Here is a 72,089-nt window from a genome sequence, read left to right as displayed (position 1 = left end):
TTAACCCAAGCAAAAATTTAATTAATGTTGTTGATTATACAAGTATACAATCTTCATCTTGTACACCCCAATTGCTTTGTTATTTGATCATCTCTTAAAATTGTCATTCTGTAAATTTGGTTAACTTAAATATTAAATCAACAATTAATCTTTTGTATAATGCACCTTAGCCTAAACTAATCATATATTTGCAAGCATCAATAGCAATAGTGAATAGCAATGTAACATTTATTCAAGTTATAATAAGAGCATAGGACACAGTCCCACAAACTCTCTATCTCTCTATATATATACATAACCCCTCAAACAACAACAAAAACATAAATGTATCTGTGGTATACAGTACTGAAATTGAATTAAACCAATTAATCAAATACAAACTCATGTATATATAAATATATATATACGTAGATGATAAGTAGTTAGTATCAATCAGATCAGATCAGTTCGTTTAACGGTGGCATCTCATTGAGCAACCTTTCAAACTCCTTAAACGACACATCTCTCATCAAAAAAGAGCTTCTTCGAAGATCACTTACCGCATCTGGAACCTCAACCCCATGTCGTTTATGTCTCTCCCTCTGAGCTTTTCCCTCTGCTTCTGATGCTAAAGGATCAGAATCTTTACCAGTTAACTTCTGCACCACAGACTTAAAGCTTGTAGCATCAGTTTCCACATACTGAGTATTGATTATCACAATCTTCACAGGACCCCTATTGCATCCAACACTTGACATTGGAAAAAAAAAAAAAAAAAAAAAACTCCCCAGAAAAAAGTAGAAGATTTTGGTGGAAAAGGGTTTAATTTGGTGAATAGCAGAAGCTGTTGCTATTTGGGTCTATGGAGGTTCTTGTGGATTTGTTTATGTATATATATTATGTTAGTTACTGTGGTTGGTCCTTTATATATACTATATTATATATATTAATATTATATATAATAATATATTTATATATAATATGGGTGGGGTTGGGTTTGACGAGTGAGAAAGGCGAAGATATATAGATGACATAAGTTGACCGTTGTTATTTTATGCGAAATGAGGGGGAAGGTGTCCAAATTGAAAAGGGATATATGGTCAAGCTACGCAATTTGGTAAGGAAGCTAACTGTTCATAGTGGTGACCTGAATTATATATATTGATTTGTTTCTCTGGGTTATTTATTTGAACGGTGATTGATGGTACTCCTTGGTTGACAAAATGGGAGGTGATGTTGTAAAATAAACTTTAACTCTCAAGTAAATATGAATATGGGTGATAATTTTTAACATGACACGAAAAATTTGTGTTCGGATTAACTCATTTTAAATTATATTTATGTTGTATAAATTTGACATAAGAAAATTTGTTTTGTGTTATATGTCAAGTTGCAAACACAACATTATCTGTGTCAAATTTGTGCAAAGAAGTGGTCGATCTGTTTTTAAATTTGTATTGGTGAAATCTAACATAAAAAAATTTATTCCATATTGTATGTTAAATCACAAACACGACTGATTCGTCTTAATCTCTTATTTATGTCATGTTATGTTATGACATTGGTAAAAGCAATGGGTTATTTTTGTTGGTTTAAATTATTGCGGCCGAACGGCAGCACATGGCCTAATTTGTATAAACGCTTCATAGTAAACGTACATGTCAATAATGGGTGGTGGAAAAGTATATAGAACTAAATTATTTGATTAAGCTTTCAAAGTAAAAGGGCATGTCAATAATGGGTGGTAATGGCTTGTAAAAACGGTACCGTACACTTTGAGGTTCATGCATGAAGAAAATGAATCCATAACTACGGCATGAATTTATCAAGATCTAAAGTCAAATTCTGAGTGTCAACCGCAACGAATTTATTATTATTATTATTATTATTATTATTATTATTCTTATTCAGTTTCATAGGTTTATCTTTGATGAAATTATGAATGAAATGAAATAAAGTTGTGGGACTGTTCAATAAGTTGGATGGAAGTAAGTTTCGTTCCATCAATCGTTTCTGTGAAACCTTAAATAATCACTTTTCTCTCTTAGAAGTTAGAACAAAAGGAAGAAAGAGTTTTTTTTTTGAATTATTTAAAACGATTTTGTCAAAGCAGATGAAAGAATCGAGTCTAAATCTCTATTGCACTCCATTATCTTATTTTATAAACAATAAATTGAACTATTTAATTTGAAGGTTGATGAATAAGTTAAACAATCAAATAGTCATTGTTGTTAATTCATATGACCACTTTTGTTAATTCTTTCTAATAGCTATAAATTAAGGTTATCTATCAAAATTTTCTTCTAGATCCGACAGGGTTGGGTAAGCACTTGCATAAACATGAGTCACATAACACATCACCGAAATTATGTGTCAAACTTTAACTCTCATCTACGAACAGAGAAATAAAAATAAAAAAACTAAAACTAAAACTGTAGTTGAAGAGAGAAACAGTCTCATCATATATATTGATCGATTCAAATAAAAAATAAATAAATAAAGACTTATTCATCCATCTACTTTTGTTCCAAGCAAAAAAAAATCTAAAAATCTAAGCTTCATTTATTTCATGTGGGTTCCGGCCTTGACTTAATTAGCTACCATTTTTTAAGTTTGTATATTTTTGGAACGTATCGTTTTCTTTAATAATTGGCTCCAGTACACAACCTTGACTTTAAAGTTTGATTATTTGTGGTGTAGTGAACTGCAACGTTGGACCTGGAACATTACGTGGTTCTCAATCTATAATTTTTTTTTTTGTAAGCAATCTATAATTTTTTTTATTTAAGATTAGAAGAATAAGAAAAGTTATATTTATAAATTTTTTTGTTTATAAACTATATTATGTCATAGGAATAATACATTACAGCACATAGTATACTATTCACAATATACAGTGTAGTTTATAAGAACTTGTAAAAAAAAAATTTGTAAATATAATCCTCCCCTAACAAGAATACTAATAATAAAGAGTCAAATATAACAAGTTTTACTAAACAAAAACAGAGTAATTAAGGAGTCGGTGATTGATTAAAAACAGTTACGATTGTAAAGTAAAGAGTATCTAAAAATAATATTGTGGGAAAATATAAAATATGATATTTTGGAAAAACGAAATTGTGAACAAATAAAAAAAAATCCTCTACAATAGTATAGATAATGACCGTCAGGAGAAAGATCCTAAAAAACAAAATCCTGTTGACTTGATCTTTTTTGGGGTTTTTCCCTCTAGATTACCCAAAAAAAAATCCTCTACAATAGTATAGATAATGACCGTCAGGAGAAAGATCCTAAATTAAAATATTTATTTTTTTAAAAAAATCTATTATTTGGTCATAATGACGAGAAAAGAGAGGAAACAACAAACTTATATTATTTGGGTCGGTATACTGTCTATTAATTAACCGTCCTAGTTGTTGTCATTTTTCCTACCGTTGAATTGGATTTAAATTGATGGTTCCAAACATTATATATAGAATTAAATAAAAATAAACAGTTACAGTGGCTGCTTCTATATCTTATATACTATCTTCCAAACACAAAAATATTTTAAAAAAATACTTAAATTTGTCACTCTCTTTTTTCTTTCCTCTCTTTTCTATGAATTATCGGAGTTATATGCATATTTATACTAAAAAAGATCACTTTTTTCTCTATGCTTCACATGACCGTACAAAATTCTCTAATCATCGGTATATCATAATATTACAAGCATCTAAATTGCATGCTACCAACACATTTGATTTTTTTTCCCTTGTCAATTACTCTTCAGTACAAGTACTTTTTTTAGGACGAATGGACATAACTCAAATAATTCATAACGTAGAGAGGGGAGAGAAAAAAGAAAGAAAAAGGAAGAACAACAAAGACAGAGAACATTGGAGTATTTCAAAAAAAAAAAAAACAGAGAACATTGGTGGGGTTAAAAGTATAACAATTTTATAATTTTGTTTTGTTTAAAAGAGAGAGAATAAAAATGACATGGATAACCTAAGAGATATTGAGTTATGGGATCGCTATTATAACTGTTTATTTTTTTTAAAAAAAAATTATATAGTTTAGAATCTTTGATTTGAATCTAATCTTTTTTTTTTTTGGATAAAATCTAATCTAATCTAACATTGAAAAAAAGACAGATAGAAAGATCAACGTGATAGGGATCATAACCGGCCCGGATAAATAATTTGATTATTTTTAAACCAATTCCAGGTTCAAATATCAAAATTCAATTAGAGTAATGTAACTAATTAACACAAAAATTTCATGCCGGAACACCACCGAAAAGCAAGTTAGATTCATACGATTAGACTTGGAAGCACTTCAGGATTTTATGAGCTGGTAGGTGTTTTTTTTTTTTTTTTTGATAACAGCTGGTAGGTGTTTACGTGCAAGGATATATGAACTTTTGAGCTCCACGAGTCCACGTCATTTCGGTGATACTTTCAGCGTAAGAGCTTAGGGCAAAAAAAATTAAAATAATATTTTTTAATTAAATAATTACGATTTTATTACGGTTTCGGAAAAAATTACGGATCTATTACACACTGTGATGTCTCTTTTGGACGTCACATGTGACGCGCCATTGAGACGTCTCAACCTAAGGGGAAGACGCCCAAATGGGACGTCTCTCATGAGGTGTTGACGCGTGTCACTTTTTTTTTCAAAAAAAAAATAATTTAATCATAAAACTTCTAAAGGCCATAACTTTTGACTCGAGTATCCAAATCAGGTAATTCTTTTTTTGATTCCACATAACTTTTCGAGATCTACACATTTTTTTGTTTTAATATTATCTATATTCTTCATTCATTATTCGATCGTTTCCACTTGAACTGGGTAGGGTTATATGTACCGCAAAACTCTCCATACTAACTTTTAACCAACCCCTTATTAGTTAATCCACTTGCTACAATTTGTCCTAATCCAAATATATTGGAACAAAAGGAATATTCATTGTTAACCTTTCTGTTCATTTGTTAAATGAATTAACTGAGCAATTTGATATGTACTTAATCAGCTGGAGTCGAAACTCTTTTGTTTATATATAAAAAGAAAAAGTATTTATACAACATTAACTACAACTTATTTTGAGTTCCTGTTCCTAACATTAAAATTGATGACATGACCAATTGTCGAAGGCCAAGATTACTGAGAATTGTATGCTTTAAATTTTGTACCTTTAAAATAAGAATATTCAATCTTTAAAATGCTTTTGAAAATAGACAAACTCATAAAAAGAAATGCAATGCAAGAGTCAGAAAGATTAAGACATATATTAATTAATTACTACATGAAGAAATTTACCAATTGTTGGGTGATATCTCATTTGCCAAATGCTTTTGTACAGTATCCAATCATTTCAACCCAAAAATTTAAATTGTTGGGTGATATCACATTAATAATTTTATATTTTTTTAACATACCCCGTCGCACCAAAGCCTCTTGGATCTTAAGGGTGAATGATGTATCATGCCCAACTTACCTTTACTAAGAAACTCTATAATATTCACACAAAAATATTAATAAAATGGAGGTAATAAGAATCAAAATCATGACCACTTAGTCACGTTGACTTTAATATCATATAAATAACTATTTTAACTCAAAAGCTTATATCATATAAGCAAGGAAGTAACCAGAAAATTTTGTAAGTAATATAATTATAAATGTATTTCTTTTAAATTACAATAATTTATATGATAAAAAGAATAAAAATAATATTCACAATTAAAAAGTTTCATGAGGTTTGAAAGTTATCATTATCTGTTTTATTAAAAAATAATGGTATGCTTGTATGAGTTTGAGGGGTAACAATTGCCCACCTAATATACATGAGAGAAAGAAGGAATCACAACAAAAGTTACATGTTTAATTATGACATTACTGATTCTGGGATCTGTCTTTTCATTCTTCAAGGGGTCAGTCAATTATTAATCTAGAACACACTAAACATGCTGTTGCTGACATTAATTTGAGTAATTTGTTTTGTCTAACTTCACAATAATTAATACATGAGTCAAGGAGCAGAGAAAATATTAATTATAAGTTTCCATTTTTCATACAAAGCAGTAGTTGAATGTATGCGTTTTTCATAAAGAATGAAGACTATTTTGCATATATGTACTACAACGGCTGAAAGAAAAGCAACCAGAAGTGAAGAAAGAATCGAAGCTCTCTTGTTTTTTTTTTCTTAACCACCATAAAATCAAAATCAACCGTTGCATTTGGTAAAAGTTTCCAGAAGATGAATTCTAGAATACTTTTTATAAAATAATGATATGGTGATCGAACATAAAAAATTGCACGGTCGTACGACAATTTGGATATGTCAGAAATTCGAAGATAGGTTCTGGTTCTTTGTTTTCGTAGTAACCAACGGAAAAGCATGCTTAGACGGGTACACGTGGTTGACAATTTTTATTTAAAATATAATAATTGTTTAATAAAGAAATTGACTGTGTACTATCAAGGAGCCGTGCTTGGAACCAAAATGGCTTACGTGACATGAAATATTAATACTGCTTATACACATAATATTTTATATTTATATTATTTTATTTTATTACAGTTGATTTTATTATTATTTTTGCATAACCCCATTATGATTTTTTATTTTTATTTTTGGTAAGAACCCCATTATGATTTTATCACTTCATATTGATGTGCAATTAGTAATTTAGTATTATAGGTTTCAAATGCTGTGTTAGTTGATTGATTTCTACCTTTAAAATTTGAAACTTGCTATGCCCTTTGTTTTTGTTTTTGTGTGTGTTAGACAATGAAATTAGACTATGTCAACAATGCAAAGTTCATACTATTTATAATTACAAATTAGACTATGCCCTTTGTAAGTGTAATATTTTTATAAATTATAATTATTGAGGAATGTTATACTTACAGCCTATTTTTGTTTACAACCATATATTAAACGTTGATTTATGTCAATTTAACAGTTATAATTTATTGGGTCACATTTATTAATTAATTATTAATTTCCAATAAATTATAACTGTCAAATTGGCGGAAATCAACGGTTAAAATGTGGTTGTAAAAGTTTATACACGAAAATAGGTTGTAAATATATTCTTTCTCATAATTATTTATATGACCAAAAAATCAAAGATGTTATTCACAATTAAAAATTTGTATGAACTTGAAGGAGGTAATTACTCACAAAAAATTAAAATATTACAATTTAAATAAATAATTATAATATATTGTTGTTTCCATACTATTTAAGGATATATTGTAAGATTTCATGTCCAGATTGAGTGTGACCACTAGGGGTGTAAATGGGCTGGGCTGAGCTGGGCTTTGGCCATCCTGGCCCAAGCCTACGTCAAAAAAAATTCAGCTTATCTGGCCTACTGGCCTATTAAAGGCTTTATTTGTAGGCCAAGCCCGGACCATTTTAAAAAATAAGAAAGCCTGACATGGTCTACAGGCCTTGTAGGCCTCCAACTATATATACTAAGAAAAAAAATAATTGTATAGAGCAAAGAAAGTTTCATTCATGCATGCACTAGTACTTCTCATAAGAAAAAAATGACAAACAAGAAAGAGTCAACATAATACCTCAGCTCTAGAATGTATATCATAGAGGAATAGAGTCAAAGAAATGAGAAAAATAAGAAAAATACAATTAACGGATGCTGAAATAAAGTCTACAAGAGAATGTCATTCATCTAAAAATCTTTAAACCACCATCAAGACAAGGGAAAGAAGAGTATTATTGAAAGATCTTCATCAGTAACATCATACTCCAGCAAGGTACCCATTGCTCCATGGTATTAAGCTGTAACAACATGTAAAATTTGGAGACATCAGACAAGTTTTCCTTTCATAAAATAAAATAGCACAAAAAGTAAGAGATATTGGTATTTGGTACTTTGTGTCTTTGCCACATAAAATAAATATTATTTTATTATTTTATTTTAATAAATTAAATAGGCCAGCCTACAAGGCTGTAGGCCGGGCTTGACAAAATTGGCCTATGGGCTATTTATTAAAAAAGCTTTTTTATAAGCCTAAGCCTACTCTACTTTTCTGAGAGGTCGGGCCTGGGCTGGGCTGGGCTCAATGTAGGCCGGGCCAGGCCAGCCTGGCCCATTTACACCCCTGGTGACCACTCACACCCCAATCAGCCCTGAGTGCCACGTTGATCATGGTTTAATTAGACGTAACCCCTCACGTTTAATTTAAGCATATTCTCTCTCCTAATCACGCACAAAACGCGCGCGACCATGTGCCTTTCTATTGGGGTTTTTTAATTTACTTCATAACCTGCATCAATGAAAGACTTGCCCAAAAGCTCTAAGCATTGATATTTTGTTTTCCTTTTTCTTCCCTTCCTGTGGCGGCAGTTATGAAAGTCAACTCCACTTCAATTGAATAGAATCTCGTAGTCTCTGACATGAAAATTCTTCAAAAAACCAAATCAAATCCATACACATAACAAAAGACTCATCAAAGAAAATTTGAGGACAAAGGTTTTTTAAAAAAAAAAAGAGGATTCATTTCAATTGGGAACGAGATGACAACTGGGAACCCAGAACTAAAGCTTTTGTGGAAATAGCCTTTGTGGAAATAACCAACCGAATTGGTTTAGAGAGAGAAAGCTGGAATGAGATGACAACTGGGAACAGGGGCGGACCTATTTGGTCACCCGTGACATGAATTTTTGACTTTTTTTTTAATTATTACAATGCAGAAAGATTCATCAAGTATCTTGAATGTTCTTGTTCTTCATTTTTGGTAGGAGCTGATGTTAATCTGATAAACAATCGGGTCGCACTTCTTTACACTATGCTGCCAGCAAAGGTTGGTTGAAGATGGTTGAAATACTGATCTCTCGTGATGCCAAGATTAACGTAAAGGACAAGGTTGTAGCATGGACACATTTGATACATATGTCGGAAGATATATATTTTTTTGAATATTTTACAATGTTATACAACAAATCAGTTTGATTAAAAAAAAATGTTAAGAATAATTTTTTTATGTTAAGTTGAAGTTTTGTTTTTTTTTTTTTTTTTTAATACATTTAAAATTTTCTTTAAAAATATTTTCGGAGGCACTGCCCCGAACCCATCTCACTAAATTTGTATTCTGGGAACCCAGAACTAAAGCTGAAAAATCACCAAGAAATAATATTTAAAGGAAATTAAAAAAAAAGTTTAACAAAAGCATACTCTGTTTAATTCCCTAGAAAAAATAGCAGTATGAAAATAATGGTTTCATAGGCTCCACATATTATAAATTTATGTGGTGTGGTGTGGTGCCGCAAACCTATAATCGGAGCAATCAGAGGATTCGCCGTCATTGCTGGGTTCGAGTTTGCCCTCGCTTGTGACATCTTGATTGCTGCAAAAAAGAATCTAAGTTCATAGACACTCATGCTAGGTTTGTTCCCTATTTTAAAAATAAATAAATCAATAATAATAATTTATAATTTTATTTAGGATTTATTGTGTTATTATGGTTTATTACAATAATTCAGTATCATTTACTTCAGATGAGCAAATAAAAGTTATATCTCTAAAACAAAAAGGGGCCATTTTTGTTTACTGTATTTTAATCTTTGGCTCTATTGATTGTAGGTTTGGGATATTTCCTTCGTGGGGTTTGTCTCATAAGCTTTCGCGCATTATAGAGGCAAATAAAGCATGCGATGTATCTCTCACGGCCATGCCATTGACGGCAGAGGTAGCTGAAAGGTTGGGTTTTGTGAACCATGTTGTTGAAGAGGATTCTATTCTGTTGTATAGGCCAACCAACTTGCGCTTGTTCTCTTGGAATTCTGTAAAAATTCATTATGCTAATCTGCATCTTACAAGGAAGGCTTTCACCTTATATACAGTAGGTGATAAGCATAAACTGAAGCGTAAAAAATGTAACAGAAACTACCACTAACTATAATTAGCTAACAAACTAACCGAAGCTATAATTAGCTTAACAGAAAACTAACAGAAAGATAACTAATGCCAACTCATCTCAAACACAAATTAGTTGGATCTATTTTCTTCATGTATCTGTACTGTATCCACGTGTGCTTCATGTGAAGTGGAGTTACTTGAAATAGAGGATGGTAACACCCCCCGCAAGTGGGACGATGGATATCCAGAAGGCTCAACTTGGAAAGAGCTTGCTGGAAAGCAGTAACATACAGAGGCTTGGTAAAAAGATCAGCAAGCTGATTAGCGGAGGAGACAGGCAACAAGTGAATCAGACCATGAAGCACCTTTTCCCGAATCACATGACAATCGATTTCCACATGCTTGGTCCGCTCATGAAATGTTGGATTATGGGCCAAGTATATAGCAGAAGCATTGTCACAGTAGACCGTTGTAGCTTGGGACAAAGGAAAGTGCAAGTCACGAAGGAGATATGATAGCCATTGAATCTCACAGGAGAGATTGGCTAGAGCACGATACTCTGCTTCACATGAAGATCGAGAGACCGTAGTTTGCTTCTTGGATTTCCAAGAGATAAGTGTTGAACCGAGAAAAACACAGTTGCCAGTGATGGAGCACTCTTTATATAGCGAAGAACACGAAGTGCAACAGCTTGATGCATATCAGTGGGAGCTGAAATGAACTGGCTCAATTGTTGCACAGGGAAAGCAATGTCTGGTCGTGTGGTTGTGAGATAGAGCAATCGACCAACAAGACGACAAAATGAAGAAGGGTCAGGTAACACAACCCCCATTGCACGTTTAAGCTTGAGAGAAGCATCCATAGGCGTGGAAGCAGACTTTGCTGCAAGTAAACCCGAGTCAGAGAGAAGCTCTAAAGCATATTTGCGTTGATTAACAGTGATGCCTTTAGAGGAACGAGAAATCTCAAGGCCAAGGAAGAACCTTAAAGCACCAAGGTCCTTTATACGAAACTGGTTATCAAGGCACTGCTTAACACGTTGAATCTCAAGCAAGTTGTTCCCAGCCAGAACCAAATCATCCACATAAACGAGGATAGCAGTGAAATGAGAACCATGCTTTAAAGTAAAAAGAGAATGATCAGCCTGTGACTGAGTGTATCCCAAGGAAAACAAGGCAGAGGTAAGCTTAGAATGCCACTGCCTACTAGCCTGCTTAAGGCCATATAGGGATTTGAGAAGCTTGCAAACATGGTTCGGGTTGGAACTAGCCAAACCAGGAGGTAAGATCATGTAGACATCCTCATCTAAGTCACCATGTAAAAATGCGTTATTAACATCTAATTACTCGAGGTACCAGTTGTTGGCAGCTGCAAGAGCAAGTAGAGTCCGCACGGTGGTAAGTTTGGCAACGGGAGAGAATGTGTCAAAATAGTCTATGCCTTCGACTTGTGTGTACCCCTTTGCCACTAATCTGGCCTTGTGTCTCTCTATGGAACCATCAGCATTGTATTTAGTTTTGTACACCCATTTGCAACCGATGGAAGTCTTGCCTTTGGGTAAATCAACAAGTTTCCAAGTTTCATTAAGGGATAAAGCTTGTAATTCTGTGTTCATGGCTTGTTTCCAGCAATCATGCTTGATGGCCTCTTTGTAAGTATGGGGATCAACCTGTAGTGAAACATTAAAACAGAACCGGTGAAATTTAGGTGAGCAACGATCATAAGAGAGGACTTCATGTAAAGGGTACTTGACAGTAGGAGATGTATGGAGGGAATTGCAGTGAAAGTCTCGAAGGTATGAAGGAGGATTTCTAATTCTTGAAGGGCGACAGATTGGTATGGATATTGTGTTGGGAGAAGGAATGATATTTGGATTTGGAGAAGGATCTGTAGTTGGGTTTGAAGGAGAATTATCAGTAATTGGTGGTAAAGGAGTATCATATTCAAGTGGTGAAGGAATGGGAAATATGGAGAAATTGTTGGGTTCAGTGGTAGAAACAGGTGGTTTAGCAATTAAGGGAAAGACAGTCTCATATAAAACTGAATTTCGGGAAATAAAAATCTGATGGGTTTGGAGATCATAAAGAACACAGCCTTTGGTATGAGCAGGGTGGCCTAAATAAACACATTTTCTGACTCGAGGTGATAGTTTGTGTCTTTGGGAGGATAAAGTGGAGGCATAGGCTAAGCAACCAAAGACTCTAAGGTTGTGAAGTATGGGAGGAGTGGAATATAGGATTTCATATGGTGATTTCTGTTGAAGTAAAGGAGTTGGAAGGTTGTTAATAATGAGGATGGAATGGTTCACTGCAAAACTCCAAAGAGATTGTGGTAAAGAGGCTTGGAAAGCCAATGCTCGTGTAACATTAATGATGTGTTGGTGTTTACGTTCCACCAAACCATTCTGTTGTGGAGTCTCCACACAACTAGTCTCATGGATGATCCCTTTTTGTGAGTAAAATGTTGGTATCATGAATTCCTTGCCATTATCAGTTCGGATGCATTTTAGTGACACATTAAACTGATTTTCTATGAGGGTAATAAAGTTCTGCAATAGAGTTCTAGCTTCACTCTTGTGTACCATGAACCGAACCCATGTAAATATGGAAAATTCATCAACTAATGTCAAAAAGTATCTATACCCTTGGACTGTAGGAACAGAGAAGGGACCCCAAATATCAGCATGTAGCCTTTCAAATATCTTATTCACAACTGAACTGCTATTTGGAAATGGGAGTTTCTTTTGTCTAGACAAATGGCATATATCACAAGGTTTTGTAGCTACATTTGGTATGAAAGGGAATTTGGAAGCAACATGCTTCAATACACTATCTGATACATGGCCTAAACGAAGATGCCATATGGATGGATCATCTTTATTACAATTAACAAAATTGCTGGAAAGTTGAAACCTTGGCTTCAATGAAAGTAAATCAGTGGTCATTACAAACAGTCCTCCATGTCTCTCAGCTGTACCAATCGTCTTCAAAGTGTTGTTCTGCTTGATGACACATGTCGAACCATGAAAGGTAAGGAAACAAGCAACATTATCAAGTAATCTTGAAACAGAGATGAGGTTAACCTTGAAATCTGGAACATACAGTACATTCTTTAAAGTAAGAGATGAAGAAATGTTGACATTTCCAGAATATGAAGCAGAAACAGAATCACCATTTGGCAGTTTTATGGATAGAGGTGATATCTTGTGAAGAGACGAAAATATGCATCGAATATTAGTAATATGATCTGTAGCTCCGGTATCTAAAATCCATATAATTGAATTCATACCTGTGTTATCATTCATAGCAGTGTGTGCCATGTTTGTGGCATGTTCAGGTTCTGACTTTTGCATGAAATTGCAAAATTCTTCATATTTGTTTCTTGGAACTAAAATTTGCTGAGTCATATCATCATTATACTGTGCACCATTGTTATCAGTTTCTTCAGAAATCACAGCATTACTTGCATTCTGATAATTCCTTGAACGATAGCCTTGAGGGAATCCATGTTTGAAGTAACATGTATCAACCGTGTGATTGGTCTTTTTGCAATGAGTACAAAATTTGTTCCCTATGGCTTGTCCACGTCCAGTGTTAGATCTTCCTCTTCCTCTATTGTATGAATAACCACGGCCATGATAGCTATCAGAGGAATTCGCAAAAAGATTTTTAGCTCCCTTGCACCTCCACCATGTGTATCTGATTGGAGTTGTCTTTCTTGTTGTAAAACCAGAGAAAAGGCTCTGTTGATGTTAGGGAGAGGGGACATCAGCATTATCTGTGATCGAACATGAGCAAATTGCTCATTGAGACCTCTCAAGAACTTGATTACTTGATCTGTGTCTCTATACTCACGCATGCGAGCTAGATTTCCACAGATACAAGGAGGAAGTGGCCTTATATTATTCAGCTAATCAGAAACCGATCTATCACCTTGGTTAATCTGATGAAAGTCTTCTTGCAGATCTGATATTCTGAACATATCAGATTGGGAGAAAACGGTCTTGCAAATCACTCCACACTTCATATGCTTTATCGATCCAAAGAATCGATTGAACAATGGAATCATCAAGGGAACGGTGGAGCCAGGAAAGTACCATTGTGTTGCATCTCTCCCAGGCTGCAAACAACGGATCATCTTCCTCAGGAGCTGTGATGTTGCCATTAACAAAGGCTAGTTTGTTTTTCGATGTTAGAGCCACCTTCATGGCTCGTGACCATGAATTGTAGTTCTTTCCATTCATCAATGGAGAAACAAGAATTAAGGAAGGTGACTCATTTGGATGAAGGTAATAAGGATCTGCGCAATGGTTTTGATCTGCCATGATTCTGCAGATTATCAAATTTGATCAGAGAAGAATGCTTGCGGAAGTGATGAATGGTCATGCCTTAAAAGGGCATGAATGACGTGGCACTTACGCCTACATGGGATGTGAACGGTCACGTTTATACGGGCATAACATCTTGCAATAGATTTATAATTAGTATGAAAATAACTATATATTCATATTTTTTATTTAAATTGCAATATTTTAATTTTTTTTGTCAGTAATTACTACTTACATGATAAAAAAATCTCATAATTAAAGGCTTGTATTAATTTAAAGGGGGCGGTCGCTCACCCTAGACTCAACTAATAAAAGAAGAAATATGATGTTCACAACTGAAGACTTATATGAACTCAAAGGGATAAGATCATTATTTACATGTCAAAAAAAAACCTCACAACTAATTATTTATGTAAACTTAAAGAAGGTGATTGCCCTCCCTAGCACCTTTCTCATTCCACCACTATTGCCCACATTATGGATGGGTGAGCCCACCAGGTTCTTCCAATCAATTTGTTCTGTTTGATCTTATTTGGATATCAAACTAAAAAATATTGGATAGTTACAACACTTTTTAAACTTGTTTAAATACATAGCAATCATATTTTAGACTTTAATTTATGCACTAGTTAATTTATTCATACCCTCAACTTTATTTAATATTAAACAATATTAGGGAGGGTTATATAAATAATTTTTTTTTTTTACAAACTATATTATGTACTATGAGTAGTACACTGTGTTCTGGAATGTACTACCCCTAGTACTTAATGTAGTTTGTAAACAAAAAATTTGTAAATATAACTTTCCCCAACAATATTAGCCAAATCTGTGGTTTGTTTCATTTAAACGTCATCGACTCAACTATCCTAAAGTTATATAACAAAGTCTTTATAATACAAATATTATTTTTACTGAGTGATGTCACTCGCCAACAAAGCTCTTTCCACATTTCTACAATCATATCTCCAAAGTACTCAAATATTTTGATGACATATTTTGGATTTTGATGTTTCATCCCTAGAAGAAAAATTTCTCATCACTCCTTTTAACACGAGATATGATATAATGTCTATCTTTTTTATGTCTACTTTATATGTTCTTTTTTAATACTATTAGATCAAAATCTCGACTAATTTTCACTCTTTTTCTTTTCGATACTTTATCTACTCATCACTCTTTCATGTCTAACGTTGTTGGAGATAAGTAGGTAGAGTAGGCATGAAAAAAAGTAGACACAATATCCTATTCCTTTTTACACGAATGAATATTATTAATTTTATGACTTTATATTGTTATATTAATTGTTTTTAAATGTTTGTTTCTTCTTTGTTATAGGTTTCATCATCAGCAATGCATCAATGCCCTTCTCTATTATAAAGTGGAGGGCATTAACTTGATGTATTAAAGCCTAGAAACTCTGGTGTTGTGTGTTCTTAAGAGCTTATAAAGGCCTCCGTCTTGGATGTTGTGACCTCTGAGCAGTATTTTAAACTCGATCCGGTTATCAACTCGGTCAAGGCACTGGGTTATTCGGTTTAATTAAATTTATATTAAATTATATAATAAATATATTATAAGATGCATCTTGACCAACAATTAAGGGTAGCCTAGTAGAAAGTGGTAACACTACTCACTCCCATGAGCTAATGCTGTTGTGACACTAGAGGAGTGTGGTCCTAAAATACCCTTTTTGTTTAGACCTTGAAAATTAGGTATAGGAGTCTTGCACGCTAGATTGAATTGTCACACAAGTTTAACGCTAAAATATTAATAAAAATTTAGATACTTAACCTTGTACCCTGCTTATGATAAGGTATATTTGAAGTAGAAGCTTTTTATTTTATTTTTTTGAAGATAAGGGAAATTAAAAGCTCGATACAAAATCTAGGCTTATTATCACCCATTTCATCTCCACGAAGGAGAGAGCTACAGTCCATAAGAGGGGTATCCAAAACATATAAATTCCAATCATCTTGGTCTCGATTAAAAGCAGCAAGCCAATCAGCCACCATATTTCCTTCTCTGAAGGTGTGGGATAACTTCGTCATCCAAGAACCATCCAGGTAACTCCTGATCTTCCTCACCAACGGCACTAGCGGAAGACAATCACTATAACCCAATTGAATAAGTTGTATCGCAGTCAAGGAGACCCCTTCGAACCAAACTTGTTTAAACCTAGCATTCCAAGCCAACTCAATACCATGTAGGAAACCCCATAATTCAGATATGAGGACTAACCCACTACCCAAGATTTATGTGAAAGTCACTGATCCACTTCCCTGCATCAATACAAAGCACCCGCCACAACTAGAGCTCATTCCTCCATGTACACAAGAACCATCCACATTGACTTTAGTCCAACCATGCATAGGAAAGGTCTAGTGAACAAGATATTTGTCTCTAGTGTAACATCCCGAGCGCTGACGAGGGCGGTGAGTGATCGCCGGTGCGAAAAGGCATGGACAAGGAGCGGCTCCTGACAGGCTTCCAGCAGGGGGATTACATGCATGAATGAATCGAATCGACACCCAAAAGAGAGGGATTCCAGAGACTGTGCAGGTATGAGACTGCACAGTTTGGGATAGCTTATAAGAATTAATAGGTACTACCTATACTAACAAGATGCATCTGCTTTTCGGTAGCCCGAAACAGAAGAACTCCACAGTTAAGCGTGCTTGACTTGGAGCAATTCTGGCATGGGTGACCTCCTGGGAAGTTTTCCCGGGAAGTGTGCGAGTGAGGAAAAAGCACACTGAAAAGTCTCGTGTTAGTATGTGGGGATAGTCATTGATTCTTGAAGCGGCCGGGCGTTACAAGTGGTATCTGAGCAGGGCCTCTCTCCCAGTACGGTGTGGTTCGAGGACGAACCAGGCGGAAGCTGATTGTGACACCCCGTGTATACTCGGCTTGTTATCATGTCATCGGGCAAAAAAATTAATTTATTGCTGTTTTAATAAAAAATTACGAATAAGTAGTCGTTTTGAAATTAATTACGAAAATATAGCAGTCAAACACGCCCCATAGGGGCGTGACCGGTTGGAGAGAGACACGCCCAATGTTGGGCGTGACCGAGGAGAGAGACACGCCCACATGGGGCGTGACCAAGTTGGAGAGAGACACGCCCAATGTTGGGCGTGACCGAGGAGAGAGACACGCCCAATGTTGGGCGTGACCGAGGAGAGAGACACGCCCAATGTTAGACGTGTTTCACCAGGTGATGCCACGTATCACAAAAGTCAATAATTTGACCGTAAAACTTTGGAAGTCCATAACTTTTGACTCGGGTATCCGAATTAGGTAAAAAAAATTTAATTCAACATAACTTTTCGAGATCTACGTAATGACACCTAATTTGACCTATTTTGTCTCTCACAAAAAATTTGAATTTACAACAATGATACCATAATTATTAAAAATGACATGACTTTGTTACCTTATATTACTAAAAATAATCTAACATTTTTATAATCATGAACAAAAACTTAAAAATTAAAATAAAATGAAAAGCACTCAGTTAAATTTTTAATATAAATTATTCGATATTCTGTCACCGACAGATGTTAACTTTTATTAATTATAAATTTCATAAAATTCTTCATTCAAAATTTTAATATATATCTCAATAACATACGTAATTAACCTTATCATAACTTACCATAATCATAAGGATCTTTATTATGAATGTTTCTAATCATAACAGTTGTTTTCTGTCCATTAATTTTTGTTTAAACGTTCTTATGGTATTATTATTGTAAATTCAATTTTTTTTGTGAGAGACAAAATATGCCAAATAAGGTGTCATTACGTAGATCTCAAAAAGTTATGTGGATTAAAAAAAAAATTATCTAATTCGGATACCCGAGTCAAAAGTTATGGACTTCCAAAGTTTTACGGTCAAACTGTTGGCTTTTGTGCCACGTGGCAGCACCTGGTGAAACACGTCCAACATTGGGCGTGTCTCTCTCCTCGGTCACGCCCAACATTGGGCGTGTCTCTCTCCAACCGGTCACGCCCCTATGGGGCTTGTTTAACTGCTATATTTTCGTAATTGATTTCAAAACGACTACTTATTCGTAATTTTTTATTAAAAAAGCAATAAATTAATTTTTTGCCCATGTCATCGTATTAAATTGCGCTTAATTAAAATGCAAAATTAACTTTTCTTTTCAATTATGACGTCATTATTATTAACCAAGTTGCTTACTTAGTTCTTTTTCAAAATAATGCATGTATGTAAATTGCAATAAAGCTAAATACACTGAATAACCTCATGACATAAAAAGTGAGTATCTAAGTCACGGAACTACAACACATAGTCCGGACCATAATCCTGATACAATTATACAATTCGATACTAAAATAAAACATAGTTAATCAATGTGACATGGACAACCACCATGCTCACCAAATAAGGCAACAAACCCAACAGAGTCTCAAATCAAACAACATGATAATAAATAAGAATAGGTCAGCATCCAAGCATATCATCAATAACAGTATACATCTCAACTCAGATCCGGCCTCCTCCCGCCTGAGGTCTCAACCCCCCGAGTTACCTGAACCTGAAAATGTGCTCCAAATGTGGGGTGAGATCTCTAAACAGAAATCTCAGTAAGACAAGGGGTCCTCAAGGATCTCTCCACCCCAAGCTCACTTACATGTGCAATATAAGTTCAAAAGCAGTAAAACAGTATAAGTTCCAAAATCAGTGCAATGCAGCAGAATAATCATGTCATGTGTGTCAACTATTCTACTGGCCAGAGAAATGCAGAATTTACATACGTCTATTACCTACAATCAGTGCAAGTCACTACTTACACCCACCCACAGAATCACCCTATGGTATGTCTCCTACATACACAGGCTTACCGTCTAGGTGGAACAACACATGCATATCATAAGGAACTTGCATATAACAGCTCAACAACATTTCAAATATCAATACATGAAAACACATCATGCATATAAACCATTCCCCCATTGGGTACGGTGGAACCAACAATGGCTAAACCGAGGACACGAAAGCTTATCTCTTAAGCAATCAATCTAAGCCAAGCCCACACAAGATCAATGTCACCAAACAGCACAATCACAGTGTGTTTATATAATAAATAATCATAAATATTCATTGCCCAAGGTTCCATTAAGTGATTAAGGCTTTCCAACTTGTTTTAGGTGATTTCTTGCATTTTCTGCATGAGATATTCGAATACTCCTCGATGAGTATTCGAATAATCCATGTCTCCAGAAAGTATCCGAATACTTTCACTTAAGTATTCGAATACCACCAGGTATCCGAATACTTTTCATCCAGTATCCGAATACCACAAGGTATCCGAATACATTTCCTACAGTATTCGAATACTACTCAGTATCTGAATACTTCTTCACAGGTATCCGAATACTTTTCTTCCCAGAAAAGTATCCCAATACTCCTTCAAGGAGTATTCGACTACCCCTTGATAAGTATTCGAATACTACACGAAAAGTATTCGAATACTGTAAGAACTCGCACCGTTAATTAAGGAAATTAATTAATTAAATATGTGAAATTAGAAAATAATTCCATAATTGACCCTAATAATTATTATAAGGCTTAAATAATTATAGAAAGTGGTTAATAATGCTAAAAGTCACTTTTCTGACGAAAAGTGCAGATACCGGTTCTGCTAGTCGGTATAAATGCGTATCGAAAAAGTATCCCAGAAAATTATAATAAGTGCATGATAATTCCTAGAATAATATATAGGAATTGTAAAACGAGTTTCAAGTTAATATAATGAGAACTGGTGCCAGAAACTGATACTGCCTATGAAAAGTGCGTACCGGAAAGATGCTTCGAAAAATATAAGAAAAATATGTTAATTCTTGTAAAATTGAGTAGGTTAAGAATCCTAAGTTTGGGATTAAAATGCTAAGCGGTAGCTATTTTTGCTAATACAGTGTGGTTTGAGTTATTGTGCATATATATATGCATCTTGCACCAAACCCTAGGCCATGTGTGATGTGCCTACGTGAGTTTTCTGATTTCTCTCCAGCCTTGTGCCTCCCATTGCCACCTTCACCTCCCTTCCTTCTTGTGAGCCAAAGGTGTCACCTTTCTCCTTGTTCTTGCCACTTAAACACTTGAGTGTGTGTAGGGTAACCTTGGTGGTGAGTTGTGAAGCATTTTTGAGGTTATGCTTGCTGTTGGTTGGGAGTGTTAGGGGCTGTTTAGGCTGAGTTTGTGTGAGTGGGGCTTGTTCTTGGCTTCTTGAGCTTCAAGAAGCCACCTTTTGGCATAAAGGGTCAAGCTTGAAGTGTATTTTCGTAGCCTTGTGAAGTCAGAACTTGGGTGCTGTGTTGGAGGCTTCCCTTATGTTTCATTTTCGAAGTTTTGGTGCCTTGGAGGTATTCATGATCATCCTTTGTGTATTTTGAGGTCTAAAGTTTGTTTAATCCATTAAAAAGATGAACTTTAACCATTTGAGTAAAGGAATGTGTTTTTGGGTTCATAACATGTTGGTGGTTATCTGTTTAGGGAGTCATTGGACTCTCAATCGCTTTTGGATCCTTAAATTTGGCATTATGCAGAAGTTGGCTCGAATTTCTGCATTCTGTTGGAGAAGTATTCGAATACTTTCCATGTAGTATTCGAATACTTCTCCTTGGTAATCGAATACGCCTTGCAGGAGTATTGGAATACTTTTCTGGGAAGAAAAGTATTCAGATACCTTTGAAGAAGTATTCGAATACTGGAAGGTATTCGAATACAGTGAGGTTTGGTATTCGGATACTAAGGTATTCGGATACTGGGGGGAAAAGTATTCGGATACTTGTGAGTATTCGAATACTTTAGTGAAAGTAATCGAATACTTTCTGGAGATCTGGAGTATTCGAATACTACTCGTGGAGTATTCGAATACTTCCTGCAGAAACAACATATAATGAGTTAAAATGAGTAAGAAATTACTTGGGTAATCTGAGCTATGATTATTGATGATTAATTATGGTATGGGCAGATTGTGATCTGCTGTGTTTGGACATTGAGCTTGTGTGAACTTGACTTGGATTGATTGCTTAAGAGGTAAGCTTTCGTGTCCTCGATTTAGCCATGTTGTGGTTCCACCATGTCCCATGGGGGTATGGTTATATGCATACTGTGTTACATGCTTTGGATATTTGAAATGCTGTTGAGCTTTATGTGTAATGGCTTTTAATATGCATGTGTTGTTCCATTTTGACGGTAAGTCCGAGTATGTGGCGTCATACAAGACGGTGATCCGGGGTGGATGCAAGTGGCGTCTTGCACTATGTATGGGTATTTGGCGTATATAAATTCTGCATTTCTCTGGCCAGTAGAATAGAATTGACACACATGACATGATTATCTGCTGCATTGCACTATTTTAGAACTGATGATGATAAACTGCTTTTGAACTTATATTGCATATATAAGTGAGCTTGGAGTGGAAGATCCTTGAGGACCCCTTGTCTTACTGAGATTTCTTGTTAAGAAATCTCACCCCACGTTTGGGGAATGCTTATTTCAGGTTCAGGTAGTATGGGGACTGATGCCTCTGGCGGCAGGAGGCCAGAGCTTAGTTGATGATATTTCTGTTAGTTATGCTGACCTGTATGAATGCTGGATTTGGATGCTGTTTATTTTTTCTGCACTTATATGCTTATGTTGCTGTTGTAGAGACTGATTTGGGCTTTGTTGCCTTTTTTGGGTGAGCATGGGGTTTGTCCATGCCACTTTGTGGTTAGTACCTTTAGTTGGAGTTGTATAAACTGTTAGATGGTCCGGTCTACGTTTTGTAGTTCCGTGACTAGAGACTCATACTTATGTTATTTAATTAATGAGGTAGTTCAGTTAGTTGTCTTTTGCAATTTACATACATGTATGATTTTATTTAATTGGTAATGATAATGACGTCATAATTGAAAAGAAAAAGATATTCCGCAATTTTAATTAAGCGCAGCTTATTGCGATAGTATGATAACATTACTGGATATATACAGGGTGTTACATTTATGGTATCAGAGCGATGGTTCGAGGAAAAAGCATGTATGTATTGCAATGATTTAGATGTTTGGTTGTGTCTGTCTTATGTGTTTGCTCTGTTGGGCTTTATTATGATGATGGGTATGTGATCACACTGCGTGGGCCTGATCAACTCATAATGTGTGTAACTTGTGCAAGAGTCACGGTAATACCCAGGAGAACACGATAGACTGTTGAGGGTCAATCCGACCCAATCCTGACTGCATTGGTTGAGATGCAGGAGGCCACTAGATTGGCCAACATGGCAATGATGGACGCTGCTAGAGAAGCGAACCAGAAGGCCACAAAGGATTCTCTTGAGGCAAATTGGCTGGCGAACATGACCATGATGCGGGTTATGTTGGAGGAGATGAGGGTTGGTCCTGCTGTTGGCTAGTATCCTCCGCCACACCTCCACTGCCACCGCCGCAACCGCCTCCACCTAGTGTTCAGGATGAGACCCTGAGTCACATTGGCAGTGCTACTCATGTAGCTGAGACGATGGAGACCTTGGTAGGGCATGCTGAGGATCGTGACTTGATTGATCGCCGGCTGAATGCTTTCAGGAAGCATAAACCACCTGAGTTTGATGGGTCTTTGGATCCTATTGCTGCAGCGAGATGGCTACAGGCGCTGGACAATATATTTCGGGTCATGTGTAAGAACCTGCACCGTTAATTAAGGAAATTAATTAATTATATATGAGAATTAGGAAATAATTCCATAAATGACCCTAATAATTATTATGAGGCTTAATTAAGTATGATAAGAGATTAAGAATGCTGAAAGTCGCTTTTCGGAAGAAAAGTGCAGATACCGGTTCTGCTAGTCGGTATAAATGCATACCGAAAAAGTATTCCAGAAAATGATAATAAGTGCATGATAATTCCTAGAATAATATATAGGACTTGTAAAACGAGTTTCAAGTTAAAATAATGAGAACTGGTGCCAGAAACTGATACTGGCTATGAAAAGCGCGTACCGGAAAGGTGCTCCGAAAAATATAATAAAAATATGATAATTCTTGTAAAATTGAGTAGGTTAAGAATCCTGAGTTTGGAATTAAAATGCTAAACGTAGCAATTAAAGTTAATACTGTGTGTTTAATTCCTTAGTGGCTATAAATGCTAAATGGCACAGATTTCTAGGGCATATTACAGCCTCCTACGTGACTCCTTGCTGGTGTGTGAGCTTCCCTTGCTGCCACCTTCACTTCTTCACCTCTTTGGCTTGAAAATCTCTCAAGTTTGCACCTTTACTCTTATTTCTCTTCATCTTTAAGCCTCTATACACTTGAGAGTTGGCATTGTGAGGAGTTGTGGGTTTCCTTTATGAGTTCCAGCCACTGCTTGGTTGAGGAGTGGGCTGAGTTCTTGTTCTTGAGTTGTTGGAGCTTTGTTCTTGAGTTGTTGAAGCTCCAAGTAGCTTTCTTGGTGGAAAGGAGAACCTTGTTGAGTGCCATTTTCGTTTTCTGTACAAGGCAGTACTAGAAGAGTGGTTTGGTGAGCTCCAAGAGCAACCTTTGCTTATGTTTTGAGCCTTGGGTGAGTTGTTCCACCTTTGATCTTAAGTTTTAATGCTTAAAAGAGGTGTCTTTGCATGTAAATGAGTTAAGCAAGTAACCAACTGTCATATGAACCTAAATGGACCTTAAGATGCATGTTTAAGCTTCTGGAAATGGTAAAAATGGAACCTTGGAAGGATATTTTCGCGAAATGCAGAATCTGGGTTCTGTCGCGAAATATCCAGATATTTGGTTGTGAATATCCGGATATTGATATCCGGATATGGGTATCCGGATATTGATATCCAGATATGGGGATCTGGATATCCGGATATGGCCAGTGAGATATCCGGATATGACCAGTGAGATATCTCTAGTAATACATTTCCTACAGTATTCGAATACTACTCAGTATCTGAATACTTCTTCACAGGTATCCGAATACTTTTCTTCCCAGAAAAGTATCCCAATACTCCTTCAAGGAGTATTCGACTACCCCTTGATAAGTATTCGAATACTACACGAAAAGTATTTGAATACTGTAAGCACCCGCACCGTTAATTAAGGAAATTAATTAATTAAATATGTGAAATTAGGAAATAATTCCATAATTGACCCTAATAATTATTATGAGGCTTAAATAATTATAGAAAGTGGTTAATAATGCTAAAAGTCGCTTTTCTGGCGAAAAGTGCAGATACCGGTTCTGCTAGTCGGTATAAATGCGTACCGAAAAAGTATCCCGGAAAATTATAATAAGTGCATGATAATTCGTAGAATAATATATGCTGTGTTGGAGGCTTCCCTTCTGTTTCATTTTCGAAGTTTTGGTGCCTTGGAGGTATTCATGATCATCCTTTGTGTATTTTGAGGTCTAAAGCTTGTTTAATCCATTAAAAAGAGGAACTTTAACCATTTGAGTAAAGGAGTGTGTTTTTGGGTTCATAACATGTTGGTGGTTATCTGTTTAGGGAGTCATTGGACTCCCAATCGCTTTTGGATCCTTAAATTTGGCATTATGTAGAAGTTGGCTCGAATTTCTGCATTCTGTTGGAGAAGTATTCGAATACTTTCCGTATAGTATTCGAATACTTGTCCTTGGTAATCGAATACGCCTTGCAAGAGTATGGGAATACTTTTCTGGGAAGAAAAGTATTCAGATACCTTTGAAGAAGTATTCGAATACTGGAAGGTATTCGAATACAGTGAGGTTTGGTATTCAGATACTGAGGTATTCGGATACTGGGGGGAAAAGTATTCGGATACTTGTGAGTATTCGAATACTTTAGTGAAACTAATTGAATACTCTCTGGAGAGATGGAGTATTCGAATACTACTCGTGGAGTATTCGAATACTTCCTGCAGAAACAACGCGTAATGAGTTAAAATGAGTAAGAAAGACGTAATTACTTGTGTAATCTGATCTATGATTATTGATGATTAATTATGGTATGGGTAGATTGTGATCTGCTGTGTTTGGACATTGAGCTTGTGTGGACTTGACTTGGATTGATTGCTTAAGAGGTAAGCTTTCGTGTCCTCGGTTTAGCCATGTTGTGGTTCCACCATGTCCCATGGGGGTATGGTTATATGCATTATGTGTTACATGCTTTGGATATTTGAAATGATGTTGAGCTTTATCTGTAATGGCTTTTAATATGCATGTGTTGTTCCATCTTGACGGTAAGCCTGAGTATGTGGCGTCATACAAGACGGTGATCCGGGGTGGATGCAAGTGGCGTCTTGCACTATGTGTGGGTATTTGGCGTATATAAATCCTGCATTTCTCTTGCCAGTAGAATAGAATTGACACACGTGACATGATTATCTGCTGCATTGCACTATTTTAGAACTGATGATGATAAACTGCTTTTGAACTTATATTGCACATGTAAGTGAGCTTGGGGTGGAAGATCCTTGAGGACCCCTTGTCTTACTGAGATTTCTTGTTTAGAAATCTCACCCCACGTTTGGGGAATGCTTATTTCAGGTTCAGGTAGTATGGAGACTGATGCCTCTGGCGGCAGGAGCCAGAGCTTAGTTGATGATATTGCTGTTAGTTATGCTGACCTGTATGAATGCTGGATTTGGTTGCTGTTTATGTTTTCTGCACTTATATGCTTATGTTGCTGTTGTTGAGACTGATGTTGGGCTTTGTTGCTTTGTTTGGGTGAGCATGGGGTTTGTCCATGCCACTTTGTGGTTAGTACCTTTAGTTGGAGTTGTATAAACTGTTAGATGGTCCGGTCTACATTTTGTAGTTCCGTGACTAGAGACTCATACTTATGTTATTTAATTAATGAGGTAGTTCAGTTAGTTGTCTTTTGCAATTTACATACAGGCATGATTTTATTTAATTGATTAATTAAGCAAGTTGGTAATGATAATGACGTCATAATTGAAAAGAAAAAGATATTTCGCAATTTTATTTAAGCGCAGCTTATTACGATAGTATGAAAACATGACCGAATATATACGGGGTGTTACAAATACTTCTCAGACAGAATGCAGAAATTCGTGCATTCTCTGCGTAAGTCCCATTTTAAATGTCCAAACTCGATTTGGAGTCCAATAACTCCATCAACAGATGTTCATTAACATATTTAAGACTTAGATTATCAGTCCTTAACTCAAATGACCAAAGTTTCCCTTTTTAATGGATTAAACAAGCTTAAATCATGAAAATACCAAAAAGGTGATCATGGTATACCTCAAGTGTCTCAAACTCAGAAAATGACACTAACTTGGAGCCTCCAACACAGCTCCAAGGTGCTGACTTTGTAAAGCCACGAAAATGCACTAAAAGCTTGGACCTTTCATCATCAAAATGGCTTCTTGAAGCCTTCAATGGAATGAACAAGGCTCTCAATACCCCAAACCCAAGAGGACAACTTCAAACCTCTACCACAGCAGCCCAAAACTCAGAAATGCTACACCACACTCCCTCACAATGCTCAACAAGTCAGTGTTTACAACTTCAATGAGGAAGAATCAATGAAAAGGTGAGTTCTTGGGGAGTTTCTGTGGAGGAATATGAAGGTGGCAAGGGGAAGAGGGTGGACAGTAGCCAAGACTTAGGAAATTGCACGTAGGCACATCAGTTCTGACCTAGGTTATTGTGCAAAATGAGTATTTATAGTCTCATTAACTCTAACCACACTGTATTAGCATTAATATCTACGCTTAGCATTTTAATCTCAAACTTGAGATTTTGAACCTAGCCATTTTTCTAATATTTTTCATATTTTTATTTTATTTTTTGCAGCACTTTGCCGGTACGCGCTTTTACGTAGCCGGTATCAATTCTGACACCAATTCTCGTTATTTTGACCTGAAACTTGTTATGCTAGTCCTATATATTATTCTAGTGACATATACATACTTTTCATAATTTTTCGAGATACTTCATCGGTACACATTTATACCGTGAGCAGAATCGGTCTCTGCACTTTTCGTCAGAAAAGTGACTTTGAACATTATTAATCACTTACCATAATTATTTAAGCCTTCTCATAATTATTAGGGTCAATTATGAAATTATCTCATTAATCTCATAATTAATTATTTAAATTCATAAATTAACGGTGCAGGTTCTTACACTGGTGGGCATGTAACATCCCGAGCGCTGACGAGGGCGAGGAGTGATCGCCGGTGCGAAAGGGAATGGACAAGGAGCGGCTCCTGACAGGATTCCAGTGGGGAGATTACATGCATGAATGAATCGAATCGACACCCAAAAGAGAGGGATTCCAGAGACTGTGCAGGTATGAGACTGCACAGTTTGGGATAACTTATAAGAATTAATAGGTACTACCTATACTAACAAGATGTATCTGCTTTTCGGTTGCCCGAAACAGAAGAACTCCACAGTTAAGCGTGCTTGACTTGGAGCAATTCTGGGATGGTTGACCTCCTGGGAAGTTTTCTCGGAAAGTGTGCGAGTGAGGAAAAAGCACACTGAAAAGTCTCGTGTTAGTATGTGGGGATAGTCATTGATTCTTGAAGCGGCCGGGCGTTACATCTAGTATCTCTATGCAAACCACTACTACCAATCCTAACATTAGTAGATACCACGCTCTTAGCATAGTTCTCGACTTTTCTCAAGATGGACGTTATATGAAACTTCTCTCCTTCGAAGACCAACTTATTGCTGGCTTGCCAAATGGGCTAGCAGACCACTCCAAACAGCAGCTTCCAATTGAAACCTCATGATGAATAGGACCAATCACTTCCAAGGTTCCAATCCAACCATTCCGCTAGATCAAGCTGGAAGAATACTGTCTGTTTGTTAACCGGCACGATAGTCTCCCACAAGGACTTACTACTACTGCAATCTCTCATGACATAGAGACAATCTTCCATGACCACATCGCTTCTAGAGCAAAGCCCATTGGTAGGCATATGTCGTTCCCTTCTGCGAGCATTGGTAAGGAGGTTGCTTCCTTTAAGGAGCCAAAGGAAAGCACGGATACATTGGGGCCCTTTCCTGTTCCAAACATTCTTCCAGTTGATCGATACATTGACCAGAGATTCCTCAAGAATCGAATGATAGGAAGATTTAATAGAGAAAGTTCCATGCTGGAAATTGGACCAAATAACCTTATCCTCACCATTGCACTCAGAGAGAGGCAAGATATTAGCTATTCTCTGGCAATCCTCCCTAGAAATAAAGTGCTGGAACATCTCCCAGTTCCAGGTACCATCTCCAGGGGAAAATTAGTTGGTCCTCCAGTTCAATTGTTCTTCAGGTATAGGACTCGTAGTATGGCAAAGGAGGTTATCGCACTAGGTAGCCCATTTATCTCTCCAAAATTTGGTCAATTTCCAATCTCCAAGTTGGATTCGGGAACCCTCCATGATCTTCGGCCACACTTTTATCACGCCTTTCCAGACAAAGGAAGCATTTCTAGTGCCATTAACCCGAGGCCATAGGACATCCTCGACCCTATATTTATTCCTAAGGACATGGGCCCATAAGGAATCCCTTCGGGTGATGATTCCATGCCCAATATTCATCAAAGTGGCTTGGTTAAGGGATCTAACTTGACAATGACCAAGACCACCTTTATTCTTGTCTTCTACAAACACGATCCCAAGCTACTGCATAGGCCTTGCGATCATTAACAGAGGATCCCCAAACGAAGTCATGATTTCTTTTGTCAATATCTTGACATACCCGCATAAGAAGGGGAAAAGTAAGCATCGTGTAGAGAGCCATGTCCGAGAGGATAGATTGGGAAAGAGTGTCCCTTCCAGATAAAGAGAGGGACAATCTTTTCCATGAGCTAAGTCTCGTATCCATCCGACTAAGACTGGGAAAACAATGAAGCCTTAACACTGCCATGAACTAAAGGTATACCTCGATATTTTCCCATATATGAGGGAACCCAGAATCCTATGGATTAAGTAATATCTAAGACCCGAGAGTGGTTGATGTTCTTCAAAAAGAAAACTCTCTTGGCCAGAAGTGTAAGAACCTGCACCGTTAAATTAGGAATGTAAGTAATTAAATATGAAATTGTGAAATAATTCCATAATTGGCTTAGAATAATTATGAGAAGACTTGAATTATTATTATAAGGGTTTAATAATGTTGAAAGTCGCTTTTCTGAAGAAAAGTGCAGATATCGATTCTGCCTCACGGTATAAGTGCTTACCGATGAAGTATCCCGAAAAATTATGAAAAGTATCTATATATCACTAGAATAATATCTAGGACTAGTATAACAAGTTTGGAGTCGAAATAATGAGAATTGACGTCAGGACTGATACTGTCTACGTAAAAGCGCGTACCGGCAAAGTGCTACGAAAAATAAAACAAAAATATGACAAATCCTAGAAAAATGGCTAGGTTCAGAATCCAAAGTTTGGGATTAAAATGTTAAGCAGAGCTATTAGTGCTAATACAATGGGATTAAACTTAATCTGTCTATAAATACCAAGTGCCACAAAGACCTAGGTTATTTTATGGCCTCTACGTTAGTTTTTCTGAAACTCAGCTGGTGCCACCCTTCTTTTTCACCAAACCATTTCCTTTTCTCTATAGAAAACCTTTAAGGAACCATCTTTCTACATTGTTCCTTCATCAAAACACTATCACTAGGTGTGAGCTATCCTTGTGAGGGAGAGAGGTTGTTGTGTGCTGAGTGTAGTTACTGAGAGTGGTGGTTTGTGGGCTGAGTTTGTTGTTCTCATTGAGGAAGCCACTTACTTGTCATTGGAGGCTTCAAGAAGCCATTGTGATAGAAAAAGGTCTAAGCTTGTAGTGCATTTTCATGCCCTTGCAAAGTCAGAACCTTGGAGTTGTGTTGAAAGCTCTAAGTCACTCTCTTTTTCTGAGTTTAAGAGTCCTAAGGTAAACATTGATCACCACCTTTGAATATTCATGAGTTTAGCTTGATTAAGCCACTAAAATAGGAAACTTTGAGCATTTGAGTTAAAGGTTGATAAACTGTGCTTAAAACACCTTAATGAATTTCTGCTTATGGAGTTATTTGACTCCCAATCGCATTTGGACCCTTAAAAATGGATTTATGCAGAAAACAGCTCGAGTTTTTGCATTCTGTCTGATAAGTATTCGAATACTTTTCGTGGAGTATTCGAATACTCATCAGCAGGTAGTCAAATACTTTTGAAGGAGTATTAGGATACTTTTTTGGGAAGAAAAGTATTCGGATACCTTAGTGTAAGTATTCGAATATTGAGTGATATTCGAATACTGTTGGGAAAGTATTTGGATAACTTGTCGTATTCGAATACTTAAGTGAAAGTATTCAGATACTTTCTGGAGACTTGGAGTATTCAGATACTCATCGAGGAGTATTCGAATACCTCCTGCAAAAAAAGCCTAAAATCACTTAAAACAAGTTGGAAAGCCTTAAACACTTAGTACAACCTTGGGCTATGAATATTAATGATTGTTTCTGTTATAAACAGACCGTGAGAGTGCTGTTTGTGGACCTTGGCCCGGAGTGGACTCTTGTTGGGATTGGTAGCTTGCAAGGTAAGCTTCCGTGTCCTCGGTTTTGCCATTGTTGGTTTCACCATACCTCATGGAGGGATGGTTTATATGCATGATGTGTTTTCATGTATTGATATTTGAAATGCTATTAAGCTGTTAAGTGCAAGTGCCTTATGATATGTATGTGTTGTTTTACCTAGACGGTAAGCCTGAGTATGTAGCGTCATACAAGATGGTGATTCTGTGGGTGGGTGCAAGTAATGTATTGCACTGATTGTAGGTTGTAGACGTATGTAATTCCTGCATGTTCTCTGGCGAGTAGGATTTTGACACACATGACATGATTATATGCTGCATTGCACTGATTTTGGAACTTATATTATTAAACTGCTTTAGAACTTATATTGCACATGTAAGTGAGCTTGGGGTGGAGAGATCCTTGAAGACCCCTTGTCTTACTGAGATTTCTTTTTAGAGATCTCACCCCACGTTTGGGGCACATTTTCAGATTCAGGTACCTCTGGAGTTGAGACCTCGGGCGACAAGAGGCCGGAGCTGAGCTGACTAATATATGCTTGATGAATTAGTTATCTTATATGATCATGTCTGATTCTTCTACTATGACTATTGTATTTGAGACTTGATGATTGTGCTGTTTATTTAGAGAGCATGGTGATTGTCCATGCCACGTTGACTTGACTATGTTTATTTAAATTTGAGTTGTATAATTGTATCAGGATATTGTCCGATCTACGTGTTGTAGTTCCGTGACTAGATACACACTTAATTATATTATGAGGTTATTCAGTGTAGTTAGCTTTTGTTGCAATTTACATACAGGCAATGTTTTGAAAAAATGATTAAGTAATCAACTTGGTTAATAATAATGACATCATAATTGAAAAGGAAAAAAGTTAATTTCCGCATTTTAATTAAGCGCAGCTTAATACAATGACATGATAACAAATCGGATATACACGGGGTGTTACAAGAAGCACAGCAGAAACAATCCAGAATTTTGGAGATAAGTTGAGCTTGCTCCTTGGTAGCTTCTGCGAAGAGCAGCAAGTCGTCGACAAAGAAGATATGGGAGATTAGAGGACCATTTCTCCTCAGCACCACTGGTTTCCACATCTTTCTTTCGGTAGCTTCGTTGATGATATGGGTACGCCTCTCAATGCGTAGGACAAATAGCTAAGGAGATAGTGGATCCCCTTACCTGATACAATTGGTTGGCTGAAAGTCACTAATGGCTCTTCCATTCAATAAAATGTTCATTGAGCTGGTAGAGACAAACACCATGATAAATTCTATGGCCTTAGAAGGAAACCCAACTTCGAAGAGAGTATGGTGAAGATAACTCCAGTTCACATGGTCATAAGCTTTTCTCTAAATCGACCTTAATTGCCATCCGAGCTCTCATGCCTTTCTTGATGCGGATTGAATGGAAGATTTCTTGGACAATAACTATATTCAGAGCTATTCCTATCTTTGATGAAACTACACTTGTTGGGGAGAACCAGAGAGATCATATGAGGTTTCAAACGATTAGTTATAATCTTGGTCACCACTTTTTAGATGACGTTGCAGAGATTATGGGTTTAAAGTTTTTCATCAAAGCTAGGTTTTCTACCTTAGGAATGAGGCATAAGTAGGTCTGGTTAATAGACCTAATTTTCTCAAGGTCAACAAAAATGTCTCGAATCAAGGAACACACGGAAGCTTCGACTTTATGCCATTGATTTTGGAAGAAAATTGCTTAGAGGCCATCAGGGCCTGGGGATTTGTAGGGGTGTAAGGCAAAAAACATGCCACGAATCTCCTTAGCAATAGGCAAAGTACCTAGCCGAAGGAATGAAATCTTGTTAATTTTCGAAAAACTCTTAATCATGGGAATCGAGAAGCTGGGAACAAAACCGTTAGTGTAGAGCTTTTCGAAGAAATACACAACCATATCTTTTAACCTCTCGGTCTGATTCCCAATTGCCAATGTCATCTTGAAGGGACACAATTCTATTAGCCCTGCGTCTAATAACTGTTGTTGCATGACAGAACCCTGTACTTTTGTCCCCAAACTGAAGCCAATTGCATCTGGAACGTTGATACCAATTACGATCTTCTTGCAAGTAAACCTGCGACTGAGCTCTTCCTCCACACCTTGAAGTCTAGCATGAATTCTATGTTTGTTTTTCAAGTGAACACTGAATGTGTTGTTATGCCACTTAGAAGCAGCCTCTTGAAATGCATCACAAGCTGAAATCCAGTGGGTTGAATTGTCCCAACAGCTGTTGACCACCTCACCAAAGTTGTCACAGGTTAGCCAAGATGCAAGGAAACGAAAAGGCTTCCTAGTTCAGGTGTTGGGAAGAGTCTGGAAGTCTTTAACCAAAATTGGGCTAAGAATGACACGTTAAGCCAAAAATCCTTCCAAGGGACTCTTCTCGTCAACAGGCTAAACGACAAATCATAATAAATGAAGTAAACATGTTTATAAAAGCTTAAGGTATTAGATCTTTTGTACTTTGGTCCATGTGTGATTAATATGAAACTCCCCACTCACATTTGTGATTAATATGAAACTCCCCACTCACATTTGAATTTCATTTTCACCAGTTGGGGTGTAAATGGGCTAGGCCGGTCTACAGGGGGCCTACGACTTAACCTATATTAGGCCAAATTTAGCCTATTACAAATAGTAAAACAGAATAGGCCTAGGCTTTTAAAAAATAGATCATATGCTTTTTTTGTATATATCGGGCCTATAAGCTTACAGGTCGGCCTATATCATATTATTTATTTTAAATAAAATACATAAAATTATTATTTTAATAATTTTGAATAATAAAATAATATTATTTTAGTTATTATTTTAATTAGACTTAAACAGGCTAACAGATCTAGACAAATGTTTTTATTTTTTAAATATAGGTCATGTCAGACTTATAATTTGGGGCCTACATAGGCTAATAGGTCAGGTCAGGTCAGATCCAATATTTTTTACACAAGCCTAATCTATTTAAGTCAAAGCCTAACCTAGCCTAACCTATTTACACCCCTATCGACTAGTGTTGTCTCCAACACACAATTCACTTGTGTAATGCAACAATGTGTAGTATAGTGTTAGCTAATGCACTGATTAAGTAGATCAAAAAGGATTTAGATGCTCAGGCCACTTTAAAGAAAACAAGTGGCATTGATGACCATTAGTGCTAAACTTAACGGTTTAATATTTTATAAGATAGAGGTTATTATAATGGACTTGAGAAAGTATATTATCTTAGTTTTTTCATCAACCATTACCACATCATTTTATTTTAATGTGTATCCCCCTTTCAAATCCAAAACTAAATTTTCTCTTACACTAATAAGTAAACCAATACTTACTATTATACATGAGACCCAGCAAAATAACCTGGTTAAGATTAAGAGAGGACTCGGGTTTATTTAGTAGCAACATGCCAGCATCAATAAAAATTTGCAAAATAACCCTTTTTATTTACAGATTAATTACAAAAATTCAAAAACATCAGTACAAGAACCTTTACCATCACATGTTTTCATATCTATTGACTATTTTTGGAATACAGCTCATTTATCTTTTACGTTTATAAAAAGCATCAAGAGATTAGAATCAATTCCAGCATCATAAAGATTGATGCTTAACATCTTACAAAATTGATAAAAGCTGTTATATGTTCAGATATTTATGCACGTTCTATAGGGAACCTTTCCTCTGTCCACTCTTCTGCTCAATACGTCGCAAGCAAACATACAATAGTTCTAAAACCAGCATTTCCACTGGTCCAGTCAAATCTCCATAGATTTATGTACCTTTATTCTCAATAATGAGTAGAGATTCTACCCAATCATAAGTTCTGTTATCGTACATGCTTACTATCAATTATTTTTTATGATTAGCACAAAGAATCACAGACTAAGATGTGGCTGCAGCACAACCACATTCTATAATAACGAATCTTTCTCATTCTTATCACCCTTTTCATGTTTCAACTTGTAACTAGCTTTTCCAATTCGAGGTGACTGACTAGAACGAATAACTACCCTATTTAGATGCTAACATACTGAAATTAACACCAATATATGACTTAAGGGTGTTAAAGATTCAAGCTAATTAATTATAGCATGATAAGTGCTCGCTCCAAATAAAGAAATAACTGAAACAAGACCACTTCAATGTAAACAAGGTTAAATGTTTTAAGATCAAGACTGGTGGTCGCTGGAAAGTTTAATTACCAAAACATTATAGGCTCTGGCAATAAAAAGTAACTGCTGTGACAGAAAAAGATGGAAATACTGAAACAAAGGGAGTTTCACTGCCCCTTCTACACAAGTCTCAACTGGAAAGTTGACCAAATATAATCTGACGTATTGGACCATGTTGATCAGTTAACGTGATGTTGGACGAGTGACCCTTGGCCTCACTGGAGTCTTTGAAGGACTTACCCTACAGAATGAGAAGGAAATTCAAACATTATCAAACTAACTTTAGTTGAAACTTGCATAACAAAAACTGTCCTCCAGTAAAGGCACCAAACCTGATAGGCTGGGTTCCCAAGGGCATCCCACTACAATTTAGTGCAATAATTGCACTTTCAGCCTACTCAAGAAGAAAGATATAGCCAGTCAAGATAGTGGTTCCTTTTGTGCAAGTTAACATAATAATAATACACCTCACTTAAAGTAAAACAATAAGCAATGTTTTACAAAGTAGAAAACTAAATTCTTAGTAATTGCTTATGTTTGAAAGAGCTAATTTCTTGAACATTTTTTTTTTTTTTTACAAATTACTACTAAAAGTGTAAACGAAAGTTTGGCAGATTCATGACCATTACATTGGTTGGATATAAATTACCCTATCACTTGAGCAGAGGGGAGTAAGAAGTAAATTAACAAATCAATGACTCAATAAATGTCAATACAAAATAGATAAAGTAAATGCACTTTGCGAGAACTTTTAACACTAATGCTGGTGCATATCTTGAAAGGAAATACCCAGCGGAAAGACAATGGGGCTCAAAATGCCTAGGCGTATTACTAGAGATATATTTTTTTAAAAAAAAAATACCTCCGATGATTCATTTTCATTCCAATATTAAAGAAAAATGATAAAGACAAAAATCCTTCAATAGTTATAGTTGCCAAGAAGAACAAAAGCAAATAGATGCATATAGAATCCATAAGACAATCAAGATATGCCGAAAAAGTTATTCATATGAATTATGAAAGTGTACGCAGCCAATTAATAGAGCATTGACTGGTTTACTTAAGACTTACCATAGCAAATTCCACAAAAGCAATTCGAGTTGAATGCACATGGTCCCCTAAAAGCCTCAAGCGCAGAACCTGTAAAATAGAAAGGAAACATCAACCACCATTTAACTTCTCAAATAAATATGTTCTAGCAAATAGCATGAAACAATTATTTTCTGGTCTGACCTCACCACAAGCTGATTCAAAAAAGTTCTTCACCTCAGCTTGAGAAACCTACACTCAGATATTTGAGAAAAAATTTAACAATGCGTCAAGAGATTTAACTCCAATATCTATCTATGGCAATCATTGATGCATTATGTCATAAATTATAATTATCCTAGTAAACACATTAAAAATGGCTAATTAAGTCATAGTGATTACTTATTAATCACTCTTTGAATTTTGTTAACCAATTGATTGGTTAATTATTCCTAAACTGAAAATAGTTTAACCAAAAAGGGCGAAATACCTTTTTATCAATATTTGTACAATAGACAGTACGGGTACACATTTCCCGCTCATCATCCGACTGCAAGTTACAAAAGAAAAAGAACAAATTAATAAAGTAGAGAATTTGAAACATCACTTACCTCTCAAATAGCACATACACAATGCACAGCACAATTATCAATAAGTAAAGCCGGTTTTTTGTTTTGAGCAAATCTTCATTTAAAAGAGAAAAATAAAACTAAAAAGGAAGACTAGAAGATAAAAGAAATCATGCTCCAAAACAAAACAGAGATGGCAAACATGAAATGTTCAAATCTACTCCTTTCAACAATGCCGAACAACTGTAGGTGTAATGTAACCCTTCAGAAAGGCCCTCAGCTAAACACCAAAGATCAGTCAAATTAACTCTCTTATCGCATGGCAAAAGGGTTAAGCTATGACTTTAAAAAAACTCTCCTTTTCTTTTCAATCCAAATGTAGCTAAGTAGAGAAAGGATCAGAAAGTATTCATACCCTAGGGAGGAATGTAGGATTCACAGGAAGGATAGCAGTTTTTGAAGGAAGGACCCTGACTGGATAGTATCCAAGCACAGTACCACCAAGGTTTAAAGCTGCCCTTGCACCATCTGTTGAAACAAATTCCATGAAAAATGAATGATATGGGTTGAAGAAATAATAGTTTGTGTGTGTGCCCACATGTCTTTTGGGGGAAGTTGAAAGAGAGTTGGATTTGCAGTTAAAAAACTTACGTTCATCTGCAAACTCGACAAAAGCAAAACGAAGAACTGAATGTGGATCACCACAAATTCGGCAATCAATTACCTTCAATTCAAATGATGCAATAAATGTCATAATTACTTAATCAGGGTGATAGTTAAAATAAAAAGATTTAACTTTTCAGATTTAAATCCTAGACACTCAGCAAGAGGAGAGATATTACTGTACCACAAAATGCATCAGATATTAGGTCAGGAATTACATTCAGATTTCTTATAAATTCTTCCAATTGACTACTTCTGTTAGTGAAGACCATTGATTTGTCAAACAAAAAAGACGATTTACAATTAAAAATTAAAAGGTTGTACGCTAGTCAATATACAAGAAAGATGGAACCCATTCCACTGATGATCAAAGTAAAATCTACTTAACTAAAACCACCACCAAGCCTTATCCACTAGGTGGTGTCAAACATAGTTGTCAATAAATGCTCAAAAATGAAAAATTACCCCAGATTAAAGAAAAGTCATCATTAATAATCAAAAGTCATAGTCTAGACATACAATTACCATCAATCTAAAGGCATAATTAATAAGTCAATAATACAAAAAAAAAAAAAAAAAAAGAGACTGAGGCTGAAACAGAGGCTGAGGTGCTCTGTTGGGCTTGTTGTAACTGAGATGATGCCGTGGCTACACCATAAAGAGGCTGGAATTAATAATCAACAGCAAGAAGCGACAGAACAGAGGATGTGTCTCGGCAAAAGAAACACAAGATGGAATCATGGAAGACATTGCAGCAAAAAAAATAAAAATAAAGAGAAGTAAACTTGCGAGTATGAACTATGAACAGGGTCTGAAAGAAGAAGTAGACTCAACAGAGGTTTAGGAGCTGCTAGAAAACATGTTGGAGCTGCCCAAAAACATGTCGGATTACTGGAAAAGCAAGAGCTTCACCAGAAAATGCCTCTCAATGAAGCAACTTAATCCATCATTCTTCAAAGAATGATGGTTTTTGAACACTATTTTCATACAAATGGGGGCAAAAGTATGGAATTTCAAAAATCACCTTAAAATCTGAAGGGCAGTCAGACAAAATGGGGTCAAAACAGGGATTTAATTGTCTGTCAACCATAGTAACATGACAACCATGGTTTGTCCACTACCTGCCCTCGTTTCAGGCCGCTCTCATCACTGCAAAAAAAACGCGACGCAACGCTACTTTTGTCGCGGCCAGGCCATGCGATGCCACTATAGCATCATTATAGCACGCTATAACTACTCTAATGTGGATCATCAAAACCAATGGGCTCTATCAAAGACCAAAGTTTTCTTCAGTCTACCTCTACTTTTAATCGGACTATCTTCCATGTGATGGAATTCTAATTAACAAAAAAAAAATATATGAGGACAAACTTAAAGGAATCATGCTCAGATTAAGAAGGTTAATGAAAGCAATAAATAACTAAGATTCCTTCAGATGATAGCAATAAATAATTAAGGATTGAGATTTATAGCTCATATGATAAATTAATTATATATAATATATATATATATATATTCAGTGAATGTACATCTGTACCATTTACTGCAGCTAATTTCACATATAAATTTGATTTCTAGATCCTTATGTTAGCCAATGAAATATTTTCCAAATACAACCAGATATGTATCGAAAAGGTATAAACTTCATATCAGTTCTATGATCCTTCTATATAAGGTTCAGAAGAATTCAATGAGTTTAAATCAGAAACATTTTAAGCAGCATCCAAAATCTCAAAACTAACCCAGATTAGCATACTCAAGAATAAGCATATATCAAAACACGAGAAAGAAAGAAAGGAATGCTTTGCATAGCTGACGGAAGAAAACAATAGTGATAATCATGTATAAAATGGAGTGAACAGTTCATTTCAAGTAATGGGTCTCAGCCATGCTGCATTAAGAGGCATAAAGCCAACTGTGTGATAGAAAGAGCCGCAATTCCACAAAACCAAAGTATCAGAATAGGGACATTTTAGCCATGCTTAGCATATGGAACAAGTGGAAGGGGGGAACATAATCCAGCAACATAGGATTTGCAACGCTTAAAAATAAATGTTAATAAAGCTAGGTGATTAACCACAGAAAAGATAATAGTGACAATCATAGAACAAAACTTTCCAGAAGCAATTGAAATACTGCAATCAAATACCCTAGTTTAAAATTATTAAGCAATGTAATAATATCCACCTAATTGATAAAAAAAAAAAAAAGACTAACCATGCTATCAATCAAGACTCATAACTTACTTGTCCACAAGTGCTGAATAAGGCTGCAAGCCGCTCCTCAGTAACCTACACCAAGACAAAAGACTGCTTATATAATGGTGTTTTCAATGATCCGAATAGAACACTAAGCAAACTACATCAAGATAAAATTTTATTCAAGCCATTCTCACTTCACATACATGCTGATCAATATCAGAAACATATACTGTTCTCCTAATGCTATCTTCTCTCTGAGCCTTAAGTGTTTTTCCATTCAACCTTCTCCTCCCCTGGTTAAAATTATTTCTTCTCTGCAAGATGACAAAAGCACAAAATTTCAGTATGCACGAAAAAAGAATGATGATGTCATGATTACCTTGTAAAATGCTACCTCAATGATATCAGCATTATCATTTAAACAGAAACTGCAATCTTCATATAACATAGTTATAGGCCCATCAATGCAATCATGCAATATGAGGAAAGATATTCTAAACTGTAAAGTAAAATGAAAAGAGAAAAACAAATGTTTTCCCACGAAAACAAAATAATCACAAATGCAATGATGGTTTTATATTAAGCTTGCCATTACTGTTGTGTTGCAATTACCAAAATTGTAGGTAAATGCTAGTTATGGTCGCGAAGACATCCCAAACTGCAATATTGCAGCAGCAATTGCCATTGCAAACTGTAAATTTAAACCAGGAATTCAAAATGCATAATAAAACAAAAACAACTCCCCATGAAACCCCGACGTGCCAAGATAAGGATGAGAAAAGCCTTGTACACAACATTACCCATGCATTTTTTGCAAATACGTCATTTCCTGTTCGTACAATCACAAAAGAGCAGCTTTACCACTACTCCATGCTCGTCTTCTCTCATGAATTTAATACACATAAATTACAAAATTATAACATGGAAAAACAAAATCCATATAGGACGCAAATAACTATGATCAAATACCAGCGACTCAATCAATTCATGCCAATTTACAATTTAAAGACCAAAAAATTGTCACTTCATTGAGTACTTGGATAGTTGGATAATATATTCTAAGGCTAGATTTACATTCTGCTATGATGCCCTTTCTTTCAGATGGTGCAGTTGGATTTTTCCATATGTGTCTTTTATTTTTATTTTTATTTTTTCTAGGTCCGCATTTCTTGATGCTTGGTTTCCCTTACACATTCTTTCTCCGGATTGAATAAAATTTCTATGTTTACCACCATTACAAGAAGAAGAAAAAACTGAGGCAGAAATTTTCATGTCAAGTAATAAATTTTTGCACGAAAAATTCATAAATATAAATATCAAGAGAAGATGCAACACACAAAAGTCCCTACTTTCCCTGCATTACAAGCACAATCAAGCTGAGTAAGGAAGAACTAAGCAAAACCCATCACTAAAAACTAGCAGAAAAAAAATCAAGAAAGCTATCTAAATGAGAGATCAAGGGGAAAAACAATCATACCCTTCGATTGTTTGGGAAATTGTCATCAGCTGTGGGCTTAGTGTTGACCAGAAAATTAGTGGGTGAGAACTGATTATAGCCCAGATGGCGATGAAGATGATCATGATGATTGGGAGAATATGTTGCAGGAAAAAACTCCTTCGCCAAAGGATTCAACTTTGTGAACATATCAACCAGCTTCTGCACACTGAATTCAGATTCTTGCTTTGGTTTTGAGTCCATTTTGTTGGCATCAGCGGAAATCTCAGCAACCGCAGCCATGGAAATCAAAGCCACCCCTCAAAAAAACCTCAACAATTTGCAATACTTAAACTCCTAAAAAAAAAAAAAAGATATTTTGAGACCAAAAAGGAAATTCAAGGAATCCAAGAGATTCTCTTGTTCCTCAGCACCCCAGAAAAAAAAAATGCAAAATTTGTAGAAGAAAAATGTGATCAGATATTTTTAAGAGTACCCCATTTCAGAAAAATGGATATGAACAAAAGTACATTTAATCAATGCTCAGAAATTGCTTTTTTACAAAAATAAAAATAAAATGCGTAGACCCAGAAATGGTAACAAAGTGAATAGGGTTTTGGAATGAATCATTAGACAAGAGGAGCGAGAGACACAGAGAGAGAGAGAGAGTAGAGGCAGTGTTTGGAATAGCAAAGGCTTTGGCTTTAGCTACTCTCTTGCCTCTTCCTTGTGTTGAGTGGTTTTTTATTTTTATTTTTTAATTAAATGCTTGTTTGCATAGTACTCGTATTGTATTATTAATGTGTGTTTTATTTTTAAAAAAAATTATTCTCATGTGGAGAGTAATTCTCTTTTTTATATATTCATTGATATTTGTGTAATTTAATTTTTTTTTATAAATAAATGGATCTTACCTATAATTATATTTATGGTAAGAGAGAATTACTTTTCTATAATATAAGATTAATAAAAATCTTAATAAAAAGAGTGTAAGTTGTTTTAGTAAGTAGATTTAGATTCATTTAATGTTAAAATTTATGTATATGGAAATAATATTATAAAAGTACATTTTTCTTTTAACATATGACACTTTAAAGAAAAAGTGGGGACCGGAATATAAATGTGGGCAAAATATTAATAGGGAATGGATTCTATCATAAATAATATGATTTATATAAGATGATCTTGATTATTTTTAAATAAATTAATGGTGATGAAAAGCGAAAGAAAAAAGTAATAGGATAAAGAGTAAAACTAGGTTAATTCATAATTTATAAAATATAAAATGATTCACTTTTCCTTATCAAATAATTTAAATTTTTTTTATAATTAAATATTTAACATGATATCAAAGTGTCACTTTTATAAGTTCAATGAACTTTTGTATAAAAAAGAACTTGTGGGGTGTTGAAAATATAATATAAAATAAAAAATTGTTTATTGATATTCACCTAATAATTTATATTTTTGGAATAATAAATTAATGAAATGATATAATAAAATGTAGGGGAATCTTTTTTCATTTTACAGAAAAAAGATAATTATTTCAGAAAATACATTATTTGGTGGTCCCGATCCCATCATAAATTTTTTTCTCTCTTTATTGTTCTCTCTCTTCTCTTTTCAATGTGTTTATGTAAGAAATTATTTTTTTCTCTCAGTTGCATAAAAAAAACAATCTCCTAAAATGTTTCCCAAAATAATATGTCCGTTGGTGTGTATAAGTGTTTTTTTTTTTTTTGTTTTTTTGTTTTAATGAAACTCAAGAGAGAGAGAGTGTTAGAAAGAGGATGCTAATGCTCAATGTAGTAAAGCTGACGATGACTCAATGTTAATATTAAAAAAGAGAGAAGTTCCTTTCTGATTTTCTGCGTTCCAGTTGATTGGTTACGTCACTCTAGCCACCACTTATGTAATGGTTTTGAATTTGTTGAGATTCTCAATTTTATTTTATCCCTTTTTAGCCAATTTTTTTCATGTATAATTAATTATTGGCTTTTGGAAAAAATTATGAGAAGGTTTTTCACTTTCTTTATTTTTTTAGTCATTACACTTTTACTTTTTCTATTCCTAAATATTTGATTTTAAATGGGGTATGTAAGAAGAGTTTAGGCTGTTTAGCATCCTTAATTTTGTTCTAAGGCACAGATATCAAGAAGGGTGGGGCCAAGTGGGGTAAGGGTTTGTTGTCCTTATGTGTAGATTTTAGTGCACATGTTGATTTTGTCACCATCCACATATTAAAACTGGAGTACTCTTTGCTTATTTGCGATTTGAATTTTCCTAGGTGAAAAAAATAATTATATGATTATATTATTTGATTATAATTATTTTTTAAAAAATTATATATATTTTTCTTTTATCTTAGAATCAATAAGTAAAAATATTTAATTGTGATAAAAAAATCCTAATCCGATTATTTGCAATGTCAATGATTTTAAAGCTATAGATTTTACTCATTTATTCAATTTTTTTTGTAAAAAATTTATTTATTTTAATATCATATATACAAAAATTTTAAGAAAAAATCATACCTTTTTAATTGTTACAATTTTTAAATGTAAAAAATCGCATTAATACATTTATTCATTAATTTATAGATAAATCAACATTTGAATATATTAACGCCAATTTTTTAATTATTACGTTATTTTTCTTTTGTTTTTCTCTCGTAAGCCCAATATCATATTTGAAAGTTGGAAATGGCCTTGAAGACCGATGCATGCTGGAGGGAAAAACAAAACTTTTTCATTGCGGAACACACATGCATTCAAGATCATGCTTTAGTAAAGCATGATGTTACCTTGTTCGTGAAAACTCGTGATGATCAAGGTAGGTCTGAAGGGTTCAGACCCTCTAACGTTGATCCACACCACCCACTGCGTCTAGGAGCAAGAACTCCTTCTTGTGAAACCGCCAAGTGATCACTACAATGAGGCTTGCTAAGCGCACACTGTGTGAAGAGAAAGGCTAGGTAAGGGTGTTTGAAAGAGTGAAGCTTTCAATGTGAAATCTTCACAAAAGTGGCGCAGGAGAGGAGAAGAGAATGGCTTGGTTGGTTTTCTAAAAGCCCTAGAAGGAACATATATATATAGAGGCGCACTAGAGGAGCCTATTTGTTGAAAACAAATCAGATTTTTTAATCAATAAAAATCCTTTCCAAAAGGGCGCTCCATCAAAGAGAGAGAGAATAGGATTTGTTGCAAATCAAATCTCATCAAATCTTACCAACAACTTCCTATCATATCTTTATGATATATTAGGTTCAAAACCTAATCAAATATCTGATCATAAATCATCGTATAATCAGTTATATGGTGCGCCCCATATAGCCTAAATAATGACCAGATACATTTGAGTAGTTGCATTCAAACTTGAATCAAATCACTCAAATATTCTCCCAACAGATCATATTTTCTGGAGCTGACTCTGATGACTAACCAACAGCCAAATCAGCACCCCAAATCTGGCTTTTTCACCCTTTTACCCCTTATTAATTAATTAATAACTATTTTGCCCCTGATTCGAAACTATTTATCAATCTGCCCCTCTTTAATCGACTACCTTGCATTTTTAATCGACTAAATGGCCAAAACAGACAAAAAATGGCTGTTGGGAGATTTAGTCGACTAAATCTCCCTATTTAGTCGACTAAATCTCCATATTTGACAAAAAAAAGAGAGTAGCCAGTATGATTTTAATCGATTAAGTAGGGAGATTTAGTCGATTAAATCTTCCAACAACCATTTAGTCGATTAAACATGCAAAGTAGTCGATTAAAGAGGGGCAGATTGATAGATAGTTTCGAATCAGGGGCAAAATGGTTATTAATTAATTAATAAGGGGCAAAAGGGTCAAATAGCCCACCAAATCTTCTTAGATTATGTCCAAAAGATTAACTCTTGATATGTTCCAACAAGATTTCATCTTATCCTTTTGTTATGAAACAACTTTTCATAGCCAATTCAAATTCGAATTTCAAACATTTATATTCAAACTTTCAAACACTTAAATTTTAAATTCAAATTCAAATTCTAAATTCAAATTCAAATTTCAAAATTCAAATTTCAAATTTCAAATTTCAAAATTCAAATTCAAATTCAAATTCAAATTCAAATTTCAAAATTCAAATTTCAAATTTCAAATTCAAAATTCAAAATTTAAACATTTGATAATTAATTTAACTAATTAAATTAATTAGTAATGTCTTGGACTATCCAAGCCCATTACTTAGATCCATGCGCCCTCCACCCTATCTGTGGAGTTCCAAACTACTTCTTAGGCTAATAACAATTGTTATGCCCAATACCATTAATGCTAGAGCATCTAGACAATTAGGTGTTAGTGTGTGACCCATTAGGTCCAACATAGCCACTGACATAAATGGGCTTGGGCCTAATAAGCCCACAACCCATCTAATGACAACACAGAGCACTAGCAATGCTTTGTTGCCCCAGAACTAGTTAGATTAGTGACTTGATCATCCTATTGTACATATTTGGTTGCCGTATATATTTCCTTTCGTCTCGGTTACCTTCCCATAAAACCTAGGGTAAGGAAGCGTATCAACCCCTGCGGTTTAGGGTAAGCTTTATTCGAAATAGGGAATCTTCAATTTACAGACTCTAAAGGCAGATCATCTCATGATCTCTTTTACTATGCATAGATTCCCGAGTCCCTGTAATTGTCATCCTGATTTCTCCGGTTTACAGATAACCTAATTTCTCACAGAGATTTGACGAATTCCTTCAGCTTATCACCCTAGCCTTGTGTTCTTTCAGGACAAGCCCAACAGTATACCTATGAGTCTCCATGTTTCAGGCAGACGAGGTGCACAATCAAAGCATGCCTTCTAGAACACAGTCTAGGTAATAACTTCTGGACTTAGGAAAGACATACCCAAATATAAAGAGACTACTCTAATGATACTTTCTGTGAGAGTTCCTCATAGAGTCTCTTTGTGGGTTTGTTCAGTGCGAGCTATACCCTTATAGGTCCACCCACGACTTTAGCTAAGACTTCTCCATATCTGTAGCACATGAGGTCTATACCTTGTATCCATATACAAGTAGATAAGTCGTGCTAGTCTTACCCGAGATTACTGACCCCATTCTCAGTATCTCTAGACTAGGAACATAAAATTAGGAATAAACATCCGGTATTCTTGAATCCTCATGATTGTGATCTCATCACAGATACTCAAGAGATACCTATTTTATTCCACGGGGTTTATCAAGTTATTCATAATATATTAACATTAATATCGAGACAGAATTATGAAACAAGATAAAGAGTGCTTTTATTTATTTGCGACAATATTAAAAAAGTCTACATCTATGTCCTTATTTAATCATAAGATTGTCTCTAGGACACCCAAACACTAACAATATTAACACTAATAAAAAAATAGTTTCGCACTTTAAAACTGAAACTTGATCTTTATGTCAAGTGTGATGGCTTTTTGACCCTTATAACCTATGTAGCACCGATAGTGACATGGGACACGTGACACGATACGACACGATACTCTGACACGTTAATTCTAAAAAAAGTTAGATTTTGACACGTTAGGACACATTTTGATATTAAATAATATTTTTAATTTATGCAGTAGTATTATATTTAATATTCAATAATTTAACAAAAAAATGAATCTAAACTTATAATATTCATAAATTTTGCCAAGAAACATAAAATATCCCAAATATTTATATTAAACTCAATAAAATGGTAATCGTAATCCAACGAATCTAATAGTTGGAACTCAAAACTCAACGCAACGTAACATTTGAACTTCTTTTTGAATTTCTATAACGCGTGTTGGAGTGTCGGGAAGTGTCGGAGTGTCCGAGAGTGTCGGGAAGTGTCGGACACGACACGTCAGGGTTTTTGAAGTGTCGGTGCTTCATAGCTTATAACCATTTATTAATAATTAATTACCAAATTGACCTTCATTACAAACTATTTCAAAAATTTAACCCCTTCAAAAAACATAACACTAATCTACTCCTGTTTGACCGTTGACCACCAAGCTCGGGTACACCACTCCCTATCCGGGTATTTTTTGAAATTTTTGCCTACCCGGGTAGTAGTGGTGTACCCGTGTATTGTTCTTCGCACCTGAAAAATTGCTTGAATTATTTACCCGGGTAGGGAGGAGTGTACCCGGGTAAATCTCCACATCTTCATCTTCGTCTTCTTCAATCTCTCTCTCTTAAGTGGGTTTGCTTTTGTCTCATAGAAATCAGGTTGGTCTTTTCTGCTTCTCTTTCTTTCTCTCTCTCTCAACTGCTGTTCTTAAAAATACTAATTTTGGTGTTGTTCCTGTTTTGGTGTCACCTTTGATTTTGACTGAATTGTTATTTACTTAAAAGTTTTAATTTAAAAATTTATTTATTTTTTCTGGTAATGATCTTGTAAGGTAGTACGAGGTCTTTAATGGTTCCTCAAGTGTTTGAGATTCTTCTATCTTTTCTTCTATTTTCAGACCCAAATCTCGGTTTTTCCCAGCCACTATTTCTGCTTCTGTAAATTTTTCTAATTTGTATTAATTATTGGCTTGATAATTTCTTTCTAGAACCGGTTCGTTTCCATTTTTTTATTTTTTATGTTGCTGTTTTGCTTCTCTGCTTTTGTCTTTAATGGATTCCAAAATTTGTTAAAGAAGAGAACTTGTTCTGGGTTTGCATTTGGCTAGTGCTACAGGGAATGCCTATTTTTGTATTCTGCCATAGCTTTTGGTACTTATTTGTTGTTTGTAGTTGAAAAATTACTAAGATTCATCCAAATGTACTGAACTCTGTAATATCCCTTGGCAAAAATTCATAAACAATTGTTAGTATCCCAACTCGTAGACGAAGATGAAGATGTGGAGATTTACCCGGGTACACTCCTCTCTACCCGGGTAAATAATTCAAGCAATTTTCCAGGTGCGAAGAACAATACCTGGGTACACCACTACCTACCCGGGTAGGCAAAAAATTTCAAAAAATACCCGGGTAGGGAGTGGTGTACCCGGGTAGGCTTGGTGGTCAACGGTCAAACAGGGGCAGACTGATGTTATGTTTTTTGAAGGCGTTAAATTTTTGAAATAGTTTGTAATGAAGGTCAATTTGATAATTAATTATTAATAAAGGGTTATAAGGGTCAAAAAGCCCAAGTGTGATGGCTACTGTCAATATCTTTTTTTCTGGTAGATAAAAAAGTAGAAACTGCGGAGAAACAAATTAATAGGAATTACACACCTTAGCTAAATTTGCCCAAAACAAAAGACGAAAGGGGCATTTGGTAGAGGAGATTTTTTTTTTTTTATCCGAAAAATAATTATTAACGGAATGTAGTGGGAAATATATTTTTGCTGGAATGTTACTAAAAGGTGTTTGGTAGGCTAAAATTTTCCCGAGAATTTATGGTTAATTTTACCGAGTATGTGTTTGATTGATTGTAAAATATGATAACTCTCCCAAATGAGAGTTAATTTAGTATTTTAATGATGAATTTTTTGCATAAATTCCATATAAGTTGACCTCTTTGCATGATAATTGAGCTAAATATTGTATATTTATGATTAAGTTCTTTGAGATGACTAAGTATGAAAAATAAGACAATATCCCTTGATTTTGTGTAAGAAAAGATGACTTGTTGAGTGTTTGTCTTTGCAGGAAAAATTGACGTAGGAATGCTGTAGCAGAGAAGCTGACGAAGTAATGATATATCAAGCTCTACAACATGACAGTGTGGACAAAAGAACAACCGAACTTTTGAAATTCAAAAGTTAGTTATTCTCCAACCATACACCAGCAAGCAAAGGAAGTTTCTGAAGATTTAATCCAGAAATCACAAGGGTCAAAGGCAAATTCAAAGATTGAATCAAATCCGAAAATCCCAAAGAACAAGGACAACAAACTTGGTTCGGTCAACAACATTGGCACAAGAAATCCAAGAAGATAAAGATCTTATCCAAATAAGTGCTAACAAATCCGAAAATCCCAAGGAACAAGGACAACAAACTCAGCTCCTATTCGGTCAACAACAACATTGGCACAAGGATTCCAAGAAGATCAAGATTTTATCCAACAAGTGCCAACAACCCAAGAATCTAGGGATACGATAAGGCTGCAGCAACAAGATTCTTGGATTTTCACTCCTAACCCTAAAGCCTAATTATCCAACCACTTTTCCTATTTAAAGAGGAGTTCCCCCACGGATTCAACAAGCGAGAGATAGGTCAGAAAGGCAAGAAAGAAGGAAGGGGAAGAATGTAGTACCCCTCCCACGTTTTAGAGAGAGAAAGTAAGGTTCTTGGAGGAGGAAGAGCTGCTGGAGCAAGGCAGTGACGACGTTTTCCTACAACATTCGTTTTCATCTTTTTTTCTGTTTTCCAATGAGTTCTTTCTTTCTTTTCTCTGTTTAATTTAATTCCATTATGAGCTAATTTTCTCTATAGGTTAGGAGATAAAGTCTTACCTATGCTGTAACATTGAGATGTATGCCTAAACTTTGTTTATGTTAATGTTTAATTAGTTATTCAACGAGTTTGCTTAATCTTATTCATGTGTGCATGTCGAGAGATACATATGTGATATTGAGGAGGTTGGGGCCGAGTGGTTTCCAAATCCAGACCCTTGTTGAATTGTGTGGATTAATTAGGTTAAGAAAATTATCTTGATTAAGTTGTGGGTAGAGAGATCATTCACACCACATAGCCTTGAACTTGAACTTGAACAATTCAGTGATTAGTTTGGCCATAGAGATGTGGGAATTAGTTATTGGGTATATATGTTAGGTGGCCAAAAGCCCCAGCATACTTTAGTGTTCGGTTACTAGTTAAACATTGATATAGCATTGTTAAAGCATCGTTTCAGTATTGTTGTATCAGGGAAATTGATCCTGACCTATATCTCATCCATCAACTTAATACCTATTATTTTAGTTTACTAGTTTTCTTAATTTCAATTGTCTTTTATTCTATAAACCCAACCATCAAAAATTAATCTTTTATCTATTTTCTTTACTTAAATAATCATTGCTTTATAACTCATCTCCGTGGGACGATACTTGGACTCACACATCCCTTTATTACTTGTGACACGTGCACTTGCGTATTTGTGTGATTGATTTAATTGATTGCAATTTGCATAACAAGTTTTTGGCGCCGTTGCCGGGGATGATTTCTTTAAAGCTTTTTATTTAAGTGAAGAAATTATGTCTTCTTTCTATCTTTTCTTTCACCTTTCTTCTTTTCTGTTTTCAAGTGTTAATTGCAGCGTTTGAGCAGTTCTCCATCCAAGCAAGAAGTGAACTTTAACCTTGAAACTGAAAGGACATTGCAAGCTTGAAGGAGACAGCAAAGACGTAGCAACGCTACAACATTACCTGATATGGCAGGAGTAAGAGCTAGCAATGAAGAGCCAATTCAGTCTGAGATATCAATCAGCGCACAAAGAATCCTAGCACTCAAGAACCTTCATTCTCCAATTGTTCAACCAGAAATTGCAGCAGGAAATTTTGAATTGAAACCGGTCATGTTTGACTTGCTGGAAACAATTGGCCTATTCAATGGGATGCCTAGTGAAGATCCACTTCTCCACTTCAAAAATTTCATGGAGGTAGCAGATAGCTTCAAGATACAAGGAGTTACATCGAATACATTAAAGATGAATTTATTTCCCTTCTCTCTCACCAATGGAGCTAAGGCATGGTCGAACACACTACAACCTAATTCCATTCGTAGATGGGAAGACATGGCTGAAAAGTTCTTGATGAAATTCTTTCCTCACACAAAAGCAATTCTGTTAAGGAATGATATAGCAACGTTCCAGCAATATGATGGTGAGACACCTTATAAAGCATGGGACAGATTCAAGGAATTGCTGTGGAAATGCCCTAATCATGGTATACCAGAATGGGTACAAATGGAGACTTTTTACAATGGTTTTAACGATCAAACAAGGGGTGTAGTTGATGCATCAGCCGGAGGAGCTCTCTTAGCTAGGACATTCACTGAAGCATATGAAATCCTAGAGAGGATGACACTTAGCAACTACCAGTGGCCAACGGAAAGAATGAATACACCAAAGAAGGCTGTTGGAATGCTGAAGCATAATGATGTATCAGTGTTGGCAGAACATATTTCATCTTTGAATGATACAATCAAGTCATTCAACCTGTCTGCCGATGTTAGAGCACATCAAGTGCATGCCATAACCAATGCTATATCATGTGTTTTCTGTAATGTTCCTCATGTTTATGATAACTGTACAAAAAATCCTCGATCTGTTTGTTTTGTAGGAAGCTATAACATGAACAATCCATATTTAAACACCTACAATCAAGGATGGAGGAGCAACTCAATTCTTTTATATTCACAAGGACAACAACAAGAATTCTCTGCTACAACAACACATTCAAATAGAATTTCATACCCTTCTGAATTTATGCAGCAGCAGCATCAATCCAAACAGCAAGTTGATACATCAAATACGCTGGAAAGCATGCTGAAAAACTTTATGGCAAAAAGTGATGCCCTTATCCAAAATCAAACTGCATCTATCAAAAACTTGGAAACTCGGATGGGACAATTGGCAGAAGCAATCAATGTCAGACAATATGACACACTGCCTAGCAGCACAGAGTATCCTAGGAGAAACGAAGAGGAGCACATCAAGGCCATTGAAATAAAGAATGGAGAAGAACATGTCAATGCTATAGCAATATTAGGTGGTGAAGCTGTAGATGAACCATAAGTTATAAAGAATTACCATGAGCAGAAGCAGAAGGTTTTAAATCAGAATGAAGGAGATAAAGCTGCAAAAGAGGTGGAAATTTATTATCAACCCGAAAAACCTCAAATTGCTGGGACTGAGAGTACTGCTACAACAAAACTACAGCAGGGTCAGACCGTCAGCAAAACAATTATACCACCATCTCCTTTACCTCAAAGGCTACAAAAGCAACAAGATGCCATGCAAAAAGAGCAAACCTTGAGTGATCTTGAGGCTAAGGTGAAATTGAGGCCTATGACTCTACTAGAAAAGATGGGAATAAGGAACATAAGGTCTGCAAAGATGACTCTGCATTTACCTAATCGCTCCATCAAAGCATCAATTGGCATTGTTGAAAATATGAATGTCAAGATAGGCAAATTTGCACACCAAGTAGATTTTGTGATGCTTGACATAAAGGAGGACCCTACTATTTCTCAATTTCTCGAGGAATCATTCTTTGATACCCAAAAAGTTATGGTAGACATGTGGAAAAGTGATTTAATTTTAAAGATGGATGGAGATCAGGTGCATACCATTGAATATACGGAAGATGGAATAACAAACCTCGATGTTCCTCAATCATTAAGGGTTGGAAGCAAGCCCAAGGTCAGGATGAAGGAGTCTACATGCGAGAAGAGTTGGATCGAAGAATCAAAGTTGTTCTTCTCTCTTTGTTTCAAGCCTCCTTGATCATCAATCCAAGTCAGGCTGAAGACTATAAAACAAGCGCTTTTGGGAGGCAGCCCAAAGTTCAATTAGGAAGTTTTTAAAATTATGCAATCTAATTTCAGTATTTTAAATTCTTGTAATTTTTTTCGTATTTTCAATTATTAGGATTAGGATAAGTTAGTATTCATGTTTCTTTTTAATTTTATTTAAGATGTTTTGCAGGGAGAAAAGGGTACTGATGACCAAAAGAGAAGAACTCAAGCCACAGCAAAGGCTTGAGTTTGGAGTCCCCCAAACACTCAAGCCATAGCAAGGGCTTGAGTTTGGAGTCCCCCAACCCTATTTTTCTTTCTTTCACTCGAGGCAACCAAACTGAGTTTGGAGTGGCAACAATGGAGACACCAAGCACCCAAAGTGGAAAAATCAAGGCAAAGATGAAGAAATGGGAGAGGAGGTTAAGCAAAAAGATGAAAACATGGAAGATAACCCCTTTGGACCAATAAGAAGACAAAGACTGAGATCAGAACTTCCCTCTGTTTTGATTAAAAATGAAGAAAAACCCAGGTTGTCTTATTCTTTTCTTTTTCTTCTCTTTTTGCTATATGTAATCCCCTGCATCACTTATGAAGTTAATGAAAAAGAGGAACATGTTTGCTAGTCAATAGATTTTAAATTCGATAAATTTAAATTTCTGTTTGTGTGAATAAAGAAGTTAGGTATATGTTACAGCATGAAAATGAGAAAAAGAGTTGGAAAATAAAGAGTAACAAGAAGTTAGAAATTAATGTTGCATAAATAAGGTGAAACAGAGTGCATCTTTAGCTATGTTGTTATGATTTTTTTTGCTGTAGCAGGACAACAGTAGTTACGATGAGTGAGAGTAAGTGTTTTTCAACTTGAACTTGCAAAGCAATGGAGTCGTGAATTGGAGGCTGATATGATCAAAGCAGAAAGCAAATGGAGTGATTGAACATGAAGCACAAAGAATGAACTTGAAAGTAAGAGAAGCCGAAAGAGTTGATTGCGGATGAGGACTTAGGATTCAAGGTTTGATGGATTTGAATCTTACCATATGAGTAAGTCTTGAAGGCTATAAGGGTGAAAGAAGCCGAGCTAAAACAAGTGCAAAAGAACAAGTGAAAAGAAAGCCCCTCACAAAAAGAAAAATCAAAGTCAAAAAGACAAAAATAAAATAAGTGCCAATGCACATGAGCAAAGCTCACAAAAATAAAAGAGGGAGCCAAAGTCAAAAGAAAAGCAAGCGAGGTGGACACTCGTTCCTTCAACTCTGTACACATAAGATTTGATTCAAATTTGGCAAAGTATGGATACAGTAACTAAGTCTTATGATTCTTAGCTTGATGCTCTCAAGTGGATCAAGCCAACAAGGAAGTTATTCACACATACATACTCAATACTCCAGAAGCTAGAAGCCAAGAGAAGAGAAGCTGACAAAGATCCCAAAGTTGAAGTGTAAGCCAAGGTTGAAAAGCAACTCTCACGTGTACATTGTTGTTGGAATGCTACATCAGAACTGCTCATCTCAATAATAGTCATTGCTGCAATTATGCTGTTGAATTTATGCAGGACAATTAATCATTTTCTTCTTTGTTACTCGAGGACGAGCAACGTTTTGAGTTTGGAGTGTGATAACTCTCCCAAATGAGAGTTAATTTAGTATTTTTATGATGAATTTGTTGCATAAATTCCATATAAGTTGACCTCTTTGCATGATAATTGAGCTAAATATTGTATATTTATGATTAAGTGCTTTGAGATGACTAAGTATGGAAAATAAGACAATATCCCTTGATTTTGTGTAAGAAAAGATGACTTGTTGAGTGTTTGTCTTTGCGGGAAAAATTGACGTAGGAATGCTGTAGCAGAGAAGCTGACGAAGTAATGATATATCAAGCTCTACAACATGACAGCGTGGACAAAAGAACAACCGAACTTTTGAAATTCAAAAGTTAGTTATTCTCCAACCATACACCAGCAAGCAAAGGAAGTTTCTGAAGATTTAATCCAGAAATCACAAGGGTCAAAGACAAATTCAAAGATTGAATCTAATCCGAAAATCCCAAAGAACAAGGACAACAACCTTGGATTGGTCAACAACATTGGCACAAGAAATCCAAGAAGATAAAGATCTTATCCAAATAAGTGCTAACAAATCCGAAAATCCCAAGGAACAAGGACAACAAACTCAGCTCCTATTCGGTCAACATCAACATTGGCACAAGGATTCCAAGAAGATCAAGATTTTATCCAACAAGTGCCAACAGCCCAAGAATCTAGGGATACGATAAGGCTGCAGCAACAAGATTCTTGGATTTTCACTCCTAACCCTAAAGCCGAATTATCCAACCACTTTTCCTATTTAAAGAGGAGTTCCCCCACGGATTCAACAAGCGAGAGATAGGTCAGAAAGGCAAGAAAGAAGGGAGGGGAAGAATGTAGTACCCCTCCCACATTTTAGAGATAGAAAGTAAGGTCCTTGGAGGGGGAAAAGCTGTTGGAGCAGTGCTGGAGCAAGGCAGTCACGATGTTTTCCTACAACATTCGTTTTCATCTTCTTTTCTATTTTCCAATGAGTTCTTTCTTTTCTCTGTTTAATTTAATTCCATTATGAGCTAATTTGCTCTATAGGTTAGGTGATAAAGTCTTACCTATGCTGTAACATTAAGATGTATGCCTAAACTTTGTTTATGTTAATGTTTAATTAGTTATTCAACGAGTTTGCTTAATCTTATTCATGTGTGCATGTCGAGAGATACATATGTGATATTGAGGAGGTTGGGGCCGAGAGGTTTCCGAATCCAGACCCTTCTTGAATTGTGTGGATTAATTAGGTTAAGAAAATTAACTTGATTAAGTTGTGGGTAGAGAGATCATTCACACCACATAGCCTTGAACTTGAACTTGAACAATTCAGTGATTGGTTTGGTCATAGAGATGTGGGAATTAGTTATTGGATATATATGTTAGGTTGGCCAAAAGCCCCAGCATACTTTAGTGTTCGGTTACTAGTTAAACATTGATATAGCATTGTTAAAGCATCGTTTCAGTCTTGCTGTATCAGGGAAATTGATCCTGACCTATATCTCATCCATCAACTTAATACGTATTATTTTAGTTTACTGTTTTCTTAATTTCAATTGTCTTTTATTCTATAAACCCAACCATCAAAAATCAATCTTTTATCTACTTTCTTTACTTAAATAATCATTGCTTTATAACTCATCTCCGTGGGAACGATACTTGGACTCACACATCCCTTTATTACTTGTGACACGTGCACTTGCTTATTTGTGTGATTGATTTAATTGATTGCAATTTGCACAACAAAATATTAGTGAGAATCTGAGGTTATTTTACCAAAATAACCCCAGCTTTACGTTTTCAGTTTCGTCAACATGCTATCAAGTGAAATATTCGAGGTTCGCGTCAAAAAAGAAGAACTCAATGAAATTCTGGAAAATGAGAATCGGTTTTTTTTTTTTTTTTTTAATTTTTCATGTGTACCATATTTCAATGTGTTGAGGCAATGCAATGTTTCTTTTTTCAAACCTGCAAGTCCTGTCATGATGATGCAAGCTCTTATTGCATTTGGAACTTGTAAATTCATGAGAAATTTTTTGATGAGTGTGTGCAGAAACTGAAGGAGGCCGAAAGGAAACGAATAAATGAGTTGGAAGAACTTGACAACCTTGCTAATGTGCAGTTAGAGAGGCAGCTTGTTATGGCTTCGTCTTGGAGTAGAGCTTTGTTGACCTTGCGTGGAAAACTGAAGGGAACTGAGTGGGATCCTGAAAATTCACACAAGATAGACTTCAGCCATTTTTTGAGACTGAAAATAATAAACCTATCTTGTTACAATATGCTGTCAAGTGTACGCAAAGCTTGCAAATGCTTTCACACAGATCGTACGAAAGTGAAGGTTAATTTCGTCAACAATTTTGTGCCTGAATTTCCACTTTCTCGGGCAAGAAAAAGTTCCATCTAATCTATGGAACTTCTTAAGTGCAGACCGCACAAAAGATTGCACACAACATGGTTTGCCGGGAAATGTTTTTAGTCTTGATTGTTTTTTATTTTTGGGTACCAAACATGGGTTTATTATTTGTCTAACCATGGTTCCCTGGGGAATGCAAATTAATCCAGGTACCAAAAGCCCCCTAATAATAATCGGAGGGGAATCAAGACTACACCCATATACCATCTTAAGATGATCAAGGAAGAGATTTATAACCAGTCCGTACAGGGAGTGAACTAGAGACACTTCTCAATTATTGGGAAAAAAATTTATATTATTATTTATATAAGAAATTACGAAAACATAACATTTTAAAACTAATTTATGGATAACCAGTCGTACCCCAGGTAGGTATGATTGGTCACGCCTCACATAGGCATCACTTGTGCTAAGCCGCGCTCCACATAGGTATGACTCATCCGGTATTGACACATGGCACAAAAAAATCAACAGTTTGACCGTAAAACTTCGAAAAGCCATAACTTTTGACTCGGGTATCTGAACGAGATATTTTTTATTCCATATAATTTTTTGAGATCTACGCAATGATCTCATTGAAGAGGATTCGGTCAAAAAAATTTCCAATTTTTTTTAATTTGAGTATTTTATCGTGAAACTTTAAAAGGCCATAACTTTTGACTCGGGTGTCTGAATCAGGTATTTTTTTATCTAACTTTTTGAGATCTACGCACTTTTTTTTTATCTTTTGAGTATTTTATCGTAAAACTTCGGAAGGTCATAACTTTTGACTCGGGTTCCGATCTACGTTCTTTGTTCACATGTTTTTTTATTACCATAGAATATTTGGTCAAAAATATATCCCAAAAAATGCTTTATTGTGCCCCGTTTGGCATATTTTATTTTTGTGAAAGATGTTATTTAAATTTTTACTTTCCAACACTAAAAAATAATCCTCTAGGAATGTACCAGTCGTAGATATTAAAAAGTTACGTGGAATAAAAAAAATACCTGATTCGGACTCCCAAGCCAAAAGTTATGGTCTCCCGAAGTTTTATGGTAAGTTTGAGCTCATGTAATGGATTACATGGTTTATGTAATCGATTCATCATCCAGTCAACGGTAAAACATAGACTTGTTAATTTTTTTGTTTTAAAAGGGGCAAATGGGTTAAAAAGTCAAATAAATGTATGTTGTCCTTTTTTTGAAAAATATTAAGAGATAAAATGATTGTGTTAGTGGAATGTGACATGCATTAACATGCTTCTTTGTGCAGGCTGTCAAATAGTTTTATAATGTTAGCGTAGAAAAGGTTTTAAGACTAATAATAATTGTATGATTAGCAAAAAGATAATCGCACTTTCGGTGGAGAAACATCAACGAAATAGGAAATCTGTAAATTTGAAAAAAAATGATTATTTTTTACGAAATCCCCTTCAATGATAATGTCATTGTGTAGATCTCGAAAAATTATCTGGAACAAAAAAATCACATTATTCGAACATCTGAGTCAAAAGTTATGGCCTTTCGAAGTTTTACGGTCAACCTATGGACTTTTTGTGCCGCATGTCAACATCGGGTGAGTCGCACATATGTGGGGCGCGACTTAGAACAAGTGGCGCCTGTGTGAGGCGTGACCAATCACGCTTACCTGGAGCGCGACTGGTTGCTATAGATCCGTAAATTAGTTCCAAAATGCTATATTTCGTAATTTCTTATTTAAATAATACTATTTAAATTTTTTTGCCCTCAATTTTTTGATAACCATACTTGTATGCGAGTGATTGGTTTAGACTCATGAGTTGCATCACCCTTCTTGGTGAGCACTAATTGCATTCGTATAATCACAGGTCTCCAACCTTTGTGCTAAACTAATTTTAAACCTCTTAAGATACCCCATGATTTGATTGATAAAGTTAGGCAAATATACAATTTTGTTGGCGAATATGACAAGCCATCTTCTATCATGGTTCTACTCAATCCTCCATACCCAAAAGTATTTATATTTATTTTTCCTGCTCTAGATGGTGAGTCTCAGAGCACCAGTAAAGTTGTTCTTATGACCAGAAGGTCACAGGTTTGAGTTTAGGAATAATCCTCTTTTCAAAAAAGTAAAGGTAAGATTGTGGAGCCTTGTGCACAAGAGTTTTCCCTTTTTCTTTGCTTTAGAGAATGCCACTTGATATAAGCCTCAATATACATAGGAACAAGAATCTAGTTTTCTTTCATTTGAATGGCCCCATATGTCTTTTTTATCAGATGAGTCAAGCTCTGCTCATCTACCTATAAATCCAAAGTACAATTATTAAGAACCATAATGTCATTGTTATTCCAAATCTTTCCGTAAGTAATCACAAAAATCGTAAACCAAGGGATATCGTGCCACTTGTTCAGCTCATTGGAGATATTACATCGCAACCAAACTATAATATCCACCTAAAAGAATCATTGTTGTGTTTCATATGCAGGAGGTTGCACGAGGATCTTCCCCAGATGCTTTGTAGGAACCTATTTCTCGTAGGTTCCATAGAATCTCCAGATGGGAAGGATCTTTTGTAAGGTTGGACACATCTTTCGGAGACAGATGAAGCTACATATTGGGGGAGTTGAGCCATTTGTCTAGTGATTTTGCTCATTGAAGAGACTTATAATGGTTGTACGTCATTGCCTTTAGGACATTGGGGTTGGATGTCCACTGGTTGGTTTCATTTTTTATCCCGAGACTCTATTTTTATTCCTATGCATGATAGTCTTAACATGGTAGAAACAAATGTTTTTGTTAATTATGTCGAGACTTTTGGAATCAAAGGATTTATTCTCGCTTTAGAACCTCATCTAACCAAACACAAAGGTCTTAACATGGTTCACATAGACTCTTTTCTTATCTCATAAAAATCAAGCATTTGAATCATTTGTCAAGCTTGCTAAAGTTCTTGAAAATAAAAAAGGGTTATCTATTTCTTATATTCTAAGTAACCATGGGGTTCAAGTTTGAAAATAAAGATTTTGAAGAGTTTATGAAGATCGTGATATAAGTCATAATTTTTTCTCTCCTCGAACTCCACAATAAAATGGATTTGCAGAAACAAAGAATAGGATTTTAAAAGAACTAGTTAGGACTATACTCAATGAAAACAATATCCCAAAATATTTTTGGCCAGATGTTGTAAGTGTAACACCCCGTGTATACCCAGTTTGTTATCATATCAAATAACATGATAATAAATATATAGCATGTCAGAATCCAGCACATCATCATAAATGCATAAATCTCAACTCAGCTCCGGCCTCCTTCCGCCCGAGGTATCAACCCCCGAGTTACCTGAACCTGAAAATGTGCCCCAAACGTGGGGTGAGATCTCTAAACAGAAATCTCAGTAAGACAAGGGGTCCTCAAGGATTTCTCCACTCCAAGCTCACTTACATGTGCAATATAAGTTCTAAAAGCAGTAAAATAGTATAAGTTCCAAAATCAGTGCAATGCAGCAGAATAATCATGTCATGTGTGTCAAAGTATTCTACTGGCCAGAGAAATGCAGGATTTACATACGTCTATTACCTACAATCAGTGCAAGTCACTACTTGCACCCACCCACAGAATCACCCTATTGTATGTCTCCCACATACTCAGGCTTACTGTCTAGGTGGAACAACATATGCATATCATAAGGCACTTGCACATAACAGCTCAACAACATTTCAAATATCAATACATGAAAACACATCATGCATATAAACCATTCCCCCATGGGGTATAGTGGAACCAACAATGGCTAAACCGAGGACACAAAAGCTTACCTCTTAAGCAATCAATCCAAGCTAAGTCCACACAAGCTCAATGTCACCAAACAGCACAATCATAGTCTGTTTATGCAATAATTAATCATCAATAATCATTGCCCAAGGTTTCATTAAGTGATTATGGCTTTCCAATTCATTTTAAGTGATTTAAGACTAAATCTGCAGGAGGTATTCGAATACTCCTCGATGAGTATTTGAATACTCCATGCAAGGAAGCACGAACACTTGTAAAATCAGGGAGAGTCGTGTCTGACACGCTCCGACACGGTATAGGACACGCGGTCAACTTTTTCTGACATGTTGACCATTTCGACACGCGAATTTAACCGTGTCCTGACAAAAAGTGTTCGTGTTTTGCAAAATTGGATTGCACTCCTGTTTTTGATGTAATGCACTTTCGTTTTGCAAAATTGGACTGCATAGAAAGGAAATGAAGTCATGTACCTATTTTTCTCTGGTTAGGGACCAATAAGGGCCCCGTGCTTTTTGTTAGGGACTAAAAACGTCCTCGTGCATTTTGTCAGGGACCAAAATGGCCCTCGTGGTTTTGACAGGGACCAAAACGTCATCGTCTCATCTTCCACGGTGTCCCACATCCAAGCTGTGTCAGCAAACTAACGTGCCAACTGTGCACCGTTAGTTGGGCCGTTAGGTGGGAGTTAACGGAAGGATGAACGTGGCCTCTTTTTTGTTATTTTAGGGACCAATTTGTCCCTTTTTTATTGCTTGGGACTGAAAAAGGCTTCGTGAATATTGTCAGGGACTAAAAAGGGTATTTACTCTCTTTTTTTAAAATTAAAATATATTAATAAAGCTTCCACCTGATCATATCAATTTTATTTTTTTTGTCTTTTTTCCCCTTAAGTAGATAAGAGATCATCTCAACATCATTGTTGTCAATTCCTATCACGCTCTTGTTGTATCTCCTTCTCTCTGATCTCTCTCTCTAATATGATTTGATCTCTCTATCTGATATTATATCTCTTTCTCATCCCAGTTCTTATTTTTATTATTAAAGCTTCCATCTTTATAACGTGTTGATGGGTATTATTAATTTAGTTTCATTTTTTTGTTAAATTATTAAATATTAAATGAAATATACACTATATAAATTAAAAATATTATTTAATATTAAAACGTGTCCCAACGTGTCCAAATCCATAATTTTTTAAGATTGACGTGTCGGAGTGTCGTGTCACGTGTCACGTGTCGTATTGGTGCTACATAGACTCCATGTCTCCAGAAAGTATTTGAATACTTTCACTTAAGTATCCGAATACTTTTCATTCAGTATCCGAATACTACTAGGTATTCGAATACAATACTTAGTATCCGAATACTACCCAGTATCCGAATACTTCTTCACAGGTATCTGACACGAGCTGTCGAACTCGCGCAAATTAAAAATTATTTTTTAATTAGGGTTCAGAAAATTTGCAGTAAAGTGAAAACCCTAAGTCGTCTCTCAAGGAAATTGTTTTGGTTAAAATTGCTTATGAGAACAGAAAATTAAAAGGGGGGTTTGTTTTGATTTCAGTTTGATAATTTAAAAAGGCAAAATGTAAAATTGTATGTAAAATTCGTAATTAAAAATAACCAACCTAAGGTTTGGGTTCCATGGACGTCTTTCCTCGGATAAGAAGATATCAGAATCGTGATTGATTTGTTAATCGGATCAGAATCCTTATTTCCAATTGACAACCCTCTTTAAGCGATCGCTTAGCATTTGATCAAAGACGATGCTTCTACTCATACAATCGCAGAGTATCAGCCCGCTTGATTTAAGGTCATAGGGTCAATCAACCTAATCATCAAATCTGATGATTAATCCCTTTCCATAATCGCAATCACGAACCTCAGATTGAATATCCACGATCGCACGATATCAATCTGAGTTGAGAGGGGAAACAAAACTGATTTGAAATAAATGCAGATCCTCAAGACTAATCCATGGAATCCATTACCCTTAGGTTGATTAAAAGGTTCTTAGCCTCGCATGGCTAAGGTAAACATGATTAAAATAAAAAGAAGAAGAAGAAAAAGAGATGAAGAACGCAATTGAATAAAAATTCAGAGAGAACTTTTCTGTAGTACAAAACTGACTACCGAAGGGTTTCCTAGAGTCCCCCTTAAATAGCCGTCACGCAGGACGGCTAGGGTTTCACCGCTTCAGCCCAAACATAAAATAAAAGCTAAATAAAATAAAATAAAATAAACAATAAAACATGGCCTTGGGCCCTAAACACATTGGGTCCTAATGTGAATTACAAGTTCAAACGTCAAAATAAAATTCCAGCAAAACACGTCATCTTGAGATCAAGTTTCGACCATCTTCCCGTCCGAATTGAGCTTCAGTAGCTGAAATAGCGATTGTAGCCCTATCTGTTAGCTGCAAAAAGAAACAAGAACGGAGCCACTCGGACATCTGTAGAGTGAGATATGGTCAAAATACGGAAGTAGTGTAAATCTGGAAAATTATGACGAAAATCAATTAAACCCAACTAAAATCTAGAATTGTGAATTGACCCAAAAAACCTTTATTTAATTCAAATAAATCATAAAAATGCCAACCAAGAGTAGTAAATAAGTGTAACAAAATATGAGTTATCAAATTCCCCCACACTTATCTTTTTGCACTCCTGGGCAAAAACAAACTAAAATTGAAAGCAAAGACTAAGATCAACCAATCCATTCTAACAACTATGAAGCATACAGAAAATGTACAAAGATCACAAGTCTTCCACAGGTAAATCAATCAGGACAGAAATTCCCTAATCTCAAATCACAAGACCTACTAACTTCAACTGCTAACTGCACAAAAATGGTTCCTCACAAGATGCTCTCAATTTTTTCTCTCAAATGTATCAGTTAATTCAGTATATCACTCAAATAAACTCAAAGAATCATCCTACCATAGGCTTGCTCAAGTTCTACTTCTCCTCTGCTCATAACACATGCATGCACAAATCAAGAGGGCTTTATGCAGGGTTGTAATGGGGCTGAGGTAAAGGTATGGATGAATATGGAAGAGAAAGCTAAACACCCCAGAAATTCACACAGAGCAAAAGTTAAGAACTGAACTAAGAACATAAAACAACGATACTAAAAGATAAACACTTTTTATGTTTTTTTGTTTTTTTTATGTTTTTTTGTTTTTTTGTTTTTTGTTTTTTTGTTTTTTTGTTTTTTGTTTTTTTGTTTTTGTTTTTGAAGAAGTAAAACCACATAGCAGAAATGAATCAGATGGCCACCCCCCACACTTAAACTTTTGTCCGTCTCGGGCAAACCCCCATACTTAAACACAACATCACAATGAAACTAATGCTCAGTAAAACTCCAGGGTGTGGAATTAATTGGTTTTTCACTTAGGCTTGTAATGCGGCTTAAGAAATAAAGGAAATAAAGGCTCAAAAGGGCTCACCAAGGGATAATAACATAAAGGATGGCTATCTGGCTAAAGTGGGTAAAGAAAGAAAGAATGCCTCAATCATATTCATGCATGCAAGTGAAAAATGCAGTTTCAAAATGAACAAGAGCAAGTTCTAGAGGACAACAATCAAGAGCAGAAACACACAAGAAAGAAAGCATGGCCAGAAGATATGCCATGTATGCGGGCTCAAAACCTCACAAGGGTAAACCAAGTCATGCAATCAACAGGTAGTTGTAATCCAAGAATCGAGATCAAAGCCTAACAGATTATGCTATCAAACACTGTGATCTAAGTCTACTCCATGTACCACTCAATAATTACCAGAAAGAAAAGGAAAATCTACCTATGAAAAATCATAAACTAAAAGAAAGAAAGGAAAAGAAAAATAAAAATGCAAATAACAGAAAGAAAAGAAAAAGAAGGAAGAGAACTCCCTGAACTCCTTAAAGAGAATAAGCAACATCAAGCAGACTCTCAAACTGTTCTGAGCTCTTGCTGGAAACCAGTTCATTTTTTTCTGATTTGCCACTACAGTCACTCCAGACTTCTTGGGAACCACTTGAAACGGGCTGACCCACCAGCTATCTGAAATGGGATAAATGATGTCGGCCTGTATCGGCAATGTCAGAAGCTTTTCCTCCCGCTCAGGTAGAAGGGTCTTGGCCACTATCACAGGTAACTGTTCATTTTCCTCCAGATATGCATACTTCAGATGGTCAGGTAGATCCTTCACTTCCAACTTAGGTGGCTGCTCAGTGGATGGAAGAAGTCTAGTGGGTGCAGGTTCTGCAGAAAACACATTAACATCTATGCCTGCAGTCAAATTCTCAGAAATAGAATCATCAATAATTTCAACAGGTAACTCAGATAATGCAGATTCGCACTCAGAATCAGATTCATCAATAAGTGCATCGTTAAAACCAGAAAGATGTGATGCTATTTCAGCACACACAATGCACTCTTGACTATCACTACAATCACAGAAATCAGAACCATGAATAGATGAAAAATCAGAAAAATCAGCAAGGAATTCAGGAGAAAAATCCTCAACAACTTCATCTATCACATCAATGCAGAAAACAGGATGATCAGATGTATCAGTGCTCTGCTTCTTGGAGCTAGTGTCACTTCCCTTAGATGACTCAGCAGCAGTGTGGTTTGGCTCCTCCATATGCTTACCAGACCGCAGAGTAATAGCACTCACATTTTCGCTTCCTTTTGAATTTGGAACTGTTTGGGATGAAAGGGATCTGCCACTTGCTTGTTGATTTTGACTCATTGACTTTGCAAGTTGGCCAATCTGTGTTTGCAGATTCTGGAGGGAAGACTCAGTAATCTGCTGGAACTGCAGATTGATAGTTGCCATCTGCTTCACTAAATCCTCCAAAGAAGGACCATTGCTACTGGCTTGCTGCTGCATTAGCGGCTGCTGCATTGGCTGTGGAGGTGCAAATTGTTGAAAATTTTGCCTCTGCTGAGAAGGTGCAAACTGCTCCCTCTGTTGGAATGGTGCACTTTGCTGGTTCTGATTCCAATTGAGATCTGGATGATTTTTCCAGCCAGGATTATATGCATTAGAGAAAGGATTGTTTTGCTGCTGCAGCTGCATCTGCTGGTATTGTGGCTTTCCAGAAAAAAACTGCAGCAACAGACTGATCAGCTTGGAAACCGCTGTCTGGAAAGGAAGGACAAGCATCTGTAGGGTGAAAAATTGGATTCATAGCAAACAGAAGCAAAAATAAATCTACTAAAAATAATAAATGAACTCAGAATGATATGAGACCAACTCTTCTAAACTCTAAATGACCCTACGGACTCAAAAATCAAATAAAATTTTTTCAAAAAATAAAATAAAATACTAAACAAACGAATTCGGCAAAAATAGGGCCTGATCCGTGGGGCAAAGCCCCACGATTTTTGACAGGGATGATCTTCTTCTTCAGGTCACCAATTTTCAGAGCGATCAGAGAAAGTTGAACAAGTTCAGAAATACCTGATATGTCTTGAAACGACAAAGAAACAGCAAAAACGGTTAGTCAACGACAGAATTTTGCAAAATTAAGGGTCACCTCACACCCTTTAGGGTGTGAATTATGTTCAGAAGGTCGAATTCCTTTGGGAATAGAACTCCCAAAGCCAATATCTCAAACTGAAGTTTTACCGATTTTCCCAAATTTGCACAAAACTGCCCAAAACGTAAACCGTAATGCAGAAAACACAAAAACTGAGAAAAGATGCATATGCAGAATCAAATCCCGATGCAGAATCAAAGGTGCAGAAATCGGAATCAAAAACACGAATGAGCGCAACCGCATAAACAAGGACATGTGCGCAAAAATAAATGATTTTTCTTTTTCGATTTTTTTTTTAAAGAAAAATGAAAATTAAAGAAAAAAAAATGATCAAGAATCATAAAACGATTTAGACCGATGCAATTTCCCCGGCAACGGCGCCAAATTTGACACGAACTGTCGAACTCGTGCAAATTAAAAATTATTTTTTAATTAGGGTTCAGAAAATTTGCAGTAAAGTGGAAACCCTAAGTCGTCTCTCAAGGAAATTGTTTTGGTTAAAATCGCTTATGAGAACAGAAAATTAAAAGGGGGTTTTGTTTTGATTTCAGTTTGATAATTTAAAAAGGCAGAATGTAAAATTGTATGTAAAATTTGTAATTAAAAATAACCAACCTAAGGTTTGGGTTCCATGGACGTCTTTCCTCGGATAAGAAGATATCAGAATCGTGATTGATTTGTCAATCGGATCAGAATCCTTATTTCCAATTGACAACCCTCTTTAAGCGATCGCTTAGCATTTGATCAAAGACGATGCTTCTACTCATGCAATCGCAGAGTATCAGCCCGCTTGATTTAAGGTCATAGGGTCAATCAACCTAATCATCAAATCTGATGATTAATCCCTTTCCATAATCGCAATCGCGAACCTCAGATTGAATATCCACGATCACACGATATCAATCTGAGTTGAGAGGGGAAACAAAACTGATTTGAAATAAATGCAGATCCTCAAGACTAATCCATGGAATCCATTACCCTTAGGTTGATTAAAAGGTTCTTAGCCTCGCATGGCTAAGGTAAACATGATTAAAATAAAAAGAAGAAGAAGAAAAAGAGATGAAGAACGCAATTGAATAAAAACTCAGAGAGAACTTTTCTGTTGTACAAAACTGACTACCGAAGGGTTTCCTAGAGTCCCCCTTAAATAGCCGTCACGCAGGACGACTAGGGTTTCACCGCTTCAGCCCAAACATAAAATAAAAGCTAAATAAAATAAAATAAAATAAACAATAAAACATGGCCTTGGGCCCTAAACACATTGGGTCCTAATGTGAATTACAAGTTCAAACGTCAAAAATAAAATTCCAGCAAAACACGTCATCTTGAGATCAAGTTGCGACCATCTTCCCGTCCGAATTGGGCTTCAGTAGCTGAAATAGAGATTGTAGCCCTATCTGTTAGCTGCAAAAAGCAACAAGAACAGAGTCAATCTGACATCTGTAGAGTGAGATATGGTCAAAATAAGGAAGTAGTGTAAATCTGGAAAATTATGACGAAAATCAATTAAACCCAACTAAAATCTAGAATTGTGAATTGATCCAAAAAACCTTTATTTAATTCAAATAAATCATAAAAATGCCAACCAAGAGTAATAAATAAGTGTAACAAAATATGAGTTATCAGTATCCGAATACTTTTCTTCCCAGAAAGTATCCCAATACTCCTTCAAGGAGTATTCGATTACCCGCTGATTAGTATTCGAATACTACACGAAAAGTATTCGAATACTTATCAGACAGAATGCAGAAACTCGAGTCGTTCACTGCATAATTCCATTTTTAAGGGTCCTAAAGCGATTTGGAGTCCGATAACTCCGTAAACAGATGTTCATTAACATATTTTAGACTTAGCTTATCAGTCCATAGCTCAAATGATCAAAGTTTCCCTTTTTAACGGATTAAACAAGCTCAAATCATGAAAATACCAAGGAGGTGATCATGATATACCTCAAGTGACTCAAACTCAGAAAAAGACTCAGTCTTGGAGCTTCCAACAATGCTCAAAGGTTCTGACTTTGAAGAACCACGAATTTACACCACAAGCTTGGACCTTTACACTTAGAGATGGCTCCTTGAAGCCTCCAAAGACAAGAAAATGGCTCTCTCCACAAGACTCAACAACTCAGCCTTCAAACCACCCTAAGGCAGCAGCCAACACTCAGAAAGGCTACACCACACTCCCTCACAATGCTCATTAAGAGAATGTTTACAACTTCAATAAGGGAGAATCAAAGAGGTGAGACCTTGGGGAGTTTCTATGGAGGAAAACTCAAGTTTTTTTTAAAGGGAAAGAGGGTAGCAAGAGTGGGACTCATAATTCTGTAACACAAGTCACGTATGAAGCCACTATGGCCTAGGGTTTTGGGCCAACATGGTATTTATAGCCCACTTAAGGGTAATCACACAGTATTAGCATTAATAGCTATACTTATCATTTTAATCTCAAACTTGGGATTCTTTTTACAATGGGATGATACCAGATTCCATAATGGTAGTCAATGATGCAGCTGGTGGAACCATATGGAAGAAGACATCAGCTCAAACTTTAGAGCTAATTGACTATATGGCAAAGAACGAGAATTCATCTATGGCAGTTCAACCAAGAAAGAGACTTCTTCTATTGGGGAAAATTGATGTTGTGTTAGCCGAACATAAGGTTATGTCTCAACAGCTTACCAGTATAAATGCTAAGTTGGACAAGATGCAAGTATCTACAGCTCAAGTTAGTTCAGCTAATTGTGAGTATTGCAAAGGAGAGCATGAGACCAATGAGTGCCCAACACTTGTATAATCTGAGCTCTTTCAAGTTAATGGAGTCTGGTATGATCCAAGACCGCCGCAGAACTTCCAGAGGAACCAGAACAATGCTCAGGGGAACAATGTAAGAACCTGCACCGTTAATTAAGGTATTTAATTAATTAATTATGCAAAAATAGGTAATGATTCCATAATTGACCCTAATAATTATTTATGAGGCTTAATAATCATAATAAGTGATTGAGAATGCTGAAAGTCGCTTTTCGGAAGAAAAGTGCAGATACCGGTTCTGCTAGTCGGTATAAATGCGTGCCAAAAAAGTATCCCGGAAAATTAAAGTAAGTGCATGATAATTACTAGAATAATATGTAGGATTTGTAAATCGAGTTTCAAGTCCAAATAATGAGAACTGGTGCTAGAAATCGGTACTGGCTTTGAAAAGCGCCTATCGGAAAGTTGCTCAGAAAAATATAAGAAAAATATGTTAATTCTTAGAAAATTATGTAGTTTCATAATCCAAAGTTTGGGATTAAAATGCTAAGCGTAGCAATTAAAGTTAATACTGTGTGCTTAAGTGAGTTTTGGTTATAAATACACTTACTAAGGGCACAATGCCCTAGAAAACTGCCTCTTCTTCGTGGGATTTGGTGGCTGGTCTGAGTGTGTCACTGTTTCATCCCTTTCTTCACTATTTCTTAAGCTTTGAGGCTTTCTCTTCCTTGAAAGCTCCTCTTAAACACTTGTGTGAGGGAGAGTCACCTTTGGGAAGGGGTTTGTGGTGCTGTTTCTGAGTAAGGAGGTCAGCTTGAGGGAGTGTTGGGGGCTGACTTTGGGTTGGTGGAGTGAGTGAACCTTGTACTTCATTTTTGAGGTCCAAGGAGCCACCTTTGGTGAGGAAGAGCCTTGCTTGTCTTCCATTTTCGCACACCCTGTGTGGTCAGCAGTTGAGGGGCTGTTGGTGAGCTCCAAGAGCATCTCCATTCTGAGTTTTGAGCCTTGGTATGTTGTACCAACCTTTAACTTGAGTTTTAAGGCTTAAAAATGGAAGCTTGATGCATGTTAAGGTTAAAAGATGATAACTTGTTGTTGGGTAAGGCTTAACACACATAGAAATGCATGATTAGGTGTTTAAAATCGGTAAAAGGGAACCTTTTTGGGATATCTTCACGAAAATGCAGAAGCTGCATTTTGTCGTGAAATATCCGGATATCTGCCCGTGGAATATCCGGATATTGGATATCCGGATATGATATCCGGATATGTGTATTCGGAAATGGGGTTTTGGGATATCTGGATATTGTATATCCGGATATGTGAATCTGTATATCCGGATATTGCATATCCGGATATGGACAGTGAGATATCCGGATATGGTCCCGAGGAGTATCCGGATATTCTGGGATTTCGCAGAACAGTAGCTGTGCTGTGCATACAGTAGGCTATTGGGGGTTTGTAGACCCTAGATTGATGAAGTTGAACTTCTATTTTTAACGGATTAAGCCAGAATCATGGGATTAAGGGCTTGTGGCTTTGTTAGAAGCTTTAAGACTTAAAAACGTAATGAAAATGCGTTGTCTTTAATTTGTATGCATGTGGTACATGTTTATTGATTTATATTTGGTCCATATCAGATTGTGATCTGCTGTGATTGGACTTTGAGCTTGTGGCATTGGATAGCTAGCTTAGAGGTAAGCTTTCGTGTCCTCGGTTTAGCCATGTTGTGGTTCCACCATGTCCCATGGGGATATGGTATATGCATGCTGTGTTACATGCTTTTGATGTTTTGGAAATGTTGTTGAGCTATTATATGTTAGTGCCTTGTTGATATGCATGGAGGTGTTCCACCTATACGGTAAGCCTGAGTATGTAGAACATACAAGAGGGTGAGGCTGTGGGTGAGGTGCAAGCGGTGTTCCTTGTACTACATGTAGGGAATAGACGTATTCCTACATTTCTCTGGCCAGTAGATAGTGATTACACACATGCCATAGATATCTGTTGCACTACATAGTTTTGGAACTGATAATGATATAAATGCTTTTTGAACTTATATTGCACATGTAAGTGAGCTTGGGGTGGAAGATCCTTGAGGACCCCTTGTCTTACTGACATTTCTAGTTTAAAGATCTCACCCCACGTTTGGGGAATGCTTATTTCAGGGTCAGGTAGTGTTGAGACCTTAGGCGGCAGGAGGCCGGAGCTGAGTTAGATTGCTGTTATATTATGCTGCCATGATTGGATGCTGGATTTGCATGCTGCCTTTATGCTTATAGCTTCAGTTTATGCTTTGGAGTTTTATGTTGAGACTTGTTGTTTACTATGTTTATTTGGTGAGCATGGGGATTGTCCATGACACATAGTACAGATATGTCTTGTTTATGTTTTGAGTCTTTTGAGTTGTAATAATGTATCAGGATATTGTCCGGATTACTTGATGTAATGCCGTGATTTAGATACACACTTTATCTATATATTGAGGTATTTCAGTAGATGTCTTATTGCAATTTACATACAGGCGATATTTTATGAAATTGATTAAGTAATCAAGTTGGTAATTGATAATGACGTCATAATTGAAAAGAAAAAGAATATTCCGCATTTTTAATTAAGCACCGCTTAATACGATGTAATGTTAATATTCCGAGTATACACGGGGTGTTACATTTTAGATGTAATGTCCCACATCGGTTGGAGAGGGGAACGAAGCATGCCTTATAAGGGTGTGGATACCTCTTCTAGTGTAAGGCCTTTTGTGGGGTGTCCCAAGAAACAAAACCGTGAGCTCGACGGTGCTTGTGCGCGGGGCAAAGCGGACAATATCATGTTACAGGGTTTTGGGCTGTTACATTTGGTATCAGAGCCTGGCCCTGGACCGGTGTGTACAGCGGGGACGCTGTATTCCCAGTGGGGGAGGATGTAATGTCCCACATCGGTTGGAGAGGGGAACGAAGCATGCCTTATAAGGGTGTGGATACCTCTTCTAGTGTGAGGCCTTTTGTGGGGTGTCCCAAGAAACAAAACCGTGAGCTCGACGGTACTTGTGCGCGGGGCAAAGCGGACAATATCATGCTACAGGGTTTTGGGCTGTTACAAACAGCTTCCAAAGGAGAGTTCAAGGGGGATGTTTGGATTACAAATCCAATAATTACTTACAACCTCCTCCTATTCCATATAAGGAGCTGTCTGAATTGGAGAAAACGATGTTACAGCTTTTTAAAACCACCAATGACCATATCCAGACCACTGATGCTTTCATAAATAAGACAAGAGCCTATAATAAGAATCAAGATGCTTCCATCCGGAACTTGGAGAATCGGATAGGCCAATTGTCTAGGCAGCTTGCTGAGAGAAATCAAGGCCAATTTCCAAGTGACACCATAATCAACCCGAGGGAGCACTGCAATGCCATCACTACTAAGAGCGAAGATCTAGAAAAAGTGAAAGCTCCTACAAGCAGGAATGAGCAAACTCAAGAAGGCAAGGAAAAACCAAAAGAGCAACCTCCTGCAGTTCAAAAGAAGCAATGGAATTTCTCACGTTTTGAGAAACCTCCATATCCCATGAAGCTCAAGCAACATGAACAAAAAAAAAAGCAATTGTCTAAAATTTTAGATATTTTTAAGAAATTACAAATTAACATTCCTTTTGCAGAAGCTCTAGAGCAAATGCCTTCGTATGCCAAGTTCCTGAAAGAGACGTTATCCAAGAAGCGAAAGCTCACAGAGGATGAACCTGTTACACTAACAGAAGAGTGCAGTGCAATCATACAGAAAAACTTGCCTCCAAAGTTGAAGGATCCAGG

General features: G+C 36.0%; 3 protein-coding genes and 1 non-coding gene across 4 annotated transcripts; 1 reads left to right on the top strand and 3 right to left on the bottom strand.

Moving 5' to 3' along the window:
* Window positions 1-437: 437 nt before the first annotated feature.
* On the bottom strand, window positions 438-737 carry LOC133299403 (VQ motif-containing protein 1-like). The gene has a single exon (XM_061498857.1). The coding sequence runs from the start codon at window positions 735-737 to the stop codon at window positions 438-440; it is 300 nt and encodes a 99-aa protein (XP_061354841.1).
* A 34,135-nt stretch (window positions 738-34,872) lies between these two features.
* Window positions 34,873-41,497, bottom strand: LOC133299398 (polyadenylate-binding protein-interacting protein 9-like). The gene is made up of 10 exons (XM_061498853.1): window positions 40,839-41,497; window positions 39,565-39,675; window positions 39,407-39,451; window positions 37,149-37,221; window positions 36,913-37,025; window positions 36,419-36,478; window positions 36,133-36,180; window positions 35,971-36,039; window positions 35,232-35,293; window positions 34,873-35,140 (listed from the first exon to the last, which is right to left on the bottom strand). The coding sequence occupies exons 1-10, from the start codon at window positions 41,097-41,099 to the stop codon at window positions 35,083-35,085; spliced, it is 900 nt and encodes a 299-aa protein (XP_061354837.1). The 5' UTR covers window positions 41,100-41,497; the 3' UTR covers window positions 34,873-35,082.
* Window positions 41,498-50,176: 8,679 nt separating this feature from the next.
* Window positions 50,177-52,510, top strand: LOC133299401 (uncharacterized). Its single transcript, XM_061498856.1, has 3 exons — window positions 50,177-51,526; window positions 51,572-52,168; window positions 52,454-52,510. Exons 1-3 carry the CDS (start codon window positions 50,177-50,179, stop codon window positions 52,508-52,510), a joined length of 2,004 nt encoding a protein of 667 aa, XP_061354840.1.
* On the bottom strand, window positions 50,585-50,694 carry LOC133299405 (small nucleolar RNA R71). The gene has a single exon (XR_009749922.1). It is a non-coding gene; the product is annotated as a small nucleolar RNA R71 (small nucleolar RNA).
* Window positions 52,511-72,089: the final 19,579 nt, after the last annotated feature.

This window comes from Gastrolobium bilobum, unplaced genomic scaffold (genome assembly GCF_033153095.1).
Source record: "Gastrolobium bilobum isolate Gb01-03AN ecotype WA unplaced genomic scaffold, APGP_CSIRO_Gbil_v1 utg51235, whole genome shotgun sequence".
Lineage (NCBI taxonomy): Eukaryota > Viridiplantae > Streptophyta > Magnoliopsida > Fabales > Fabaceae > Gastrolobium > Gastrolobium bilobum.
Note: the sequence above shows the minus strand (reverse complement) of the source record. Positions and strands in the feature narration are given on the sequence as shown.

Bases quoted from the DNA above. Each gene is read 5' to 3' on its own strand.
- LOC133299403 (XM_061498857.1), bottom strand. From the start codon at position 737: ATGTCAAGTGTTGGATGCAATAGGGGTCCTGTGAAGATTGTGATAATC.
- LOC133299398 (XM_061498853.1), bottom strand. From the start codon at position 41,099: ATGGCTGCGGTTGCTGAGATTTCCGCTGATGCCAACAAAATGGACTCA. The intron at 37,222-39,406 runs GTAAGTTATGAG...TTTGAATTGAAG, and splicing joins TATTCAGCACTTGTGGACAA to GTAATTGATTGCCGAATTTG. The intron at 36,181-36,418 runs GTATTTCGCCCT...ATCTGAGTGTAG, and splicing joins GTACAAATATTGATAAAAAG to GTTTCTCAAGCTGAGGTGAA.
- LOC133299401 (XM_061498856.1), top strand. From the start codon at position 50,177: ATGGCAGGAGTAAGAGCTAGCAATGAAGAGCCAATTCAGTCTGAGATA. The intron at 51,527-51,571 runs GTAGATGAACCA...GAGCAGAAGCAG, and splicing joins CAATATTAGGTGGTGAAGCT to AAGGTTTTAAATCAGAATGA. The intron at 52,169-52,453 runs GTCAGGATGAAG...GATGTTTTGCAG, and splicing joins GGGTTGGAAGCAAGCCCAAG to GGAGAAAAGGGTACTGATGA.